The 72,089-nt window shown below is 39.7% G+C and overlaps 2 protein-coding genes across 7 annotated transcripts in view; both read right to left on the bottom strand.

Moving 5' to 3' along the window:
- TRIP12 (thyroid hormone receptor interactor 12) overlaps window positions 1-7,353 on the bottom strand; it is a 67,902-nt gene extending 60,549 nt beyond the window's left edge. For all 6 annotated transcript variants that reach the window (XM_042821140.1, XM_042821143.1, XM_042821144.1 and 3 more), the window contains exon 1: window positions 7,206-7,353. The gene's annotated coding sequence lies outside the window, so the exon portion shown is untranslated. The remainder of the gene's footprint in view (window positions 1-7,205) is intronic.
- Window positions 7,354-29,107: 21,754 nt separating this feature from the next.
- On the bottom strand, window positions 29,108-38,718 carry SLC16A14 (solute carrier family 16 member 14). The gene is made up of 5 exons (XM_042820861.1): window positions 38,563-38,718; window positions 38,031-38,307; window positions 37,029-37,172; window positions 32,412-33,404; window positions 29,108-30,685 (listed from the first exon to the last, which is right to left on the bottom strand). The coding sequence occupies exons 2-5, from the start codon at window positions 38,290-38,292 to the stop codon at window positions 30,537-30,539; spliced, it is 1,548 nt and encodes a 515-aa protein (XP_042676795.1). The 5' UTR covers window positions 38,293-38,307; window positions 38,563-38,718; the 3' UTR covers window positions 29,108-30,536.
- Window positions 38,719-72,089: the final 33,371 nt, after the last annotated feature.

Raw genomic sequence — 72,089 nt, 5'->3', positions numbered from 1 at the left:
CTGCATATAACACAGCTAAACCAGAATCTTCAGTGGCATTCTGTTCCAACTCCAGTTTGGTTTCAGCAACATTAAGAACCCCTATGCTATTTTGAGGGGGGAAAAAAAAAAAAAAAAAAAAAAAAAAACCACCAAGGATGAGAATTATTTACTTTGACCACAGTGCCCTACAGTGTAAACATGAATACATTCCTTCACATACAAAATTCTACAACATTCACCTTTCCCCCTCACAGTTAATCTGATGAGATCTAGTTTTTCATCCTGTCAAAGTAGTATTAGAACTCCCAGATTCAACCACGCAATGGTATTTCTCTAAACAGTGCCTCTTCTAGTTGCAGTCAAAGTGCAGATGAAAGTCTCCAGCAGGAGCCCAGTACAAAACGTGGCAGAGATCTACATATAGTCACAAGCCTGCAAATATTTGAGGTAAGCTAGAAATAGGGAGTATGCAGCAGCATGTTTCTACTTTAAAGCTGTCATACAAAAAAAAAAAAAACCTGAAGAAAGCATACTTGCCATTTTATTTTTGGCAAAAAATACATATATTTCATCTTCTGCCAAACTTTCTGTAACGTAATAAGGGAACAAAGCTAACATCTATAATCCTTAACCACAATCTTATGGTATAACACAGCTCTTCATTCTTACTACCACTGTTTTACTGTAGAAAGTTGACTATCTTCTGAACACCGCAGGCAGAATCCCAGCATAGTGAGATACAGCAACAAGCATTCTCATTTAAACTAACATGAACAACGCCATAGAATAGACTGCAGTGGACTTTTAAAGGGCTACTTTTAAGATTTGGAATCTTTGCAGAACGTCTGCTGAAGTTATATAGCTTCCATCACTTTCTTGTAGTTAAAATGGCATTTGCACCTCAAGCTTTTTAACTGAGCCTTCCAACCAACTTGTATCTTAACGTACACCAATGGAATTTGTGCCCATTTCATTACTTGAACTCACTTATTTTGACTACTGTTGCTGAAAGCTAGCCATGCAGCATCTTTTCAGGGGCTGGTCAACTCAGGCTTAGCCAGGCCACGACCCCTTCATGAAGGATCAGCTCTTCAAGCTGCTACGCTCAAAACAACCACAAAGATCAAAACAAGTAGAGTTTGCACCAGAAATCACAGTTCCCATTCAGCAACTTGGTTGCAACAGCATATCCTCAAAATAAAGAGGAGGAAAAAACTCACTCCTAAGGCTGTACACCAAATGTAAACTTGGAACTCTTTAGTCCTCTCTAAATGCATGGCCCCATTCCACCTGTGATCAGAAGGTTCAGTTACATGGCAGACACCTTCTTAAGGCCAGTGAGGAACACTGTACTGAGTAATCTAATTACATTAGAGATTTGACAACACTAGCATGAGAAAATATCTTCTAACCCACATCTTCCAGTAATATTTGTCCAAAAATAGACATCTACCACAGATTCATAATCTACACATGCATGGGCAGCTGTCCTCGCCAACTCAAAGAGTTTAAGTAAGCATTCACTATTCCAGTGCCAATAGCACTTAATGTAAGTCCCTTTCTATGTTGAGAGTGAGGGGGGAAAGAATAAAAGTTGTCTTTCTTTTTTGCGAGAGAGTGGAAGCTGACAATCACACATGCATTTGTGATTTAAGCTTTGCCATTTGTTTGGTCCACAACACTTACATTGCTCCTAAAAACAAATATATATATATACACACACACACACACACACACACACATATACATACATATATATGACATATATATATATATGATATATATATCAGTTCTCAAAAGATATTACATACACTTATTTTTTTAATTTCCACTTTTATTCACCAGTGCTTGGTTCTTCTACATTTCACTAATCTTGGACTAAGAGAGAAAAGAGCATGGCACAGAGATCTTTTCTTGTATCCAGAAAGGACAAAACAAGCCATAACAAGCTTACAGTGAAGCAGGCTAGACATGAAGAAAGAGCAAGAACAAAACAGCACATGATTTCTAAAAGCTAAGATGGTGAAAGACTAGTTACCTTGGAGCACGATTATGCACTAGACTACCCATGAAGGTTTAACCCAGGTCTATTTTTCTTAATGGGTTTACCTTTATAGACTATCCCTAAGGAACAATCAAAGTAAGAAATCTCCATTACAGTTACAGTTGTGCATTAACAATGAATGCTATTAACAACATTTCAAAAACACAGCAGCAGTCGGCCACAAATGTAGAGGAGCACAGGAATGCCTGCCTTCCAACTAGACAGCCTTCCTGAAGACTAACACCTCTGTCCCCAGATAATATCTGCATGCCAGAAAATAAACAACATTCTAGAACCCTCCATTCCACCTTCACCCAAGCCTAGCAAGTATTTGCCTTTCTTCACACTAAGTTCACTTCTTTTGATGTTACACACAAAGTAATGGTCATCAGTAACATGTCATTCTGAAGGAAGAATCAACAACAAAAAAAAAAAAAAAAAAAAAAAAAAAAAAAGCCTTCTTGTTCAACAGGTTCCAAGGACCTCAGCTTCCATTCTGAAATAGCAGACTGCTGCTCATAATTCTAGGTTCAGTGTCAGGAGATTACTCAGGCCATTCCTGAGGGTCACATCTTCCCTGTTCTATCACACATTATTTTAAAGCAGACACCATCACATAGCAGACCAATCCATTCAGAAAACACTGAGACATTTGATTGCCCTCCCATGACAAAGCACTGAATTACTACAACACAGAAACCTTCCAGTCCCCTCCTCACATCCATCTTTTTATGTGTTTGGTTTTTTCTTTCCTATCACTCAAGAAAATGTAGTGATTTTATCAGCTTGATGATCAATTAAAAGCTATCTAGACCAAAATAGTAGAAGTCAAGTGGGGAGCAGAACCAAACGACCTCCAGAGGTCATTTCTAAACTAATTTATTCTATTATTCATTACAAAAACAAAAAAAGGCTTTCTTTGATCAACTGAAGGCAGCTATGACAAAAAAAATCAGTTACTACATCTCACTTGCTCAGTACTGAAGTCCAGTATCAGGTCACCATGATGAACACTACTGAATCACACTCAACTTCCCCAGTTTTTCCTATATTGCAGTTTTCTCTTAAAAAGCAGACTGTCACTCTCAGACACAGCAGTTTTCTGCCATGTTAGTCCTGTATATGTTCATGAGTCAACTAAGATTGGCAACAGTCAGCACGTTACAAGACAAGCCTTGTTACAGGCAGAGTAGAATCGCTCGTGTGTGCTTGAACCCCAACTGCCAGACAGAATTAAAGGAGACTACAATTGTGTATTTCCACAGTTAGATTCAACCAACTTGCTGAGAACGATTTTATCACATGGCAGCATTAGGAGAACAATTGCAGCTCAGAACTAACCATCACAGTAAGTAACCATCCCCACTATTTCAAAGCATGCAGCAGAGAAGCTAGCTGACTTAAGTTGTTTTTCACAGTGACTGGCATCACATGCAGCTGGAAATTTTTGGTTCACAAAAGATTGTTGAATTCATATTTTACGTTAAATTATTTTGTCTGGTGCGACATTCTGAACCAAAAAGCTACATGCAAGTGTTTTGTGATAAATAGATGCTTGATAATCTTTAAGGAGCAAAACTTATTCAAGCAAATTGTAAAAACACAGGACAGCTAATGAAACTTTGTATTCCAGTTATCAGCTTCATATCATGAATCAAAACTTTACTATGAAAATGCTCTATAAGAAATTGGTCCATACACTGCCATAAGCTTGCTGCAATACTGCATATAAACTAAAATATCAAGAGCAAATTTACAGTAAACTGTACTGCTTCAGAAAAACATCCATTGGCCCAAAGGTAATTGCTTACCCTGCTACCAGAAAGTTCAGATGCATCACTGCCTTCACTGTCAGTACTGAACTGGGCAGTGACAGCTTGATTAAAAATTTCCAAAAAATTTGTCAGAGTCCACAAACTGCTTAATAGGGAGTGTTACTAATTTTGCAGGTGATGAACAGGACACACATCATCAGACCAGCCAATGGAAGATCCCAGAAACATTCCAGGTCCCAGTTTCTGACAAGACAGTACACGGCGTACAACTTTGGGACCTGATTATACACTGGTACAATAATTCCGCCTCGGTGTGACAGAAGACAGACCAGTGATGAGCAGTGTTCTATGTGCTACTTACTAATTCCCTAGTTAGAAAATGCAGCACAGCCTAAAGAAGTAACACAGATAGTTCTGACGTTCACTTACACTGCAAAGTACCAACATGCAGGTTAATCGAACAGTAACTTTCCTACTCAAACCTCAGCTTCACTGCTAAAAATGAAAGCGGTTTAGTCAGGTTGTCTCACCAAATGGTCTCAAAGTAAGTAATACTTATCAGTAATATAAAGACTTACAAAAACTCATCACGACTTTAACTATGAAATTAAAGTCAGCTCCATCAGGTTTCAAAAGAAAAAAAAAAAATGCTGTACTGGGAATGCAGGGTCCTTGTTACCCATAGCTGTACACCTCAAGCATCAGCACGATATTACAAAAGGTCTTCACTGCAATTCTTTTCTATAATGTATACATCCTGAGTTTGAAGACAATAGGTCAAAGCATAATATAGAAATAAAAGAAACTTCTGCATGGCTCCTTATCAAGGAGGAGTTTCAATCACTCATTTACTAAGATACAGGTTATTTCCCTGCTGGTTAACAGCCAGAACTTCTACAAGACATGAAAAGACTCCATTTTCATAAGCCTCTTACTCAACACATCAGCACTCCTACTAAAGTAGATCTGCTATATTAATAAGTAGTAATGCCACATCACAGATGACCTACAATTTTTCTACTAACAGCTAAAACCAGTTTCAAATCCTACCTATGGAGCCATCTGGAGCCTGGAGAACACAGACTACAAGTCAGTATCACAAGCTGAACACCAGATTTTACAGAAACACTAAGAGGGAAAAAAAATAACACCCACACTCAGACCACCTATATTTCTATCTCAAGAATAGGAGGCACTCAGCAACAAATGTTTCAGAAAAAAACTTCAATTTTTAAGACCAAACCTATAGAACTACACTATGTGCACAATTGAGCCACTCACAATAAGTTCCCTTACCACAAGCTGAAAACGTGAGCTTTTAAGAAGCACTAGAAGTGTTATTTACTCATCAGAATACTGCTTTTAAACATTTTAGTTGAGTGTGACACCTGTAAAAATTGAAATACTACAATTTTCATTAATATATTTAATCCCTATGAATATTTATCAGTTAGGGTATCAAAAAGCAGAGAGGTATTGTTATTTTTCAAGCACTGCTTTGATCTTCATCACACATTTGTATATGCATGTATTAAAATTTTCTAAAATACTTTGAAATCTCACAGATCTGTTTAAGCAGCAATTAAACACACACAGCCTGCATACAACCAGGAACAATCTTGGAGGTGGAGAGGGAAAGAGAGAACTGTAAAGAAGGCAGCAGATAAACAGAAGCAATCACAGCAAGGCCTGCTTGTTTTTGAAGCCTTCCAAAGGAACTATATCCAGTTACAGCAAAAAAAGCTTGTGAAATAAACTAAAACATAAGTCATTAAACACCTCCTCTTCCCTATTCTGAAGGATGTATGTCATACAGTGAGGTGGTAACTAATTAGCTCCTCTTCCTGACAGCTTTTAAAGCACCAGGAAGCTCAGTAAGCAGAACGCAGTGCAGAAACTGTGGAAGTTGCCCCATTCAAGGAAAGTTTTATACTGTGGGGTTAGAAAGCCCAGATCGGTGTTGTGACTGCAACAGGGTATGGAAATGGCCCGGTAGGAAAAAAAAGAAAAAAAAAAGAGAACGAGACAATGCAATCTTGTATAATCATCTGGAAATATATATATATGAAATATTTCTAACTAAAATTAATACTAGATTGCTACACATAACAAAACTACCCTCCAAACAAACTGCACAGGCTCTGAAAACGCTCCCGAGCCACACGCCAGAGTTACAGAATCAATGTAGGCCAGTACCAAGCACCCGTTTCTTCTCGTGTGTAAATGCGACACAATCAGGCCTCACAGGCAGGCCTTCCCAGCACAGGCAGGACCTTTGTTCCTTACGTCGATGTTTTTCCCCCGAAGCCCTCGACATAACTTTCCATTCTTCCCCCCGTTCTCTCCCGGCTCACGGCCCAGACTCTCGGGCCGCCCCCGCTCGGAGCCCCCCGGCGGACGAGGGCCGGCGCACCAGGAAGGGGGGCCGGGAACAATGCCGGGCCACGGCGCAGGAAAGCAGGCCCGCAGCGCGGCGGGCAGCGCCGGGACGGCACCGGGCAGCGCCGGGCGGGCGGGCCAGCAGCAGCCGCCGGAGCGACCTCCGAGCGCGATACGTTATGCAAGAGAACGGCGCGGCCGGGAACTCGTATCGCGACCGAAAGCGACAAAAAACAGCGGCTCCGGAGTGCTGGCTGCGAAAATAATCCGGCGGGCAGGGCCGCAGCTCGGCCCTACATCGCCTCCGTTGTCTCCCCACCTCCTTCCTCTTCCTTCCCCCAGAAAGGCTCTGAAATATGGACGACGGGCGATTATGGAGCATTTTTGCCAAGCCGGGCTGTGAGGTGGGGGGGGAGGGGGAGAGGAGTTGCTTTTTTTTATTTTTCCTCTAAGATATTTGATAGCGTCTACGGGAAAGGAAAAAAGAAAGAAAAAAATAAAGAAAGAAGGAAAGAAAAAGAAAAACAAAGAAAAACACGGGAAGAATCATCAGGGCAAAGGGGCCGACGGCAGCGGGGGAGGGAGAGGCGGAAGGGCACGGCGCGGTGTCAACACTGACGCTGCCCTTTTGTATCGGCAGCGGCACCGGGCCGGGCCCCCCCCCTCGGCCTCTCGCGGCCCTCAGCCCCCACCGCCACCCCGGGCTGCGCGCCCACCCCCCCACCCGGAGGCGAGGAACGGCGGCCCGGCCCCGCGGCCCGATGGCCGGCCCAATTGCCGCCCCACCGACCCCGCGGCCCCCGTACCCCGCACCCACCTCGGAGCCCAGCCGCCCCCGCGCACCCGAACAACGGCCCGGGCCGGAGCCCCGCAGAAGGGCGGCGCGGTTGGGCAGATACGGCGGGGCCCATAGAACGGGGGCCCGGGAACCGGGGACTCAGAACGCCAAGGAGCCCCAGAACACTGAGGCCCCGCGGCCCACCTCCCCCAGTGGCCCAGCGAGGAAGCGGAGGGGCCGCGGGTACCTAGTTTGTCCCGATGCGGCCTCCGCAAACGCTCCGTGCCTCCTCGCCGCCCGGCAGCAGCCGCCTCTCTTCCCTTCAATTATCAGCTGAAGCCGCAGCACCGAGCGGCATCCGCCTCCGCCGCCGAACCCCTTCCAGCGGCGCGGGGGGGAGCCCGGCGGACTACTTTCTCCCGGCGTCGAGGCCCCGCCGGGGCCCGCGCAGCCTCCGGCCCGACGGGCGGCCCCCGCCCGGGCTGCCGCCCCCCACGCGGCCCCCGCGGCGGCCGTGCGTGCGCCCGGTTCCCTGCGCTCGGTGGGTTCGGCGGCCGCAGCGCGGTATCCCTCCGCCGGGGTCGTCACCCCGGGGTCCGCGCCGGGACCTCCCCTCCGGCAGGGGGCGGGAGGGGCGAGAGAGGCCCGCGGGGCAGCGGCGCTCCGCGGGGGGCTCAAACGCTGGCCGGCCGCTGTGCCGGAGCCGCCTCTGCTCCTTTAAGAGGGGGCCGGGCCGGCGGTGACCCCGCGCGATGTCCGCCTCTTCCTGGTTGCTATAGTCACCGCCTTCCAGCGTCCCAAAATGGCGCCGTGCCGCCCGCGGAGGCGTCCGAGGGTGCGTCTCGGCCCTGAGAGAGGACCGCCGGCGGCCGCTGTCACCCGGCGCGAGGTGCGGGCCTGGCCGCTTGGATCGCGGCTTTGAATTCTCTCTCCTTTCCGTCTGAGGCGCCGGGGGGCCGTTCCCACCTGTTGCCGCTGCTGTGAGGGCCGCGTTGAGGGAAGGGGCGCGGGGCATCCCGAGGGAGGGAGCTGCCGCCTAAAGGAGGGCGGTGAGAGGCGGGGTGGGGGGCGCCGCTCATGCCCGAGGGTGTGTGTGTGGGGGGGGGCTGGGTGAGTGCTGGGGGGGAAAGTCCTGTGAGGGGTTGGCGCCTCGAGAACGTGTGCGAGCACGTGTGACTTGGTCATCTTGAAACTAAGTGGTGTTACAGAAAGGTATGGTAAACGATGGAAGTAAGCGGGCGAATCGCAAATCCTTAATTACGTCCCTGTATTTGTCCTAGGGAAAAGCAAGATGAGCTGCGCCTCAGGGTAGCTGGATTTGAGAAAGAAAATAGTCCAACAACTTGCACTAGGAGAATAAAGCTAAATTGTCTGTCGGGGGAATAAGAAGACTGAAAACAGCCAAATGGTTTTCTTCCGGAGATGAGGAAACTTGTCAGGTTTGCAATCGAGAAATTAAAGGGAGTGGGAGGTGGCAAACTGAATTAAGCTGCTAGTCCAAATAACCTGTGGTTTTGTTTTTTTTAATGTGCTCCTTCTCTTGGTTTCTCTCATGCCACGTTTTTTAAATTCACTAGAGCCTGTAGATGTTTCAGAAAGGTGGACAGCGGAGGAGCGTAATTTCAATCTCCCCCAAAATTTGTTTGAGGCAGAAGTTCCAGAGTAACTCCGGGGACTCTAAGTTCCAAAATGAAGAGTGGTTATGGTGCTGCACAACAGCTGAGAAATGTGTGATGTTTCATAGCTGAAGTCTTGTAATGGGCCTCCCCGATGGACCTTGTGGCAATCGTATCAGTGCTGTGATATTTACGGAGCATTCATTGAGTGCTCTGGGCTATTTAACATACACTTTTGCACTCAGCTAGTAATTTAAAGCTCCAGCCTTGCACACAGTTGCATGTACACTGAATTTTCTACTTTGATTAGTCCCATTCTTCAAAGTCAATGTTTTAGAAATGATGCGTTGTTTTTTTTAAGCAGAAAAAAAGTGTCCACAGCTCTATGGTGTATTTGTGTGAAGGCTTTTGTATTTTTGTGAGCACAGCCCTACTTTGAATTGGCTCTGTAAGCTTTACATGAGCAGTAAATTTGGCTCTTCGATAGCAAAGTTAGTAATTTGGGAATGGTTTATACAGCTTCAGAATGTGTAGACCAGTAGTCATGGGCAGGCATTCCAGGTACCAGCTGACTAACAACTCAAACTATCCTGGAACAAGAAATCCCTCTGCAAATACAGAAAGCCTTAGGGAAGTTTTAGAGCAAAAAAATACAGTTGAACAAAAGGCGGTCCTCTGTGGGGAAGAAACCAGTGCATTGCAACAAGCTTTGTGTTCAGCCCTGTCAACACTGTTTTGTCCAGCTTTTTCCCCTCGCTCCAGGGAATTGAATTTTTTTTTCCATTATGCACCCTGGTATACAAGGGATGTTCTACAGACAGTTTTTCTGAAGTCTGCTACTGCCTCATGGTCAGTACAGTAGGCTTAAGCTGTATAATTGAACATAAGTGAATTGAAATTGCTACAAATAAAAATAAAGGATATCTCTGAAACCAGAGGTAAGTGTACACTAACAGATTTGCTGAGCCTAAGCAGTGAAAACAGGAGGACAAAACAGGACAAAAAGCCCCTAGGCTGCGATGCAGAGGTGTGCGTCTTTGGCTGTAAGCATGTCAATTACTGCAGAAATAATTCAGAAAACATTATTTTTCAATACTGCTATTTGCAATAATGGCAAGGTGTACTACTGCATCTTTACTTGTCTTTAACTCGAACCTAGAGAAACTAGGACACGTGGAAAAAAGAAAACAAGGCCTGCTGCAGGCAAATTATATAGGAAGCAGATTGGAACAGAGGCTGTTCGAACTCTTTTTAACCAGTCAAATGCAGCAGTAGTTGAAAAACATTAGCAAGAAATATGCATTTGTGTGGATGTATTTGTGCCCCAGGAGGCCCTGCTGCTAACTTCACCTTCTGCAACAAAAGACAGCTTCCATCCCAGATAAAAATTCAATTTCAATTAACATTTCAAATTTAGAGTCAGTAAGCAAAATTTTCTAAACAAAAGTATTGACTACTTACTAGCAAGCGTGAATTTCTACTGAGAAGCCAGGAGGAGAAGATTGCCAGGTAGCTTCTGTTTAAGCTACTTGAAGGTGGATACTGAAGGAGGAGCCTTATAATTGACTGCAAAAAAACTTTTCTCAAAATAGACTGTACAGAAGCGCAGGTCAATAAGTATTCGTGGTATGCAGCTTAAATAGCTAGATTGTATAGAAAAAGATCTTTTGAACCAACAGTGAAAGTATTTTATTTTAGACAGCCATTTTAAGGCTGTAATCATAACTTCACAAATGCAGGGAAACTATTCCACACATTCATTCACCATGGGCATTTAACAGTTCCACTGCAGAAATAGAAAAATGAAGATTTCTGAAGTCCACATTGTTCTGTCCAGCCACATAATAGATCTTCACAGCATAAATGGGACTAGGTGCTCTTCAAAGGTAGTGAGGCTTTTTTTTTTGCTTTGCTACTTAACACAGAACAACTGTTCCAGTTAATCATTTCTCCAGCAGGTAAAACATGCAGTGATACAGATAAATTTGCAAGTTTATTCTGTGGGGTGATGTCCTTTGGCTTAAATAGTACCATTTTATGTAGGTAGCAGTGTGTGTACGCATACATACAAGATTGGTCTTTTCTTTTTTCATTTCAGTAAATATTCTCTCTTGACAGTATTGTTTTGTTTTTTCAGTTTCCACTTATGAAACAATCTACTTCCTGGTCACTGCAGTATCTTTCCTGTGCATTTCTTCCTATTAGAACTTTTATTGTAAGCAAGAGGTCTTTTGAAAGCCTGGTGCAAAGGCATTGTTATTTGCTTCATCTTCTGGAAAATTGTGTCATTTTAAGTTTTAAGATCATATTTGACTTCCTGTGCCAAAATCACATTGCTGACTTGATTGTCATTTGATCAATTATTATCCCAATGTCTGTCTTCCCATTGTCAGTTTCCAGCTCAACCTTTTGGCTAATTGCAGAAATTATTCCTAAATGAATGACCTTGCCATTAGAATTTTCAATTTCATTTTTCTCCCCCCAGCAGCCTTTTGAGTTTGTTATGGAAAGGTTGCTGTACATGTCAGGAAAAATGTACTACAGAGAGAACAGATTTGGCCATAAAATCTCTGTATATACAAGAGATTCTGGTAAAGTTTATGGAAACAGTGGATAATTCTAATTTTGTATGTGCACAACGTATAGAATGGGAATTTTTGTCTTGAGGCTACCATCAAGATGGCAACTTGTTTAACATGCCTTTCTAGCTACCTTTCATTGTGCATGTTCTTCAATCATTTTTGAAATGCCAAATTAATATTTGATATGCCTGTTATAATTTGGCAAGGTAGGTCACCAACAATAGACATTATCTGTTTGTACAAAGCAGGCACTAAGCCATATTGCTTCCAACGCTGAACATAAAATCACTCCAGATAACCACATAAGTAACCTTTCAAAATAAAATTTCTTATCAGTGATCTTACAGTTGACAAGTACAGACTGTAAAATTGCAAGAGAGGAATCCAGATGGTAGGGTAGTATGGAAAAGGTCTGTCACTCATGTAACAAGCTATAGAGACCAAAAAAATTCTTAATCTGCTTATAGGACAGGCTGATAACTAGAAAGATGAAGCTGGTAACAAAAGAAACATAATGGGAAAATGATCTACTTAATGTGTAATTAATACTAGCATCTGTCACCTTCTCACAAACGCTGCACTAATCAGAGGATTTTGTCATGTTAGTAAAATGTTTAGAAACTTAACCTGTAAAATAATGGAATCAGATGTATATGAAATTTGTGTTGTTTTGTGCAGTATTCTATACATGATCTGCTTGTGTAGTGGGATAGCTGAATTTTATTGAATGTGTGATTGCAGAATTGTATGTACGGTCAGACATCACCAGCTAGACTCTGTAACAAATACATACAGGGCATGTGGATGTGCAAATAGTGCAAGTAACACTAGGCAAACAATTCTGACGACTGTTCTTGTTCCTTACCCATCATTGCTTCTTTTGTCTGTTGTTCATTTCTGCATCTTAAGTTGATTTCTGATTAAATCAATGCATTCTGAGCACAACGTATTATTTTGAATGCTGTGAGTAGCACAATATTTTCTTAAAGTAACAATCTTGTAATTAATTGTTTTCTGGAACTTTTAGTGCTAAATAGAAATTCCGAGCCTGCAGCACTTAATCTCAAAAGCCATTTAAAACTGCTTTTCAATACACAATGTTAATAAAGATTTGAAAAATAAAAATTAAAAAATAGCATCGTCAATAACATTTCATATTGCTGTTCTACCTTGAGCTTGTTGAGCTTGTTGGTAAATCTTAATGCTGACACTTGGTGTATGATCTGTTTGATTAACAGAAGATGTCACTTTGAAGTGCTTAAGCAAAATGGATTGGTGGGGAAAAAAAAAAAAAAAGGATGTTTGGTATAATATGAAATTAATTATAGATTAATTACTGTAGTAACTTTTTTTTTCCCCAAGATTAATCTGATCTTTAAGTAAAGATCTCTAAAAGCTGAACCTTTTTCAAAGTCTTACAATTTTGTTTGCGTTTCAATCTTGTAGGATGCTGCAACAGTTATTGCCTATCCAGACCACTTCTGTTCTCTTCCTTGACATTTAAAACTGAAGATTTGAGTTCTTAAGTTATTTGTATAGAGGATGTAATTTGCATAAAATTATCAACTTCTTGTGTTACATTAGAGTAGTTTGGAACGCGGCTCCTTCATGTCAGGAGAAGGAAGCCATTTTGTGTCAGCTCAGGAAGTTCTCCATTCTGCTGATGAAACATATTTTAAAGGAATTGAACACTTTCAATGGGTTCATACAGTGCTAAGGAACGATTACCTGGGAATGTTTGTAAAACATAAAATACATCGAGAAATCTCCTTCCCATTTTCACTGTCTTTAATTCAGATATCTAAATAAACAGTAGAACTGCTTGAAAACTGGAAACTGTTCCTTTAGGGAAGTCATGGTTTGTTGGGAAAACACAGATATTGCTACTGGATGTTTTTGTCCAAAACTAAAATGATTTAGTTATGATTAGCAGTGTTGTTGGCTGTTGATTTAGCTATGTTGTGATGTGTTGTAGTTTGGATGCCTGTTATTAATATACTACTTCCATAATGTGCCATCTCTGGCTGTACACAGTTGTTTGATCTTACTCATACCATTTTGAGAAAGATTTGGGAATTCTTTAGTCATGCTGCAGTGTTAAAGACTTAATGCAGAATAAGAATTCAACTGATACAGGAAAACTGGGACTGAAATCCAGTTTGTGATATGTTGCAGTTTAGGGCTTCCCTTACTGATTAATCAAGGATTTCCTGCAGAGGCATTATATGCAGTGGTGCAAGTATTTTTCTTTCTAAACTACTCAAATTTCTGTTGTTTTCTTTTGTTTCTTTTTTCCCTTCCACAGATGTTACTGAATGCCAGCCTTGTGAGAAATTCATGTATGAATTTGAATTTAGTGATATGACCTTAATTTGCACCAGGGTGAGTTTAGGTTGGATATCAGGAAAAACTTCTTTACTGAAAAGGAAAGCACTGGAATAGACTCCTCAGGGAGGTGGTTGAGTCACCATCCCTGGATGTGTTTAAAATCCATTTGGATGTGGTGCTCAGGAACATGATTTAGCAGAGGGTTGTTAGGGTAGTGTGGTTAGGTTGTGGTTGGACTCGCTGATCTTTAAGATCTTTTCCAACCTGAGTGATTCTATGATTCTGTGATTGATATGAAGTCCCAAACTGAAATTCCCACCTTACAAACATTTGTCTGTTAGACTACAATAATTCAGTACTATCATAAAGCTTATAAAGATTTGTTTTTGAATAGTTCAAATATTGTATTTGAAGAAGTGCTGGGATATTTTCTATCAACTCCAATTAAGGTATTTTTAGTTTGTTTTTTCATCATTATTTGCTATTAATCTGATTTTCTGTGTTACAGGAAGGCCTATAAGTGAACTTTTTGTGTAGTCTAAGTTTTCATCAACTTATAACTAATCTTTATTATGCAAACAGCAATACCACACTGAATTGAGTGATGAAGCTACCATTTTAAAGTTGCATCTGTGGCTTTCTTCAAAGGTATCGTGCTCAATCTAGTTCTACCTGTAGGAATGTTTTTCAGGTAATGAAGGTGTTATTTTGTCCATCTCAGCATGTGACAGTACCTTCTGCTTAAGTAAATGCTAATGGGTTGTTCACATGTGGTTGTTTAGATCCCTCGTTAATGTCAGTGACTTTTCTGTCTAATTCTTCACTTGCCTTACTTTGGGTAGAGCATCCAGCATCTCTGTTGGCTCTCTGTTTTAGGAAACTTGAGGAATAATTGTACTTTTGTATTCCTGAAATAAACTTTGTGGTCTTATCTTTGGTCTTGTTTCCTCTCTTCCTTCTTCAATTTAGGAATGTAATTATTTGTTCATTTCTGTTGCTTTTATTAACAAAGAGCTTTTTTCTTTATTTCGTTTCCTGTATACACTGGGGCATTCATCATGAAGAGCTATCAGATATGTTTACTTGACTACGTGCATTGTGTGTTTTTACTTATTTATTCTTCATTATTTAAAAAAAAAAAAGCATCACTCAGTAACGTGTTTAAGGGAAAAAAGAAAGAAGAGCAGTAGGCAAAGCTAGGGCAGAATCAGGATTTTATCTCTGTGTGCTAAGCTGCACAAGATTGCTTCTAAATATGCACCAGTGTGACTTGGTTTTGAACAAATTTTCTGAGGTTGATCTAAACTGCACTACGGAGATTTGTAAAGAATGACCTGACTTTTGATTGGGCGTAACTAAATCAGTGTATGTTTGTCCTGGTTTTATCAGTATTCCATATCATAACATCATGCTACAGGCTGTTGGGAGCAGAGACGTGGCGCAGTGCAGAGCTGTGCTTCTTGTTTATCTCCAGCAGTCTCATGTGAGACCTGACTCTCCAAGAGGAAGATACTCTGGGATGGACTGCATTTCCCAGGAGCCTCCACATGGTTTCCGATTCCGGGGGATGGGGAAGAGCCGTCTTTTCTGAGGGGTGAGCGGTGGAGGGCCTGTTGATAAAGGCTCAGGCTGACTCTCTGATCCCGCTTTGTTTTTGGTTCGTTTTTATTTATTGCTCGTAATTATTCTGTATTATCTCACATTCCTTTTAATAAATTAGTTTCTCCAATCTGAAACGGGCTTTTCCCTCTTCCTTCCCACCCCTTTCTCCTGAGGGGAGAGAGGGATGTCGTGTGATTAACTCTTCAAACGACGACACTATTTTGGTGCCCACCGTGGGGTGTCACCCAGATGTCCTGTATGGGACCCCAGTGTCACTCAGATATCCATGGGGCAACAAAAAAGTGTCATGTGATTAATTCTTCAAACCATAACAGTGTTAAGCTGAAATAAGCCTAAGTTAAACCAAAGTAGAAGTGCCTGCAGCTTTTGTATGGGCTGCATTAAATTAGGTTAAAATGGTGCAGGGGGTGTAAATGTCAGTTGTTGGATAAAACCTAAATTAGAGAAATTAAGAGAAATTTGGTAACAAAAAGAAAGAGCATTAGAAGTCAATGTGCAGTGAAATGATGAAAGTCTTTTGTGGAAAAGGCAAAATAATATCATAGAAGCAGAAACCCAGGATAGTGTCTGAAGCTGGAGTTCTAAATAGCATAATAGGATGGTGGTGAACAATAGAGTGAAATCAATGACAGATGGAGACCGCAGACAAGAGAAGCTAAGTAGCTGGGAATTATCAAAAGAGCAAGCAGATATGTGATAGGAAATGCAGTGCACATTTTTAATATACATACACATCAAATTATCACAGCCCCTGATAACAAAAGGATAGTTGTCAGCATGAGTTATGTTAGTGCTAAAGCAGAGCTGTGCAGTAATTCCTATGTAACTTACAATGATTCCAAAACCTACAGGTAACAATAAATTTCATGTTTTAAAAAAAAATAGGATTGGACAAATCCAGTGTTTAAATAAGCATAGAAAAAAACCCAGAACTTTTCAGAAAGCATGCTACCTTTAGTACTGTGTTAGTAACTGAGAAAATGGACATATTTGTCACCACAGCTTTTTCTGGAAAACAGAAACATAGATGGTATTCAGGTACATTAGAATGCCTGTACAATGTGATGGATTCTTCAGCACTCTGTTCTTTCACCTGATGTCATTGAAGATGTAAACAGATAATAAGGGAACTTCAGAAAACACGAGTGTATATCTACTGTAAAAAGGTGTGATGGGATTGCTGGGGCCGACACAATAGTTGTTTCTCAGAATTTAGAGTGAGAGATGTCTGTGCTGAAAGTGAGCTGGCCATATAATAGTATAGGAAAGCAGTTTTCAAAAGATAGTATGTTAGACTGGTTGCAGACAGGTACGAATGAGGATGATAAGAAGTACTGACAAAAGGAATGATGAGATTGCTGAATTAAGATTCCATCTGTAATAAAAAAGGTTGCCAGTCACACATGCAGGTTCTCCTAAAGGACATGCAGATTCCCTAGAAAAGGACTTTCAATTGTAATGCTGCAGGACTTTTATACAGCAAAGCAGGGAGTCCAACTGTTCCATTATTTGGCTCTTTACTCTGATGGAAAAGGGAAAAAAAAAGGGAGGGGGATAAAGGGAGGAAGGGAAGAGAAATTAAGAGCATAGTCTAGACCAGAAATTGTAACAAAGAGACCTTGAAAATGCAGTAAGAAGGAGGAAACTGAAAGAAACTGCTTCGAAAGAAATCTGTCAATATCTTAGCCGTCTAGAAAGGAATGTTATGTCTCACACTTAGCTAGCATCCTTTGTTCTGTTAAATAGTGGAATAATCTCTTCGTGGTGATCTTATCTAGGTCTGCCTGTTTAATCATGTTAATAAATGGCAAGTATCATGCTCATAATTGCAGGCTCTGATCCTCAGGAGTCATTCTTTATTCTCTGTTAGTATTGCTTTCCCCAAAGCACGTACCCCCCTCCCTTCTGCATCGTCTCATTGTCCTGCTCTTGTATTGTTCCCTCTGATCTTTATACACAGGTCTGCATGAAGGAAGAAGTTAACCAGCCTTTGAAACACCAGTGCTGTGAACATCTCTATTTTGCTTTCTTTTTCCTCTTGCAAGTGCTGGGAAAATACTTGAGAAAAGATATTGATCAAGGTATAAACGAGATATGTAACTGAGAGGAAGGGAACAGACTGTGTCAAGGCAGCAGATTACTTGCTCAGACTCAACTACTTGTGCATTCCCTGAATGAAAATACCATTTTTTTCTCTAAACTTTTAAATTCCTGCTTTGTTCTGTATTTTACTGCATTGTGTTTCAGATGCTTGAAATGGAAGCCTTTGTCAAACATGTGCAAGCACACTCCTAATTCCTTTGCTGAGGTGCCTTGATATTTTCGAATGCCTTGATGAGCAAAGTTGAGGGAAACTTAACATCTTCATAGTTGATTTATGTGAAATTTTGGAATTGTGACATTTCTTCTCTCCATCCACTCAATATACTTGTAATAGCAATTCTCAATGCTGTTTGTTTTTACACCAGGAAAGTTTTTTTTGTTGTTTGTTTTTGCCACATGGCATTATATTTAAGATTGTACTCTACTGGAGTTGCTGCTTTATTTTGCTTGCCAACTGAATTGTTTTTATCTTTTCTTGCTTTTAACAATAATATATTTTTCCCCTCCAAAACCAAGCAGAAGAAAGGAAGGGAAGTGGGTGGACTTGCATCACCCTTAACTATTACATTACCTAACTGCTGTAATCTGAAAAAAGACCTACATTGGTAAAAGGATAGTGAGAAGACAGTACTGATGATGCATCACTGAAATGCTGTTAACAAATACTTGCACGAATGAAGTAGGAAATACAAGATTTCTCAGAAGGGCCAAGGAACTATGGGTATTTAATGGTGAATCTATACTGAAATACTCTAATATTTACTTGATTCAGAATTTTGATGGCATTATCATTGACTCAAAATAATACCAAGTATTTATAGAGTGATAATGAATTAATACATAACTATTGTGATACTGAGAAGAATCCATACTTTCAAGTACAAGCAGTTCACAATTGCATTCTGATGTTCTGAGGAAGCTTACTCTTTTTTTTTTTTAACTTCCTGTCAACAACCTTCCTTGCATTTTTCTGGGGGGCGGGGCCGTTGTTTTTGTTTTTTGCTAATGAGTGGTTGTGAGAAGGAAACTACTGTCTTGTGCAGTTGTGATCCTATCAGTGTAGATAACAAAAGAGAACAAAACAGTAATTTGTATGACTTCCTGCACTATAACAAATTCAGATTTTTTTTAATAGCAATTGTCAAACAAAACACAGGTGTCATAAGCCCTACCTGAAATTTTCAAAATGGATAACCATTTGCCTGAAGGGCAGCTAAAAGCATCTGATTTCATAGACGTAACAGGTGGCAGTGGATACCTATTTGATTTCATACTGTGTGTGCATGAAATGTAGAATGGCATCCATGGATTTAGTTTAATCTCAGTTTGCCAAATGCTTGCAGTGTTATACACAGGTGTTCACTTTTTGTACTTCTTCATAGGAATTACATTCAATGTTCCAGTGTAAGCTTGGATTTATTCTATATATTTTGATAAACTGAAGATTTTTATTGCATGTGAATTGCAATAAATGTGAATATCAAGAAGAAATAATGGCTAACTGTAAAGGTGGTCACTCAATCCACACAAACCAGTCTTCTCTTAAATTGCTGCTAGCTTGCAAGAACTGCTTATGCAAATATTACAGTATGTAACTATGTAGTAACTATGGAGCGTTTGGTCTATTATTAAGCTATTCATTTTTACAACCTTAAAAGCCCATCTATAAAATTAAGCTTTTTCTCCTTTGTGGCTCAGATAGTCCATCTTTTTATAGCGCTGAATGATTATGACTGCTTTTCAGTTCTGATGTTGTTATAAGCAGCTCAAGATCTCCTAAATAAGGCGGACTTAAACATCTGTTGAGAGTTTTGTTTGGGTTTTGTTGCATTGTTTTTAAATCACTCTCACAAGGAAGCTGGAAATACCTGTTCTTCCTGGTGAACAATGAACTCCCTATGGAATCTTCTTTTTACACTCCAGGTCAAGCTGAATGCAGTGAGGTAATAATGTGTGGTAGGCCAGGTCATCAGCCTCCTCTGGCTCTTACCCACATTCTTAAATTTACATAGGACTCAAATAAACAGCTGAGCATTTACGTTATATCCATGCATTTTGTAGAAGCGTGGTCAAGCAAAAGTTTGGGTTTTCAGATAAACGCCTTCGGGTGATCACAGTTCCCACAAAGCTCCATGCAACGTGATAGCAAAATTTCAATTCAGAACACTTTTCATCTGCTATAGAAACCAAAAAAGACCTCAAACTTCTTTTGCTGTTTGCTCAGCAGTTTTGTTCTGTCCTTATTCTCATGTGTTCCACAAATACGCATGGAAGTAGCCTTACATGCTAGTTCTCTTTACACTGCTAGAGATAAAAACAGCTTTTGGAAATATGGTACAGCAGCTCACTGTTGTATCATCTCCGCAGTGGTTTACAAAAGTACTGGTTCCAAAGCCTTCCCAGACAGCAGGATCATCAGTGAAACAATAACAAGCAGCTTATCATCTCTTTATGCATTCAGTTCTCGTATTACTGCTAGTGTATTGTTATGTTATTTTAGCAAAGTAGTGACTATACTCCGTGTACATTACAGAAACGTTTAAAATGTTTTCAGTGTTTCTAATGTCTTCTTCGGATATTAAATTTTAAATGCAGATTGGTTAAATGTTTTTTTTCCCCCCATTAGAGGTAAATGTATTCAAAAGAATAAAGGCTGCGTGTGTCATTTTAAAATAGGATGAACTTAGGCAACTGAGTAGGATGTTTGTTCTTTTATTCACATAATAAGGGTTATTTTACAGAATACTGTGGATGTCTGAGTGTTAATTGGTGTTATTTTGTATCTTTGCTATTAGAAAGATGATTTAGTAATTCTGATTACCACCTATAATGATATCTCCAAGAAACATCAAAATGATGAATTTTAGCTGTCTATATTTGACTTTCAGAAGTACATGTTGAGTTGTTACTGCACATGAGATGTCAACAGAATACACTCGTGACTTGAAAAATATAGAAGTGATTCACGGGCCTGCCTTGGCAGGCTCTGGAATCTGAGCTTGAATTTGAAAATTGGTAATGAAAGTGAATTTGACTCTTTGGGGCTTACAAATAATTATTCTCAACTTAAACATTTACATATCAACACTGGAGAAATCTGAAGTACAATTTCATGTTGATGCATGTAGACTATTGTCACCAAGGCGAAGATGTGCAATAATAAATTTTACACAGTCAGTGAACAAGAGTAGTCCTTTGTGCCTTATTGACAGTGAAGTCAAGGCTGCTTTTACTTTTCTACAAGCAAGTAGAAAAAATAGAATCTGTAGAGTATGTGTGCACATGTGTGTGTGTGTGTGTGTGTGTGTATATACTCATGTGCATGTTTTCAAATGTGCACATCACTGATATTCTCATTTATCAGTTTATTGCTCAAGAATCTATGTATAGCAATATAAAATCCTGACTTTACTCAAGCAAATGGAAGAAAATAGAACAGATTTACTATGAGTAGGATTACAAGATTTTTATCATTAGTTTTAACCTTGCCAGAACTGCAACTGATCTGACTTCAGGGTTGTGGTATGATCTTCTCTGACAGCTGGTGTGGAGGCAGAGAGATGACTTTCCCATAGACCCAACTGTGTCAGCACCAAAACAGAAGTGGGCATTAAAAGCTGACACGCTGTTCAAGCATGTCTGTAATGTTTAGAGAGAACTTGGGAAAGTTACCATTATCCAGCCTCTTGTTCTTTGCTGTTTTGTAGTCACATAATTTGTTAGTAGTACAGCTGAGACAAAAGGTTAATATGCTTTGTAAAGAAAAAAAAATCTTTGCTACCTTTTCTTTTTCTAAGTCTCAGAATGTCAGTTAAATGCGTATTTACAGCGAGGTTTTCAGACTGTGTAAGTGCTGAAGTTTGAATTCCTATTAATTTAAATTTTAACGAAATGTTCAAATGATTGTTTAAATTCTGATGCTTTCGCTTTTGAATGCTTGAGCAGCTGGATGGGTGTTTCTAAGTAGCCACCTAATATATGTCTGATCCATTGCATTTCTGCCCCTAAACTGAAAAATACAGGTTGTTCATTGCTTTGTTAGTTAAGAAGTCATTAAAATGTTCTAATTTCTACAATTTGCATATAGGGACTGGAAACATTTTCTTTGTAGATAAAAACATTTCACGCTTGTCTAAATAAATTATTTGATGTTTCTTTTCCTTTAAAGTGTGTTGTAAGGCCACTCATATTGTAGCTGTGTTCTGATCCCTTGTGATAGCTTTGTTTTGAGAATGCAATTATAGTTACATAATTGGAACTTGAATCCTAGCAATGCATTTATCTCAAGGTAGTTGGTACTCAATTATTCTTTTTTTTTCTCTTACTTCCCCAATCGTTGGTAATTTTCAGGTCATAGAAAACCTCCTGCGAATAAACTTTGTGAGTCAAAACCTGAAGAAATTAAAGAATCTCAGGAGACATTTTGGGGTCATTCATCTTTTCATAGTAAGACAAGAAAAATAATTAGAAATTTGCTGTGGCATATAATGGAATAATCTAGCAATAACAATCTGTAATAACTTTAATGAAAGATATGATTGTTTTGGCTAACTTGCTTTTGTATCTTAATTCATTAATGTAAATTAATGGATAAATACTAGAAAAACAGAAAGGCGTAATAACAGTAACTTTAAATGTAGAATAAATTCCAGTAACACGGATCGTTTCATTATAGAACAAATGACAGAGACATTAGCAACAAAAATAGGCCAGGAAGTAATGTTTTTATTGCTAATAACTAGGTAGCTTTTTATAATGCAAACACACTTATTTATATGGTCATATTGTGATATATCAGAATGGCCAATCTGTTTTACCATGAGTGTAACTGAGTGCAGCAGGTGTTGGATGAGTTGAGGAATATACAGACACATACAGTAAGGCAGTGGGGAGACCACTAAATAAGCCTCAAAAAGTAAACTTCTAGAGCTGTTTTCCAAAGCCTGGAGACCAGAGATAAAAGAAACAACTGAAAAGTCTAGTTGTAGATACATCTATAAAGCAAGATAAATACAGCTACATATATTTTTAAATAGCCAAAACAGGCCATATTCTAGAAATAAATAATTTTAGGAAAAAACTCAGGGAGCAGCAAATACTGCTGTGGTAGCCCTCTTAGTCTTCAACAGAAGAAGAGGAGTATTAGCAGCGCTGTTATCATTGTCATTCCTAGTATGCAAGATTTGGATCATTCTCACCTATCAGCTTGCATGAAATCAGCCAGGCAATTTCAAATGGACTGCATAGACCATTTTTGTATTTATATACAGAATTTGAGCAAAATAACAAACTATGTAGAAATCAGATGCTTGGGAAAAAAAACAATAAAGTAAATGAGAACCAACGGCAAATCATTTGTGCTTGCAGTGCAGTACAGCAACAGATGAGAAATCTTGAACAGTACTGGACAGTCTACCCAAAAGTTGTGAAACAGTAAGGTGACAAATTCTTTCTACACCATTTCCTTAGGAATATTTTGAAAAAAAATTCTGGGAAGCTCTTTCATATGTGTGTGTATATATGTGTATATATATAAATATGAGCTTGATTTTTGTAGCCAGTCTTAACAAATATCTTGGGAGGAATATTACTGCATCAAAATTTAATGCAATTTCTACAGATATTATGGTTTCAAATTCCACAATTCGGTTTCTCTCTTTTTATAACAGATGTTAAAAAAGAAAAGAAAAAAAATTAGATACGGGAGAACCATTTCATTGTAAATAAACCAGTAATTCTGCTTTAATTTATATTTCTAACTACAATTTTGATTACTATATCTCAATACGGAAAAAGTACTTTACAACTATGTATCAAATTGAATTTACAGTCCTGTTTTCTTATGAACAAGTGTTTCAAAATCAAGTTGATAAAATAGATAGATGATCTAAAGAAACAATGTTGAATTCATAAGGACAAGTTCCAAGCTGGACACTAAAGCAGAAGTAATCAGGTGTTTGCATACAGCATGGGGAATAGCACATTAAGTAGCAATTTGGTAGAAAAAAGTTTGGTGTTGTACTCGATCTCAATGTGAATGAGTCAAAAAATGTCATGTCACTGTGGAAGATAATGGTCTTCAATTTAATTTTATTGGTTTAACAGTCCCTGATAAGAAGCAGAAGTGGAGGGACTCTTAATTTCAGAGCCATCATTATTTTCCCCAAAGCATACAGCTGAAGTTTTACTGACCTCCTCCTCCATAAATAGCATGGAGTTTATGTAAATACATACATATGTATGAGGACAAAATGGATCTGGGCAAGTTTCAGTTCTGCATTGCTGCTGCTTTAATGTTCCTCAGCTGAGATGAGTTGGCTCTGTGTGCAGGTTTTTGGTTGCTTTTTTTTAAAAACAAAAACTAGAGCCTAATTTTACTGTGCAGGCTGTAGTCACTGCTAACTCTGAAAAATGAATTAAAATATATTGAACATTAATCATTGATAATTAGGTACGTGTTCTTTTCTCTAGAGAACATCTAGAGAAACTGAGTTGATTTTGTTAATGTTGATGTGAGAAATGTGAGATTTTCAGGGAAGAAATTGTGTGCTTTTACAAATCTGTTGTCTCTTGGGACTTTTCTTAATAACAATTCATATTGCTGTAGCATTTGGTGCCAAACTTCTGGAACATGTCCTCAATCTGTGCCGAGGTAAATACGGCTTCCTGGAACGGCTTCCTGTCCCCTTGCTATTGGACATCATTTCCTCTCTGGGACTTGAAGATATTGCCAGGCTCTCTCAAGTTTCATGTAGATTTGAAATAGTTAAAAAAAAAAAAAAAAAAAAAAAAAAAAAAGATTTAGAATGTACAGCATGTTGATTTAAGTCACATTCAGCATAACCATTAATCTATCTAAATGAGTGATAATACAGTAATCATTTCTGTAGGAACAATTGAATGTGTGTGATACAAACTAGGCCTTAGATAGGCTGTTGGAGAAACAAATGCTTATCCTGCAAACTTTTTGTTATGTGTAATAACCACAAGGATCCAAATAATATCATTGTGTCATTGTAACCCATGGTTGAGTGTTATGGGCTACTTCCAGGATTGAGTGCTTGACATGCAAAACCTATGCTTTGCATTACGATTTGTGTTGCTGTGATGTCTTTAAACTTGAACCACAGACCAGGATCCCCTTCTGCTATACTCATTAAACAACGGACATTGCCATTCCTAGAGAGCTTACATTTTAAGTGTTTGGCAAACAGACTTAAAAAGACTTAAAACAACGAATAAATACAGGAGCACAAGGAAAGAGGCTTTTGGAGGAAGTTGCTGTTTGGTTTGTTTGTTTTTTAAGATTTTTTTACACCTTGCAGCAAGAAGCTTGAAGTGCAGGAGGAGGAAGAGATGGTGCTGAGCTTGCTTGCAACCTCTTTTCAAATATCAGGAAAGTATGGGAAATAGTGTGAACATACTAAATTGAAAAATTCAAACAGTAAACAATAGAAGTTGCCTCATTGGCTGAATGGAGCTGAAGGAAGCGTCTCATTGCTGAGTAAGGGGGAGCAAATAGGGGAAGAGTAGCCTGGAAGTTCTGGAAGAGTGAGGACTGATCTGTTGGTGCAAAAAGAGGAGACTATAGGATAACTGAGGTTGGGTTGGAAGGGGTTTTTGGAGGTTGTCAATGCCAACTTCTTGCTCAGTGCAGCAACAGGTGATTGGAAAGAAGGAAAGATCATTCAGAGCTAGGAAGATTATTCTGGTACCTCTGAATATCTTGAAATTGCATTTGCTATCCAAGTCAAAGCTAGAGAAGGCTGTTGCAGTAAATAAGGTAGGAGGGGGAAAAAGGGGTTTAGCTTATGAAATATAGGAAGATAAGCACATTAAAGAGAAAAATAACTTGATTCTTATCCCCAGGGGTGCTGAATGAAGCCTGTCAAGTTACAGGGTTTACAGTTACTGAAAACATAAGTAATGGCAAGGCCTAAGGAGACAGATAAAAACAGGTTTAGTCATCTTGAAGCTGATACAACAGCTAGATACTCTTGGAGAGGCTTCAGAGTGACAGATTAACCTTTTAGCTTGTTGAACAGGTCGTGCCTCTGGTACAGAGTACATCACCAAAGTATATCAGAGTGAAATTACTTACATGTCTATTGTTTCAAGGTTGTGTGGCCCAATATTTCAAGAAAAGTTCTGTGGAAGATTGCTGACAGTTGAAAAGGAAATGGCTGTACCTGTGTGTTCCTATGGTGTCACTGCAAATGTATTACAGCTGCCTTTGTGACTGAGATCAAGTAAGCACAAGAAACAAAAGCTGGTTTAAAGACAGCACAGGAGAAAATGCCAAGAGAGTAAAATAGTGCATGTTGTAAATGTAGATGTGATGGGTAGCTGGAAGTCGATAAGCTTGCTGAGTTCAGGCCTTTAATTCAATTTGGAGATTAAAAAAAAGTTGATACTGTGACTGGAAAACAACCCGCAGAGGATGAGAAGTGATTAAAGGAGAGGAAGAGAATAGACAGAAGGGATGTCAGGAAATGGTGTATTAGTATATATCTGTCATTTCCAGAGCATGAGTGGAGTAGGATTAGGTGCTATGGAGGCAGTGAACTTTTTGTTAGCTTAACAGGGTGTATGGGATAGTCTGGAACTTAAGAAAGTCCTAGAAGGTGTTAACTTGGATATTAACAAAGATCCTGGCACAAAGAAATAACCTATTGCACAGCCTAGTAATGCTATGCTCTCATTCCCTCATTTCAGCGGTATTTTTAAGAAATTGAAAGTTTGCCACAATGCTATGGTTTTTAATTTCAGATTAGCTTATGTGTAGGCTGGAGTGCTGCTCTAAATGGAATTATAAAATCATGTACTCAGATTTTCCAGTGGGGAAAAATAGTATGTCGAAGTTACAATAATATTTTAGCATGCAGGCATTGATTTATTTATTTATTTATTTTTATTTTAAGAGAGGACGGAAGGTGGAAATCGAGAAGTTCTGGGGGGTTTCACATCAGGTGTGCTGTCTGTCCAGGAAGCACAGGGCTGAACTGCCCGTCAGTTCATAACCAGCAGCGTCCCCTGGGCAGGGAGCAGCTCCTGCTGCATCCTTGCTTGCTGCTGCCCCCGGAGGATGGGCAGTAAGTAGCCGTCCCTGTGCTAAGAGTGAAAAGCGGAGTGCCGTAGGCCCTGTGCTTCCATCCGGAAGTGTATCCTCATGGGCTGCATGAAGCAGGTGTCAGTTAGCCAACGTGCGGTGGTGTTTGTGTTTTTGTTTTTTTTTCTCTTGCTGTGTAGTTCTCCTGGGCATTTACGTGCCCACAATATGTGTTTCAAGGTGTTTTAGATTTTTACTCGGTATTACTTCTAAGTATTGCAAAAGAAGATCAATTTCGAGCAGAAATGCTGTGTAGCGTTCCAAAGTTAGGCACCGTCATTCAAGCACCTGATGAGGTTTCTAGATAACGCTCTCAGGCGCTTCTCTGCCGCGTTGTCCCCCGGCACGAGCTCAGGATGGCGCTGGGCGCTTCGTTTGCTGTGCGCGAGGTCCGCGCAACGGGGCCGCGGCAGCTCCCAGCCCGCAGCGCGGCAGTCCGCCAGGGGGAGCTCGGGAGCAGCGCTGTGCCCCGCGCGGCGTCATAGCGCGGCCGTTGCCCGTAGAGCGCCCTCAATGCTGACACCAGGCTTTGCTATTAACTTAATGGTGTCTGCTTCTCTGAGAAGCAGCAAGGTGGTTAGGGAAAGATAGATGGAAGAAGGTGATATGCATGTATTTTTTCCTACTTGTACAGTAGCTCTTCCCCAGCAACCTCTGCCTTTCCTTTGCTAAAATCTGGTAGCATGTTGTGTGGGCCCGCAGTATGATCCCTGTGATTCAACAACAGAAACTGGACCGTGTGAACCCTGGTACAGCTTTGCTGTAGTCAGTGAATGAAGTAGTTCCAGGCACGGAGCTCCATTAGCAGCATGAAACCGGAGCTACTGCAGTGCTTTTGCTTTTCGACTTCAGTTACTATCGTGAGTCACAGAGTGGCTTGGGTTGGAAGGGACATTAAGGCCCATCCAGCTCCTACTCCCCTCCACAGGCAGGGCTGCAGCCGCTAGATCCAAGCACCAGTTCAGGCTGCCCGGGGCCATGCAGCCTGGCCTCGAGCGCCTCCAGCAACGGGGCACCCACAGATCCTCTGCAACCTCGGGGCCTCACCGCCCTCACGCTGAAGAATTTCTTCCTAATGTTTAATCTAAACTGCTTTCTTCTAGTTGAAAGCTACTAGCCCTTGTCCCAGCAATACCTGCAACTTACAGTAGAGAAGTCTAGGATCACTCCATCTAAGTCACGGCAATTGCTCATGTGGAAAACAGGAATATCTGGGAGAAGAACTAGTTACAGTGTCCGCTATCACTGAAAATAGCCAAATGTAGGCAACGATGCAAACTCTCTTCCTGTTTTCCTGTTGCTCTACAGCTATGTACCAGTATTCTTGAAGAACTTGGCATCTCTAGTTTTTAGGTAGAAAAACTGCACTTTAAATACTTAGATACATTCTTTTCTCCTCATGCCATTCTCATTTCAGGACAGTGACAGAAAATTCGTGATGTGCATAAAATACTGTATTCGTGAAATTCCTGTTCTGTGCAATAAAACACAGTAAAAAGTAACTTTGCTTTAGAGAGATGATTTTAAGAACTGTGAATAGAGCTACTAAACAGACCTTTGTTGTTCTCACTCTCTGTGAATTTATTCTTTGTTAGTTTGTAACATAACTGATTTAGGCAGTTTCAGGTTAGTAAACTAGAACCCACACTAGTCAATATGGACTGAGTTAACAGTAATTCAGTATCCTCATTTCACTGTTTTCACTCAGCCCACTTTCTTATCTCTTTGATCAATCATGTATCCCCATCGTCTGTTACAACAAGTGTGAACAATCATTTTACAGGAGAATCTTCAGTTTTAAGTTTAGGAAGTGAACCTAACTAGTAAATGAACAGAAAGTAAAATTTGGGGTATTAAATGTTTATTCCCATTATATGGCTCGTTAAGGACTTTAGGAAGGTAATTTGCAGATATAAATGAGCAACATATTCATTACAGTAATATGCAAATAAAGTTGATTTTAACAAAAGGCAAAGTGAGGTTTTAAGTATAATTACTATATATCTTTCAAAAATAGAAGGAAATTGAGGCAAATCATCACTATAATACATACATTTCACCAATGTAAGAAAGCTCAGCTAAAGTAAGTTAGCAATGCCATTTACACCAAGACATTAAACCTGTAACTAAAGAACTGATGTCGGAGTAGTTTACATGAGTATTTCCTTCAGCAAAAGAAGCTGATTTTAAGAAATAAACTGGCTGCTTATTCATGCCACATGTTGCAGTTCACTGCCACCTCAGTTGTTTTAACGTGGATTTTAAAGGCCATACATATTACATCAATGAACTGATCTAAATCTCTAGGTAGTTTTGGGTTTTCTTCAGGTTTTCACCTCAAGAACTATTTTAAATATTTCTTCAATACAACTGAAAAATGTTGATTGCTTTTAGAGAATTCAAGTGGCACGTATCAGTAGTAAACCAAGAACTTGATTTGTCGTGAAAAAGCATTCATGAAGCAAGCAGGAAAAAGAAACAGTAACATTTACTTCATATAGGAAAACTAACATCAGGCTCACCTGTCAAAGCTGAGATACATGATGTAACATTATTCAAAACATTCTGCATTCATGTTGTTTAAGAAAATTTATTTCAATATTTTAAATTGACTGGAGTTCTTCCATGCTTTGTGTTATCTAATTTGCTAGTGAGTAAACATCTAAAACATGACCAGTCTTAGGCAGTTCATGGTGTACTTGTATGCAGCAACACAACTGTTCATAATTCTACAGTTTTTATTCTGAAGTTAATTGTAATAAAACTTAGCATGCTGTAGTTGAGTTCTTTCTTACGCTGTATTTGGGCACTTTTGCCCAGCTCTATTTCTTTAGTACAGCTTACTTGTCCCAGACAGACAGCGGCCAGAAAGGTCAAACTGTTTCTGGAAATATTTTCCAGTCTGTGGTGCAATGCTTTCGCTGTGAGGTCCCAAACAACAAGGCAGGCTTAAGAACCTGTAAGAACCTGGATATACCATAACAATAGCATTTGCTCCCTTAAATATACCGGTTTGTTTTGTTTTGTTTTACAATGATGGGGCTATTGTTCATTTAAATAAATTATTTCTCCATCATAAAAGACTGCAGACAAGAGTCAGATCAAGTTTAACTTTTCAAAGCATAAATAAAAATTTCTGTATTTGTAAATGCAGAAAGCTTTTCTTCTCATCTTGGGTATCTCTACCTGATACAGGTATGATCAGCAGCTCTAGGACAGTTAACACAGCTACAGTGAAATCCAACTTGGATGTTGGATTGGGTGTTGGATGTTGTCCACAATAATAGAGCTGAATTTCAGTGAGCAGAACTAGAAAACTGTATACACGGTTCCATATTCTGTTCTCAATTCCATCAACACAAATCATGAGTAACTGCTGGAGAAGTTGAACCTGCAATCAGAAATCAGTCTATCTGAATGTGGTAACTCATGCATGTGGAACTGTGTAAGAGATCATCAGCTTTTGCTGCTTATCATTTCTGTTGAAGAATCAAATTAGTATTTTCCATCAGTTTTCTGGTTTTGCTTTTCTGTTTGCTTTCCTTCAGGTGCATTAAGTGTCAGAGCATGTATAACACAGCCCACATATTGAGGATGGCTAATTTATCACGCACTTGATAATTAAAAATAAAAATAAAAAATGATTCAAGTAGAGAGCCCTTTCAGAAAAACATAAATATTTTTCTTCAGCTTTGCATCACAGAATCTTGAATTTTCATACACTGAACTCATTGAAGTGCTGTGCTAGCATTTCAGCAGTACTTGACTAGCTGGGTAAGAAATACAATCATTTTCTTATATGTTCTAACTCAGATAGGATACTCTGTAGACGGATTTTTATAAATCATTTGCATCCCGATAAAACTATCTTACAGGACTAGTGTAAATCAGAAGTGACTGCACTGCAGTCAGTGGAGTTTCACCAAAGGTTAGTGATGAAAAGTTAAGAGAATCAAAAGTAAATATTTCTAACATCGCTCCGATTCTAAGACTGCCAGTGTGCTTTTGTTTGTACCGAAGTGAAAGATCTTAAGTCATTTTAAAAGCGTATTTCTAATGAATTATCATAATTTTGGTGCACATTTTCCTTTCACATAAGTACTTAAGCACAGCTCAATGTGGTTGGTTCCTTAAGAAAAACAGCTTTAAACTGCATGCAGTAGAAACATGGAAAGAAATAAATTGTGTAAAAAAAAACCAAATATCTGGAATTCATTCTATACTTGTGCCTCTTCAGTAGATTTTTCTTGTGATTTTTTCTTTCCAATATAAGGTTGCATAAATAAAAATAATATTCCCACCATATATAGCGAGCCGCATATATAAAAAGAAAAATCATATTTATGTGTGATGTCATAGATCCAACCTGCAAAATAAGGACAAAACATGCATATTACAATGCTTGACAAATTGCTGGGAAATATATGAAAGATACTGTACATTTTTCTCATGACATTTTACTGAAAACCTTAGTTGCTTTGAAGAAAACATAATGTGGTGATTGTAGCATCTAGAGGAGGCAAATAGAAATGCACTAACACAATCTCTTTGTCACTCACCATAACCCAAAACTAATTCAAAACCTACCACCCCCTGTAAGTATTATGCAATCTTAAAATGGGATGTTAGCTGTATGCCATTCTAGAACATGAGCAATCTTCTATCTGAAACTGTACATTTTTCAGATGAATTACTGTATAGATCTGACTTTAAACTATTTGAAATCCCAAACCAACTACTTCTTCCACTCTGCTGTTTGCTTTGCTATTACTGCTATGCCCAGTACTGCTACTGTGCCATGTAGGCTAGCTTAGATACTGTGCCTAATGCGAGCAAAGACATTCCCAAAAGTTTTCTAAAGATTCACATACCGATAAAAGACTTTTCAAAAATCTTGGTAGTGCAATTAATCCCATTCCAGCCCTAATCCCTTTGCAAAAATACATGAAAACTAATTCAGAAGGATTTGAGAATCTTTAGTGAATAGTGAGTAGTGAAATTACCCCATTTCATTCTGGCTGCATTGCCATGTAATCTCAAGATCAGAAGCTTTTTTCACACCAACTAGTCACATCCAGTTTGCTTCATTACTAATGACCAAACACGAAGCTATGTTGAGCATAGACTGAGAGGGGCTGAGTATATGGTAAAGTCTGATGCTTTTCCAAGGATGCTAAATGAGCTTTCTTCAAAATAATTTCATTTCCCTTGATGCTGGGGATAGAGGAGAGCGTTCTGTCTTTCCTGGGCTGCTGGTGGTCAAACTGGCTTTAGTTCAGCCCAGTGCCACTCCTGGCTGACGACCACCATAAGTCACAAGGCTTCCTACAGCTTCCTTTTGATTTGCTTTTCTCTTACAGATAGCCATAGCCTGAGTGCAGTACTGATCATCACCACCTCCATCTCTCCCCATCAGTTTCCCACTACAGTTCCCAACTTCTTTGTATGAGAAAATTTATAATGAATGTTTTTTAAACCAAAGTGACTTTAGGCATAATGCTTTGTGCACTTTGGCTTCTGCTGTGTAAAGCAGTAACAAGATTGTGAGCAGTACACTCTCAAAAGTAGGTACAATGGGCAGAAGAAAGGCAAAGACAAGTCCATTAAATTGATACATCCATGGGCTGCTTAGAGTGGTGAAGCCCAAACACACTCTATAGTTCTTGGTGCAAATACTATGGTACAAATATCCTGAAAATTATCCAAATAATCCTGAAAACTCATCATTTTTCATCTAGATATAGGCATGAGTGTATGTGAATATAGTTTTTATGCTACATGAACATATAAAAATAAGATATCCTTTCTGATTTTTAAAAAGGATATGATAATATTTTAAAGAAACATACCCTCAAAAGCACAACTTGTAATATATTTGGGGTTATTTATAAGGATGGTAATTTTTAATGCGTGAATGTTGAGCAACAGATACGTTCAGTAAATATATGCAATGTAAAGCAGGATGTTACAGGCCTTTCTGGTGCAGCTGCCTTTTTGATAACTACAGGTGTTCATAAAAAAAAGCTTGATAAAATAACAAGTCACACATCTACAAAACAAACAACTGTTGGTCAAAAATTTGAATTTTTTACCTGCAAAGGGTGGTCCAAGCAATGCAGATATTCCATTGGCACAAATGATGATGCCATAGGCATTTGCAAGGTGTTTAGTTCCAACCAAATCTTCAGTCACAACAGGCATTAGAGAAAAGTAGCCACTAGAAAATCCTATTAGAGCACAGACCACAGCCAAACTAATGTATGTTTGCATTAGTGGCAAAGTAAGAATGCAGGTGACCAGGGTAAAGTTAGCCATGAGGAAGACATTCCAAGTGCTGATGCAAGGGAGATCAGAGATGATTCCAAGGATCACTTTACCAAAAATATGAACAATTGCTATAATGGACGTCAAAGGAAATATATTGTTCTGACTAGATAAATTGTACTGCTTGACTATCTCTGGAAGATGAATAAAGGGAATGACAAAGCTGCTATAGGCAAACAAAGCCCAGATTATAAAGGCCACAAATACTCTGTTGGTGAACAGTGATGCAGCTCCGAAGTAACTGGAGTACCAGATTCCAAAGCCCTTCCTGACTGTAATTGTCAGCTGGCTCACTGTCTTAAGAATGCGCAGTCCATACATGCTTTTTCCAATCCGAGATTTACCTCCAATTTCTATGTGCTTAATATTATCAAGCACTTCTTCATTTTTTATCACTTCCTTTTTTTCTGGTTCTTCACTGAGGACTCCATTGGATTTTATAGTCTCTGCAGAGTGGGACAGAGCTTTTGCCTGATTATCTTCACTATTACGTCTTACAACATACTTTTCATTCACGTCTTTGAGAGAAAGTGGTCTCATAAGGGCCCCGCAGACACAAAGGTTCAGGCAGATTGCACCCTGGATGAACATGGCATTTCTCCACCCAAGCTCCCTGCAGAGGTACTTCAGCAAGGCTGTCATTAAGAAAGCTCCAAACCCTGTTCCTGTGGTACTGAGTCCTTGTGCAAGTGCTCTTCTCTTCTGAAAATATTGTCCTACCATGACCACTGCAGGCAGATAAACCATGCCACTCCCGATGCCTATGAAAAGAAAAGTCAAAATAAACCTGAACCTCATGCCAACAAGATAAAAATGAACTGGATTTATTCCTAACTTTTGCAGAACTGTAACAGTAATACCAAGAATAAATATTCAGTTCTCATGTTAGTTTACTTTCTGTCTTGTAGTGTTTTTCAAATCTGTGATACTCAAGCAGAAAGTGTTGAGCTTTAAGCAAACGCATCCATAACAGTAATAGTTGCCAGTTTTGCAATCCCTGCCATTTAAAGAGGACTAGAATAATGGTGAATGCAGAAAATGTTTTCAAATTTACTGTGGTCATAATTTACAACAGCATTTTGGGCTTAAAATCTTTCCTAAAATAGCTGATAAGTTAGCTGCATGACACCCTACAGCTAAACCAGGAGAAGAGCTGCTACTCCAGCAAAGACTGAAAAAAAACAGCCCAACATCACTGCAGTGTATCATGCTCAGAGCTGACCTGTCGCACCTGCTAAAAGCGTTTATTGCTATGCAGTGCAATAATAATGTGCAGCACATTATTTGGCTTCTGTTTCGCATGAGGCTTCCCCCCACATCCAGGCAAAAACTTGCAGGCAATCTCTCTGCCCTCCAGAGGACCCCCAGCGTCATACTGGCCTGAAGTTGGCTCTGCAACAGATGGAAGAACCCCTGTTCCCATCTGCTTGTGCTCGTACTCACATCAGTGTTTACTGAGCTCCTCTGAACACCCTGAGAAGTAAGAAATTTATACATTGTTCTATCTTTCCATTCTGTGGACTACATGGCAAAATGAGGCCTAGTTCAGGCAAGGGCATGCCATCTCTACGCATAGGCACAGGACACAGGCCTCTCTATCTTCTCCTCACAGATCTGGCACTTCAGCTTTGCAACACAACCTGGCTCTGCTCTCCCTTTAGGGCCCTGAGCGCTATTTTGCCACAGACTGATGCTGTGGGGAGGAGAGAACAGGCTGGGATGGAGCTGGCAGCCAGGAGGTGAGGGGACAGCAGATGGAGCAGATGCCATACGGAGCTGGTGGAGGGGAACCGCTCTGAGGTGAGGGGTGCTGTGGGACATGGAGCAGGGCTGGGACCATGGGGTCATGCAGGGTGAGGTTGTCTGGCACAGCTGGTCACTGTGGCCTGAGGGAAACACAGCAGCCGTTAGGACACCCATGAGCACTGTGTGGAGACAGTGACCCCAGCAGGAGGCGGCCACTGTAAGAAAACCTCAGTCTGAAGGAGGAAGGAAATTTCCCTGAGGTGGCAGTGAGGCAACCGTGAGGAAGGGGCAGGGTGTGAGGGGACAGGCAGCACGGCAATGAGGAGTGATGGGCTGAGGGCGATGGAATGGGAAGTGAGGGAACTGAGTGAGGTGACCATAAGGAAACTGACAGGAAGTAGAAGTGGCAGTGATGGAGGAGATGGTCAGTGAGAGGATGGCAAGGGCACAGTGAGCGGGGGACAGTGTGTGAAGGGACAGTGAGAGAAAGGAGGGACGGCATGTGAGGGGATAGCGTGTGAGGGGACAGCCAGTGAAGGGATGGCGAGAGAACGGAGAGACAGTGAGCAAGGGGCCTGAGAAGGGACAGGGCATGAAGGAACAGTAAGGGGACAGTGTGTGAGGGGACAGCCAGTGAGGGGATGGTGCTTATGGGGACTGGGACTGAGGGAATGGTGTGTGAGGGGACAATGAGTGAAGGGAGTGAGGACATGTTGTGTGAGGGCACAGTGAGCAGCGGTGGTGGCAAATACAGCAAACAGGTGGCTGAGGCCCTGGCAAGCAGAGGTCTCATGGAGTTGGAATGAACTCAGGCATTCCTATGCTGTTTTCCTGCCCCACATTCCTATTGTAACAGCATCTCATTTCTCCACCTCACGTAAAAACTTGCCTCAGACTTTTTTCTGATAATAACGTTTTCAGCTCACATTTTAAAATCTTTTAAAATCTCTGCATAAACCTCTGCATTTTTGTTCAGTATTTTTGGTATGCGCTTTCTGAAAAGCAGCAAGGGTTGAGATAACTCAGGCTCATGTCTGTCTGAATATAACAAATATGGATGGAATCAAAAACTGCCAAAAGGGCAATATCTTGTCTATAATTATTGCTCTTTGTTCAAGAGCATACAGAATTACTGAAATCTATAGTACACTAGTATAAAGAGTTGTCACAGTGATCCTTCTGAGTTTTACTTTTTTTTCCATCCAGATAGACAAAAAATTATGTACAGAAATTCTGCAGATTTCTCTGAAATCCCGTGAAGGGGTAGTTTGAGAGAAGGCATTTCAGCTATTGTTAAGATTACAAACCATTTTTTACATTGAATTTCTGTCATATTAGCCATGGAATTAATTATATTTCAAAGCTCCTTGACTTGCTTAGCATTGCTCAGATCATAGAATCATAGAATAACTTAGGTTGGAAGGGATCTTAAAGCCCATCTAGTACCAAAACCTGCCATGGGCTGGCTGCCCCCCACCAGCTCAGGCTGCCCAGGGCCCCATCCAACCTAGCCTTGAGCACCTGTAAGGATGAAGTATCCACAGCTCTCAGGGCAGCAGTGCCAGGGCCTGGTCCTCCTTTCCTCCTTTCTTAAAAATGGGAGTGATGTTTCCCTTTTTACAGTCACCAGAGACTTTGCCTGACAGCCGTAATTTTTCAAATATCAAAGAGAGTGTCTTGGCAACCAATCATCCAGTTCCTTCAGAACCCTGGGATGCATGTTATCTGACCCCATAGACTTGTACATCTTCAGCTTCATGAGGTGGTCTCAAACTTGCTCTGCTCTTACAGTGTGAGGGATATTGCTCCCCCAGACCCCAGCTAGAGGTGCAGGGACACAAGAGCCACGGGAAGCCTAACTGGCCACGAAGACTAAGGCAAAGAGCTCATTACTTATGACTACATGCATTGTTCTCATTCAGGCAGATCAAATCTACTCAAAGGGATTCAGAAGATTAAACAAACACAATATATTTGGAAGAAAGTCATGCTTATCTTCTTTTTTTTTTTCATTAAAAACATATATGCTACACCCTAATTATGGCTATAGAAACACTACGTAGTTATCATATTCTGATATTTTGCTAACGTGTAACAATTCCTGTAAAAATATGTATGCTATTTATTTCTGTGACAAAGAGAGGAGCTACCTAGATATACAGTGCAACAATATTTTAATCTCTTGAAAATCCATTTGTTAGAGTTTAGGTTACATTAATTCTTCTAATTAAGAATGCCTTCTAATACATTCACATGGGACAAACTGATAAAAACGCCATCTTCACATGGTAGATTTAAATGACAATGAAAGCCATTGGGACTAATCCACTGTGTAAACAAATGAGCTTTCTGAAAAGACAAATCTGTAAAGATAGCGAAGGAGAAACAGCAGTAACTCTACTGGAATGAAGGATGTTGCTCGCCGCCTCTGATTCTCGTGATTATAGCACTATGCCAGATCACATGAGGGCTGAATAAACTGAAATCAAAAGTCAAGTTACATTTCATAGCTAAAACTTTATTTTAATGTGCAAAAACACTCTGGGAACCAGTCTGACTTCCCTTTTCCCTCACCCAGGTAACATCCAAAGGAATCAAAAATCATCAGAAAGAAACTCTCAAGTGCTTGTCTAGCTTACCGGCTGTCACTCCAAATGTAAGGAAGAGGTAGTGCACACTTGAGGCATAGGCACTCAATATCCAGCCTAGGGCATTCAATATCCCTCCAATTATTGCTGTTTTGCGGCACCCACACATGGTAACGAATAAACCAATGAAAGGACCTGTTAATGAACATGAAGAAATACTGTGTTATTTATCTAAATCCCTAAACTCTTTAGTAATTTTTCACACCAAAATTCTTAATGATGCTTTAAACACTGTGTTAAAACATCATGCCACTCACTCAATTCAGGGTTTTATTTCCTTATTTTCATGGAAAAAAATATATTGTCTAACCAACCTTACTTAGCATACTTAGCAAGTACCCTTAAGACATAAAATCAAGATTGCTCCACGAAGGAATGGCTTAAATAGAGGAAGAAACGGAAACCATTTTTCCCAGTGCAAACGCTGTGAGTGCAGACCTTTTTTTAGAAGTCATTAGAAAGCAAATTTTTAATTTCGTTTTCAGTGGAATATTTTAGGCAGACCAAAACACATTTTCAATCTTAATTTAGGGAAATAGAGATGTGTATTTACACACATACACAAACACACGCCTACAGATATTCTTTTGGATTGCTCCAACCACTACTTAGAAATTAATTTTTTTTCAGTTACCAACTTACATATAAATTAGTTCACTATCCAAATTCAACATTTTCTCATAGATAGAGTATGGAGAGGACCACAGGCTTAGCAGAACCCGTTTTCTGGATTCTAATGAGTCCTTGAAGTCACAAGCATCCTTTTCCTGACATTGCTGCCTGGTCTAATTGTCTTCTCTATCATCTTCCCTGCTGTCCCCTATCTTCCTCTAATTTGTAATTTGTCACCTGGACAAGTTAGAAGAGATAACTGAGGAGAAACTGAGCAGCTCTGCTGGTAAACTGAAAACTGTAAGAAAATATTTGAAGGGTGAGCAGCAAACATATTCCAAAAATCTCTGTAGTTCTGAAATAAATGATGCTAGAACATACCTACAATAAGTGTAATGCCCATGCTAAGAGAGCTAACCCATGCTGTTAAGCCACGACTTTGATTAAACTCTTCAAGCCACTCCATGTTGAGTATTCCAAGGGCCATTTGGGACCCCATGATAAGTATGTGCACAAGGAAAGAGGAAAATACAATCATCCAAGCCCATCCTCCATCAATGTTTGGATTAGGCTTAATTGGCTTACTTCCAGCTTTTGAGTCATCTCCAAAATCATACCCAATATCCTCTCGACTGGCATACATTTTTTCCACAGTATTCTGAAACAAACAAAGTAAATAATTTCAAAACACATTCAAAATGATACAATTTGGTAGCTTGGTTATAGTGAATAGCATAAATCACAATTGCGTTTCACCTTTTTTCCCTCATACTTGATTTTCACTGTTCAAATGCAAAATACTTTGAAAATTCTCCAATTAACGTGTATGTACTTTATGATCATGGCTGTCTATGTAAGAGTACTCATAGGTGCCAGTAGGTCACATCGTTTCCATTAGCACATATTTACTCACTTGTATGCGGCTGAGAGCACTCACTCCTCATGGGTTGGCTCTGGTCAGAGAAGATCAGGCTCTCTCTGTATTCCTTCTGCTGTCTCAGTAAGATTACGTGCCTTCAATTAATAAAGCTTGGAGTAAAGAAATAGAAATCTTAAAGAGGCAGGCAGATACTTTTTCAGAGGAAACAAATTTGGATATGTATTTCTTCCTTAGTAGTGAAGACAGAAAGATAAAGTCATAAGGTTCTTGATTTTCAAAAAGCCTTGCTGATATAAATTACAAAGAGGGGACTGTTACTTCAAGTCTGTCAAGTTTAAGACTTTGTCAGAGCCAGTTTGACTAACTGTTCACTGTTATACTCTCAGATTCCATAGTATTAATACATATAACTCTACTAAAAGCAATGAACTCTTCCAAATTAATGCTTATCAGAATCAAACTGTGTGGCAGAGTTATATGCACAAACATGGGGGATCAGGTCATAATATCTTGTTTATCTTCATTTCTTTCTTTCTTACTCTAAATGTTAAATTTGCAAGCCATTTTTAATTGAGAAATGGGCAAGATGCAGAACCTAATCTCTCCATCTGATTTATGCAACATATCAAAATGTTACATGGTTGTGGAGCAGCACATCGGTTTCCATGGAGACTAGAAATGTGTAATGATACAAATAACCAGAGATGGTAATTTTTTCCCCTTCTTTTCTTTTCTGGAGAAACAGAAAAGAGCCATCAACTTCACAATAGTCAAACAAAATAAGAAAGTTATCAAAATTGTTTTTGAGAGCTTCATGTATTCTGCAATCCCTCAAAAGATATGTCTCCAGTTCAGGGCCAGATCCTCTGTACAATACATTGACAGTGAATAGAATAATTCAGACTTTGTACTAATGTAAATTTGTGCTGTTAATCTTTAAATATAGGAGTATATTTATAGGAGTATAGGATTATCTGCTTCTTCAGTTATTAGTTTTCCAAAGTATTTTACTTTTTTCTTATTGCTAGATAAACATACAAAGAATGTCTTCAAGTATTTCATGTTAATGCACAGCGGAGGTCGAAGCCACTGCTTCACAGGCATCACTGACAAACTGCCCACATATGTAACCTCTCCATGCTGCCTGCTGGTAAGTTACCTTCCGAGTGCCACACAGCCCTTATTTGCAATAGGTAATTACAGATAGCTGTGGGCAACTTGAACTTCAGGGTTTCTTCAAAAGCACTCTGATTTGTATATAATCAGTTCATATAATGAACTGTAACTAAAATAAGTTGTACCTCTGTTATGAAATTCCATACATGCAAACTCTTTCTGGACTATGTTATCTCTAGTCCTGACTTGGCCAGGGGGGAGAGAACAAAAGTATGGATGACACAGGGAGGCATAACAAGAACCGTGCACATTTAACATTTGCCACATGAGCAGATAATCTGGGATGAAATGATGAGTGCCACTGACAGAGTGCCATTTCATACACACCCTGACTTATTGGCTTTTTCTTTCCAAATCGGGCAGCAAAAAGAGAAGGAGATATTCTTATTCATCTTCCTGGAGTCCTCCAGGGTGTTTCAGGCAGGACTGCGTAGGTGGCGGGAGGAATGGTGAGGAGTGAGGGTTGCAGACTTTACTTTGAATGGAAGAGTTAAAATTATACTTCATCCTTCTTCTACAGTGCGTAGGTCTCAAAGATGGCATTTTCACCCTGTCTAACAAGGTTACTAGGAGCTAGATCCCCCGGTGATGCAATTTATGTGACTACCTATTGAGGACACAGCCCACTCACAAGAGAGAGAAAGACAAACTACATAAAGGTAAGAAAGTTACTGCATAATAATGCTAATGGAAAAAAAAAAAAGAGAAATAGCAGAATGAATGAAAATTTCAAGCTGCTAAGTACAGCCTGTGTGGGATTAGTGAAAAATGTATGATAGATATCACAGTACATCTTAAATAATGGAATACAAAATTATGTAACTCGAGAGTCAGAGTGAGGATTCAGTATGGAACCTCATGCATCTGACTATTTTTTGTGTGCACCTGCATACTGATACTGGATACAAAAAAAATCTTCTTTGGACCAGAAGGAAATAGATACATCTTTCATACTTTTAAAAAGTTTTTAAAAGATTTAAAGCAAAAATAATTGGCATAGAGATTCAAAGATAGGACATTCATCTTTCCAGCAGCAGAGAAAGTGCAAGCTACCTGACAGAATGGGCTTCACCCGATTCAATGCAAGTTAATGCAGGCTTACGACAACCCCCACAAAGCTTGTGAAACTGCATACACTTTTCCTTTGAATAGGAATCTCACTTATTATTACTTTTATGCTAATGTCACAAATTCAAAGTGAATACACTCAAAAGCACAGAAGGCCATTTCCAATAGCTGCGCAAACCTGAAGCTCTGGATGAAGCAAAGATTGGATGTCTGGATTCTCTCGCTGCCACTGACTCACCGCCCATAGCCTACAACCCAGGAGAAGTGCTCTTACCTGCCCTCAGTCTTCTTCCCACACCACAGCACTGACAAGAACACAGTAGCACAGAAGGCAGAGAAGCCCAATGAGCTCTCAGTAATTGTGAAATCCTAGAGAAACTGCAATGTAAATGATAGCAGCTCATTTATGAAGTCAGACATGCTTTCCCAGTGAGCAAGGCAGTGAAGACTCTTGCAGTAACAGTGTTTATATACAGCCTCCCACAAGGAGCTGCATTTAAAGACAGGAGAATCTGGATTATTGTTTGGGCAGCTGGAGAACAACTGGATTTTTTTCAGAAAAGCTTTTTATACAGTAAGTACACACGATATGCAGAGCTCTTAGAAAATTGGCTCAAACATTGGAGTCTACAGAAACACTGAGCTTTTCTGAAAATCTGACTTACGAGCTCTTTTAGAGACAAATGCAGGTGCTGTAATAAGATCAAAGTCAGCAGAGAAACATCCACGTTCCCTGTGCCATTACTGGCACTCTATGGCTCCCTGGTTAGAAGTTGAATGGGATCATCAGAAAAACATCTGATCTGGATACAAAAAAGTCCCTGCAGTGAAATTTTTACACATTCTTTTGTAGCCTCTTCCAGTAACTGATTGCTTCTGCTTTTAAAAGTATGGCATCAAATGGGAATTTAAAGGTACATCCAATGGATATAACTCATAAATACTTCATAAATAGTACTAAGGTTTGCTTCACAGTATTCTCACTAGATATATGTAATGATTTGTTTTTTGAAGATATATAGGAAACATATTGCTAAAAGCAAAACGCAGGGTCTGTTCAGGTGTTACTTCGTTGTAACCGGAACATATGCCATGACTTCTGTTGTCAGTCTCCAGTTGACTTCACTGGAGGCACAACTACGGGTCAGATCAGCTCCACTTCTGCAGATCAGAGGCACGCCGCGTGCCCGCAGAGTGAGAGAAAAACGGAAATAGGAGAACGCCACAAGCCATCACGCAGCGGCGACCCGGCTCGGTTCGGTGCCCCTGCGTGCCGCCCTGGATCCGCTCGGACGGCTCCGAGCGCCACGCGGCGATCGATGCCGCGCTTTCAGCGCGAGCACCAGCGGCAGCGACCGGCGGGAACGGGCTCGAGGGCGAGCGGGGCGCGGGGATCGGGAAGGCTGCTGCCGGGCCGCATCGCCGCTCCGTAAGCTTTCGGAAGCGCTACGCGTCACGCCCTCCTTAACACGCGAGTCGGGCTCGTGCGGGCGCCGCACCGCCCCGGCACAGCGCTCCCCGCGGCGGCACCTGCCGGGCCCGCAGCGCTGCGGGGCTCCGCGCGGGGCGGCGCCGGGGGAGGGCGCGGGGCCGGAACCGCCCGCCCGCCGAGCACAAAGGATGACCGCTAGTTACCTCGCTGCGGCGGGGCTGCCGCCGCCTCCCGCCGCCCTGGGGCCGCCCCCGGCCCCGCAGCCCGACCCCGGTCCGCAGCTCGACCCCGGCCCGCGCCCCTGCTCGCGGCGCCGCTGGTGCCGCGCGGCTCCTCCCGGCCCCTCCCGAGCTCCTCACCCCGCAGGATGCTGCCGCGCCGCCCCGCGCCCCAAGCTGCGGCGTCCCGCTGCCGACCTGCGCCCTCTCCGCTCCTCCTCGCCCCGCTCGCCAGCCCGGGGCTTATTGTCCGCGGCGCCGCGCGGCGTCTGCCGGGCGCTTCGCTCCCCGGGCGGCTCGGCTCGTGCGCTGTCTCGCTTCCATTCCCTGCAATTTCAAATCTCCACGCTCTTTCATTCCTGCGATACCGGCTAATTCTGGTTTGGCGGAGGAGATTTGCAGTCCTCTCACATGCACACTCTTGTGGCTGAATGAAGTTTTTTGCTGCACAGGTTATCGTCGGAAATACATATTGGAGAGAGTTGAAGAATATCATCCAATGAAAGCTTTCAGTCTCGGGTTTTAAGGGCCTCTGGGTTTCAGTAAATTGTTAACTTTACAGAGGCTTGGATGGCTTGGGAGAACTTGGGTAGCTAAACAACGCTAAGAATGAAATGTGGAAGTGTCACGATATAGCACCTCATTTGCACAATGCGCAAGCTTCAAAATTCTTCCCTTAGAATGAAAACAGAGTTTGAAGAACCATAGAATATTGCAGATATTTAAGGACTGGGGAGTCCAACAGGTGGCTCCACACAGGACCATCCAAAAATCAGACCATATGACTGAGAGCATTGTCCAGATGCTTATTGAATTCCAGCAGCTCAGTGCCTTGACCCTGGGAGCCTGTTCCAAGCTCACCACCCTCTGATGAAGACACCTTTCCTTCTCTCCTGCCTGAGTTGCAGAAATGAATCAGAGCAGTACCTGGATCTCATTTCTACCTTTCTGAGTAGTCAGAGGCATTAATGAGGTATGCACTCTGTAATGCACTGCTCTATTTGCAGTAAATTTGCTCAGACTAAAGAGATCATATGCCAGTGTGCAAAACTTCTATCACTGGGGAGTTGCGTACTACAGAGGTGCTGAATAGAATAGTTGAAGGCAGTAACAGTAGATTTGAGAGAAGATTAAATGAGGACAGACCGACAGTAATAGTGATAGTGTTTCATCTTTATGGTGCTTCAGACTCTGCTGAAGAGCCTTATTTTGAATGGGTTAAAAATACTGATTTGGTGTTTTCTTTTGTGTTTTTATTTAACCCCAGTATTTGATGTGTGCCATTACACATGCAGATCACAAGCATTTCTTTTCGTACAAATTCAAAGATCTGATCCAGTGTGTATATGTAACCTATCACATATACCTTTAAAAAACATTTTTATCTGGTTTTAGTTAAATCACGTGGAAGATTATGTGCTATGGCTTCAGTCTTCACATAAGTCTTAGAATATTCTACTTTGTGCTGCAGTCTTAAAAAAGTAATCCTTGTCTAGAATCAGCAACTAGATTGGTGTCAGACTTGCGGTTGGGTTCATTTCTCTCTCCTTTGTAAACAAAATGAGATATCTCCTTTTAAAAGATCATAGTATTGCACTGCAAATGCAGGTGTCGTTCTGAACTGTACATGTTCCCAGTGACTGTTTTGCAGTACCCTCAACCGCGTGTGGGCATTCCTATCCCAGGTTTTAACTTTGGCATCAGCTTTTTAGCTGGAGCCTTGTTTCATAAAAGGTTTCATGCTAAGGGCTTGACATGTGAATTTGCTGCTTATTGGCAGGAGTTGCTACCTGATGTGACACATACTTTGATTCGTGAATCAGCTGACATGCTAACATACATTATTAAGTCTACCACAGAAACAGATTTACTGGAGTAGCAGGATGATTCATCACAAAATATTAAAAATCTATTTCTTTGGCTGTTAACCCATGTTCCTTCTAGTACTTGAGATGCCATCTGCTTGCTTAAATCCTTGTGCTAACAGATTCTGTCTGTAAGGTTTGAGCTGATAGAGAATTCACTTAGCTGTGTCATACTGCCTCAGCAGTTCTGGTTCAGAAGTCATTGTGGTTTACGGCTAAAATCTTGGATTGATGCCGTCTCTTGAAAAGATGAGTACTTATTGATCTGTTTGAATTTTTACCATTAAATTGTGCAGGTTTATCAGGGAAAATACAAATTATGTTTCATAAGAAAAAAGAAAAAGTATTCTGTAAGAATGAGAGGGACAGTGCTATGGTTTCAGAAAAAAAAAAAAAAGGCATGCAGTTTTGAGCCAAGATGCAAAAAGTGCCAAATTGAGTAAAGTAAGATGTGAATAGTCTGACAGTGCCTGGTACATTACAGATCTTAATCTTAACTGTATATATTGGTTGGATGGCAAGCATAATAATAGAAGCTGGAAAGGAATCTTTTTACTAGACTTTTTAACTTGATGGTAATTGTATGTGACAACATAACTTAAAGGCAGAGAGAAAGAGACGGAGGGAGAGAGGGAGAAAGGCAGAAGAAGGAACCAGTAACTCAGCCCTGCTTGCTGTCTGAGGAGCCGTGTGGTGTATTAGACTTTCACAATTGCAGAAGTGGTTGGAATGGACTCTAGGGTCCACTCAGTCCAACCTTATACTTGAAGGAAGATTGTGACTTGTATTTCAGGTCAGCCATGGCTTATTTACCCTTGAAGCTCTTCAAGGATAGAGGCTTTGCAGCTTTTGTGTCTAACACCTGTGTGACTCCGTGCATGCAAAATCATGTGCATCCACTCAAAGCTCCAGTGACTTACCTTGTGGCCTTTACTCCTTGTTTTACCATTTGCCATACTGAGAAGAGTTCATCTCTACAATCTTTGTCTCTATTAATGCAATTGCAGATTGCTATCAGATCTGCTTTTCCTCCTCTTCTCCTCACAAGTCATATACTATATGTCTCTGCCATCTTGCTTGACTTCTTCATGACCTCCTGTTTTTCAACATTCTTCTTGGACCAGGCAGCCCAAAACAGAACAAAATATCCCAGATTTTGACTCATTAGCACTGAAGAAAGAGAGAGAAAAATTTCTGTGCATCTGCTGTCTTTTCTCCCTTCCTAATGTAGGCCAGTGTATTGCCACTTTATTCATGACAGAAACACTGTTGGCTCATGTTCAGCTTAGTGTCCACTGTGACTGCCATATCCTTCTCATGGGGCTGCTGCTCAGGCAGCCTGTGTGAGTGCCTGACGGTACTCAACCCTATATGCCCACATTTTCACTCCTTGTTAATCTTCACTAGATTGTTGTTCAGTCAATTTTTAAGTTTCCCAAAGTTCCTTCAACTGAAGCTCCGCTACTGGGTTTGAGAACTATCCCATCCAGTTTAGTACTGTCTGAAAATCTGAAGGAGGCACATCCCATGTCAAGATACAAATCACAGCTAAGCTAATGAACAATACTGGCCTCACTACTGACCCAGGGCAGTCTGCTTGCTGCTGGCCAGCAACTAAATATCACCTCATTGATTACTATCCTTTAAACCCAGCAGTTTATCAAATTTTCAACCCACCTAGCAGCTCATTCATCCAGGCAATATGCCTCAGGTTTTTCCTCACTCTGTGCTTTAACCACTTTGCTTAATTCCCATTGCTCAAAATAGCAGCTTAGAGACTGTTCAGCCCTCTGAAAACACATATTGATGAAAATATAAAGTGCTGATTTAGATTCCCAGCATTTATCCTGTACTATTGCCGCAGTGCTCATTACTTGCTTCCCTAAAGCTCTCATTAAGTACCCACCCTGTTCCCCAAGAAGTGTAGTACTGCAGTGATTAATAAGAAAATAAATATTTGAGATAACGATTTGGTTGCTACAGTATCAAGACACAGAAAAGAAAAGGCACCCTGCTTTCATTTCGTTCTATTCATTTCTATTTATCTGGTCAATTCTTGCTACACAGCTGTTGGTTTTTTTAGGATATTTTATCTTCCTTTCCATAACCTTCATCTGCATTTTGAAGGGTATGTCATCTTCATCCTGTTAAGGAACAGGAAAGAAAGAGGAAAACAAAAATGAAAAAGAAAGAAAGAAAAGGAAAAAATGAAAAGGAAAAGGAAGAGGAAAAAGAAAATGAAAAAGAAAAAGAAGAAAAAAATTGAAAAGCAAAAAAGAGGGAAAGAAGGAAAAGAAAAAGAGAAAAAGGAAAAGAAAAAGAAAAAAAGAAAGAAAAGGGAAGCGAAAGGGAAAAGCAAAGGAAATAAGAAAGAGAAAGAGAACAGGAAAGAAGAGCAGAAGGGAAGAAGAGAAAAACAAGCCAAAGTTAATATTTTAATATGGCATAGTACTGCAGCTTTCTTATGATGCCTCAAAAACTGTGGCTGCTCTTCATTTTGGTGACTCCAAACCGCCAAAGAAAATGCCAAATTATGCAGCAAATTATCTTGCTTTTTTCCACTTCCTTTCTGAAGAGAATCCCAGCTACCTTTGGGGGATTTACCACAAGGCAACATCCTAAAAGAAAATCTCCAGGAAGTGCAAACTCTTTCAGCCATTTACCCACCTCCTCACACGATAGCTGCAAAGTCTTACCCCCATGGGCAAGACTGAACTATGTTGCTAGCTTGCTTGCTGGAGTTCACTCAATTCTGAAGATAAGCCATGGGAATGACATTCAGAAGCAAAAGAATTTGCAACATTTTGATCACTGCCGGTATGGAGATATCCATTTGGACAATATCTGTTTGTCTTTCTTCTTTCTTCTGTCTGCAGGAGCTGATGTATTACAGGGGTACGTGTAATGGGGTTGGGATGTATATAAAAATGTACAGGGGCAATTTTCTTAGATCCTTCAGGGAAGCCATGCTCTTATGTGTATCCTGAGAGATATTTGGGGAAAAACTTCCTGAACTGCGTTAAAAAGACAGCAGGATGATGGCTATTTCAAATGGCATGGCTATTTCATCAGTGCTTTGCTGAGATACACATTAAAAATACCCTCAGCAGAACTGTAAATTTCTGTTCCAAAATCAGTGAGTTGGTGCCCAGTTCTTCCTGCTACAGCTGGGGTAGAGCAGCAAAAATGAAGGGACAAAAGGAATGGGAAAAGAACACAGAGATGGAGAAGAAGCCCGGAGAGCTGGCAGGGAACACTGTAAATGCAAGTGTAGGCCTGGTGGCTTCTGCTTCTAAAATGAACTCTAACCCAGTTCAGAGAGTTCCATAGATGTACTTTGACACAGCCCCACCATAAGACTATTTAAAACACAACTTATGTATGTCCAAGAAGATATGAAAGTACTTTGTTTACTGAAAAATAATGTAGTACATGCTCTGCTGACAGAAAAAAATCTTACAGGTTAATTAGTGTGCATTATGAGCATCTAATACACATGTGCAATGACATCCAGAGTATGTTCAGAATTCTTCCTTGCTCTGTTGGAATTCTTTGTAGGGTTGGATTTCCATTTCTTTTTGCACAGTGTTAATTAATTTCAACTTTGAAAATTAACAATCCAAGTTGCAATTTGAGCAGAAAAAATAAACTATCATATACAAAAAAATTCTGTTAGTTCTAACTGCTGTTGTGACACTGACATGCTTTGCACATGCAGATATCTGGCTTTTCTGGTTTAAAATGTGAGCACAAGGGAGTGGCTGGTGTTCATTAAACATCACAAGTATCATAATAGCAAAAAGAACACAAAGGCCCTGTGATATGACTCACAGTTGTGCTGTGGTTTCTTCTTCCTCTGGGTCAAACCTGTGCATGGTAAGAAATCTCAGAGCATTCCGTGAGAACTGTATGCTGTGCTTGTTGAAAATGCACCAAATTAACTGCAAACTCCAGTAGCATCAAGTTAGCTTCAACTAATTTATATAGAGTATTGATTTCAGTGATACCAGGGATTCAGGCTGATTCAAATCACTGTATTCATCTCTGTGCAGTAACTTTATAAATTTTCAGTACAGAAATGTAGTAGCTAAGTCAATGTTATGCTTGTGTCTTCTCCAAAACAAAAAAGTTGCTCTCACAACTGCAAGTTAAGCATAGTGTTCTAAATAAACTGCTAGGTTCATTCTGCAATCAAATTCTTTTATGAAATCCTAACATCAGATTTTTAATAACTTGATATATATAAAACTATCTATCAATATCTATCAATATCTTACCAAAAGTTTTTGGGTTTGTTTTTTATTTTTAACACAAGAACTGCAAAAATATTATGACACATGAGAAAAGAGGAAGTAAGCAATGATCACAGACACAGCAAGGGAGAGATGCTTACACTGTCCTACAATGAAACAAGTGCTATCAATATTTTAGCCAAATTACAATATGTCACTTACTCAGTTTGCACATGTGAGATGAATCTCCTAAGGTCACCCTCAGCAGCATTTCAGCCAGATATTTTGGGGATGACAGAAGCTGCCAGGGGTGTTCTTGCTGCTTCCAAACTTTGCTGCTATTACTGTCCCTGAAGCTGCACATGCTGGTTTGGAGGGCTGAAGTATGAGGGCAAAAGAAAAAAAATTAGATCCTGCAGCACAAATTGCTGTGAAAGTTCAGCCAGAGCTATGTGTACAAAGGCTGATGCTATGTGTCCAGGATAGAGGCTGATGCTACTTGTTTCCTCTCCTCTCCTCTCCTCTCCTCTCCTCTCCTCTCCTCTCCTCCTCTCTGTCTATGTAGCATTCATGTTTTCAATGTCTATAGTTTCCACTTAACAGACAGGGGAAAGGAATGTGATCCTTGCACCACCATTTTTCAATCTTTATTAAACTGTCTCAGGAGTTTAAGGAGTATAGAACAGAAATATAGATGTATTTTACGTTGGGTTTTAGTTCTTGAGCAGTAAACAGAAAGTCATAACAAAACCAACCAGTTTTAGTTTGTCCATTTTTCAGCAGTAAAGAAAAATTTGCAAACTTTGAAGTCAATTAAACTTGCTGTGCTAAATTATCTCTGTGCCAATCTACACATGAACACCTCCCAGAACATTTCTTCTTACCCTTCTCCCAGTACCTTTCTCCAAAGAGTTTCAGCCTTTGATTATAGGCTTCTATGGCAGTCCCGCAGCTACTAGGTGTGCTGTGTTCACTTCCCAAAAGAAATTACGTGCATCATTGTCACGTTAGTAGCTGATTTCAATATTACCATTTCTGTTATATTTATGTATTTTTTTAGATTTTTTAATTTATCTGTTAATATTCTTGTCTGAAGAAATCAGGATTGTGTAGTGAAAAGAAGGAAAAAAAATAATTGAAACATGGTTGTCCAGGCACATAAAATTATTTGTGTTCATTCTTCAGTTCTAATGATTGTAGGAAGTAACAGCAATTAAATTTCAGCCGTCAGAGCCTTAATATTCTAGAAATTACATCGGTTTGGTAATACGATGAATTAAATTGTTCTCCTGTTTTTCAAATTTGACCTTATTGCTTTAATGATGTAGAAATTATTTTTTTTTGTCAGAATCTGCCTAGCAACAAAAGATGCTCTCTCGCCCTCTAGTGGAAGATAATAACATCGTTGTTTTTCTTTTGCATCTCTAAACCATCAGGTAATGCAGTCAGAGGCTGAAATCTTTTCTTAGTAAGAAAATATGATAATTTGTTTACTGTATGGCATAAGTGCTATATGAATACTATTGTAATGGGATATTAATGGCTTTTTTTTCTGCAAGTGCAATTGTTTTTAAAGTGATCCTAAATGACATGAATTAGACATCTAGACGCATTTTTAAATAACAAAAAAGGCCCAGCAGCTGATATTAAAAAGAAGTCCTAATCCCAGAAGTAATAGACAGCATGCTTTTGAACATAGGAGCAGCTTGCATGTTTGTATTTGCCAGTTTGATCCTAAATACAAAAAGCAGTGCCCAAATGATAAACTTCATTTTAATCCAAATGCTTGCAGTATTTCTGATGTTCATCTTAAGGAGACTGCCAGAGTACTTGGATGCAATTTATACATGTGTCTTTTTCAGAATCAGAATGTTCCAATCTACTGATTTGTTTCAGTCTCCAAATAAACAATTTTTTAAGAATTCCATAAACATCTTCCCAGCAAACTATATGTAAGTGCAAACTGCTTATGTAAGTAATGATTCACAGGACTAAGTCTATAACTAGGGGAGTAGAAAACACCTCCTGTATATTACTGACTAAACTTCCCAAAGTGTGCCTAAAATTCCTCTACTTCTAGTTTCCAAAATAATCAGACCACTGTTTCTTGACTCGATTACAGTTTTCAGTGCAAAATTTTTCTTATTCTGCTTCTGAGCTGTTTTGCAGCATGTTTTTTTTCTTTTCTGGTTTTAATATCCTACTTTCTCAATGAATATCTTTCTTTCCCTTTTCTTGTTGCCATGCAAAACTTCACCCAGGTGGGTGCAGCAGATGCCAGTCCAAAGGATGCAACAGGAAACATGTATGTAAAGTTCACAGCCTGCAAGCATCTCGCAGGGAGAGGGGCTTTCTACACCTGCATTGCTGCTTTTCACCAAGTGTGTCACTGTCAGCACTTTTAATTCATATTAATTTTGGTTTGTGTGTTTCTTGTTCTTGCCACATGAAAGAGTAACAAAGCTACTTAAAGCAGCTGGATGACAGTTCTGGGTTGCCACTGTCTCACTCAAGTACCCATAGAAAGTGGATATCTCACCAAGGAGGAAAAGCTTTTATTTTCTTCCACGAGGTGTGGCCCCAAGGAGACACAACTCTGTGGAGCAATGAGTCACTTAAGTTGTAACTGCTGTAAGCAGCACAGGAACTTTGCCTTCTCTGCTTTGAAGAGGGTGAAAACAATGTGTTAAGATACATAGGTTGTTCGGAAAGTAATGCCTCTTATTTATTTCCAAGCAAACTACATCAGATACAAAGAGCACAATATTTGATAGAGAAAATTCTTAACTACAAAACACTGTTTTTCAACACTGTTACCACCATGTGCCATGCATTTTTGCCAGTGATGGACAAGAGCTTGCACGTGCAAAGAATAATAAAGGTTTCTGTTAGAAACATCAACCAGGAAAGGAAAGTCCAAGGATTACCCTCCCCAGTGAGCAACACAGGCAGGCTAGTAAAAATGATCAAGAAGGCTGAGGGATTCAACAACTTTTTTGCCTCGGTCTTCACTAGAGACTGCTCTACACACAGCCCTCAAGCAGATGGTTCTGAAGATGGGCACTAGGAGAGCGTTGTCCCTCCCTCTGTGAGCAAAAGTCAGGTCCACGACTGCCTGGGGAACCTGAACATCTGTATGTCTAAGGGTCTTGATGAGATGCATCCCACAGTCCTGAGGGAATTGGCTGACGTAGTTGCCAAGCTACTCTCAAGGATATCTGAAAACTCGTGGCTGTCACATGAAGTCTGGTGACTGGAAGAAACGGCAATATGGCACCCATTTTTAAGAAGGTTAGAAAGGATGACCCAGGAAACTACTGACGTGTTAGCCTCACCTCAGTGCTGGGGAAGATCATAGGGCACATCCTCCTGGAAGCTATGCTAAGGCATATGGAAAAGAAGGAGGTGATACGGGATAATCAGCACAGCTTCACCATGGGCAAGTCTTGCCCAACCGACCTTGTTGCTTTCTATGATGCCATCCATGGATAACGGAAGAGTCACTGATGTCATCTATCTGAACTTCTGTAAGGCCTCTGACACTGTCCCACACAACATCCTTCTCTCCAAGTTGGAAACATATGGTTTTGATGGGTGGACTGTTCAATGGTTGAGGAACTGGTTGTGAGACTGTACCCAGAGAGTGGTGATCAATGGCTCGATGTCCAGGTGGAGACAGGTGACAAGTGATGTCCTCAGTACTGGGACCAGGGCTCTTTAACATCATCAATGACATCAGCAGTGGGATTGAGTGCACCCTCCACAAGTTTGCAGATGACACCAAGCTGTGTGGTGCAGCTGACACACTGAAGGGACAGGATGGCATCCAGAGAGACCTAGACAGGCTTGAGCAGTGGGCGCAGGTGAACCCATGAGGTTCAGTAAATCCAAATTTTGCACCTGGATCGTGGCAACCGCTGCTACCGTAGAATCATAGAATCACCAAGGTTGGTAAAGACCTCTAAGATCATCCAGTTCAACTGTCCGTCTATCGCCAATATTTTCCACTAAACCATGTCTCTGGTACAGCATCTAAATGTTTCTAGACCAGCCCCATGGACGGTGACTCCACCACCTCCCTGGGCAGCCTGTTCCAGCCCCTGACCATTCTCTCGGATAAATATTTCCTACTTAAACCACTGATCAGTTTTGAGGCTGTGTTCAATATGGAGCACAAATATGATTTTAATACAGCTTTCTTAGCTGCCAAGAAAGGAAATTATTGTTAACCTTTCTCAACTTCATTTTAGAAGCACTGACACTCTTCTTTTCCAGCCACTTTTTGTTCATGAGCTGTAAAGGTTTTTCACCAAATTACCGTGTTGCTAACATGGAGTTAATTTATTTTTTCAGCTGCACTGACCTTTCAGGCTTAGGCAGCACATTCCTGCTTCTGGAGATCTGCTTTAAGGCGGCATAGGGCCATAGACATGTAGCTCCTGGCATTTGTGACCTGACAGCTTCCTGAGTTTGTATTTACGATTTACTTATTAACAGGAACGTAACAGAAATGTAACAAGAATCCAGTTTTAGCCTTATTGAGGCCGTCTGGAAGGAACGGCCACCACACGTTCACGCCCACAACAAGCACAGTGCAGCTCCTGCACTCCACTGCGTCTCCTGCGGCGGCTGCCGGGGGAGCTGCTTCTTCCCGCAGCGGCTCTGCTCTCCTTGTAGCCGTGCTGAGAGCGAGGGCTTGTCTCGCTCCCAGCCAACACAGAACCGCCCCAAACCAGACATTCAGCGCAGAGAAACGGGCGTGAGTTCTGACAGCGGCCTCCCCTCGCCGCAACGGGAGCTGCAGCGCCTCACCCTCGCGGCCGCGACATGGCGGCGGCAGAGGCCGGCGGGTCGGGATGCGTGCAGGCAGCGCCCCGGGACGGCGGCACGCGGCGGTGGCTCTGCGCGCACTCAGCGGAGCTCCAATCGCGCTCGAATCGTGGTCCCTGGATCCGTTCGTTGAATTATTTAGAAACGACTCCCAGTTTTTTAATGCTTCTTTTAAACAAAACCCCTCTGAAAATGGTGCTTCTATTAAATACGATTTTAAAAATTTTCTATATTAATTTTACTACTGATGTTTTCATATGTGATTGAAGTAAGGCCAGTGTAGAAAATGTCTCTATCCCTGGAACCACATACAGGGTTGTTGCGCTGCAGAACAGCTGTGAACGCTTACTGAGTATCTTCTGTGGACACAATTCGTGATGCTTTGGAGATCGTTACAGACATATTGTTGCACAAACAATACCATTTAGGTCATAGAGAAGGCAGTAGTCACTCTCAGAGCAGACTGCTGAGAAGACTGGAAATAATGAGCTAGTTCTCTGTTCCCATCTTGGTGACTTTTTGACCTGAAGAGCAGGCAGTGCTTGGTAGGCAGGTAACATGATAATCTGGGCCTCTGAAGGGGTTGCAAGCTGCATGCTGTAAGCCTCAGAACCTCTGGTGCTTCCCATCAGTCTTAGGAGACTATCTGTGGTTTCAGTACTCGCTGAAATACACCTGGCAGCTGTTAGAGCAGTGGGTCTCCCGCTGTCACCTGCACTATTCTGAGAGTGTAGAATACAGCATAGGCAGCGTATGTCTGAGCTTTACATCAGATTAAATGGCCCTGATCCTGCTCCCTGCAGTTCTTCTGAGGACCTGGGAAAGCTTCTGGTTCTCACGGCTGATCTTATCCTCACTTTTTAAGAAAAAAAAAATAATAATGTTGTGGGTTAACTAGTACAAATACTAAATGATGGGGTCTTCATTTTCAGCAATAGGACGGAACCAAATGTAATCTTACTTTTCCATAGCCAACTACATAGCTTCCCTACCATTTGTAGCATTAGAATTGAGCCTATTGGCCTGATTCTGCCAGAAGCTCTCAGCAGTTACTGTTCTCAACAGAGATAACTGTTCTCACCATATCATTTGTCAGACCAGGGTTTTGCCTTACACAAGATCAGTAAGGAAATTCATCAGCTGTTTGCCAAGTCGTGCTTTCTGTGTGAGAGCATGATGAATGCAAACAGCTAATAAATCTTTCAAACATTAAATTATTTTAACTTATTTCACCCTTGGTTTCATTTGCCACTTATTGAAATTCACTTAGAAACAAAAACAAATCTCCTACCCATCTACAGAAAATACTTTATGAAATGCTTTATTTACGGTAAATAATGGGATAAATTGGAAAGAAGCCTGGATTCTTGTATACACTAATGACGAAAACACCCAATAAGTCCCCAGAGGCTTTCATGAAAGACAGGTTTCGTTATTGGTTATCATACAGTCCACAACCAGTGAACGCATGACACTTGTCCTGCAGTGTACACACTTGGGCCCTAATGATGCAGAACATTTTTTCTGGATATTTTTGTTTGTTTATTATATTTGGAGAGCTAGGTCTGCATGTTAAGTTGCTGGCTGTTTCAGGTCGCTTGTTTTGGGGATTTACTAGCTTTTTAATATCTGTGTAGCTCTTTCTGAACTTCTGACTTCATTAAGATGTATCAATTTGAATGCCTAAAAATTAAGGTGCTAATGACTTCTGATGGTTTGATAGCAGTAGTGTGTTCACATTTTTCACTGTGTGTGTGCTTTTAGTACATTTAATAACTTACTGCTTACAGTTAGCTGGAGTGGCCTGCAGCTGCTCCACCGCGATCTGTGGGTGTTCAAGCTCTGCACCAGCGTGGCTGTGCTGTAGCCTTGAGGCTATGCGGTGTGTGCGGCTGCTTTCTACCATAGTTAGCTGGCTCTGTTAGCATCACATTAGTCAGAACAATGAGGAGACCGAAGGAAAGCTAAAATTGAAGCTTTAAGGATCTGACTCATTCAGTTTCTGGCACAAGGGGGTGCAAATTGCACTTCCCGAGTTTGCAGCACACCTGGCAAGCCCCAATTACATACCAAATACACTGCTTTGAAAAGGTCTGCTTGCTGCCTCAGAGTGTGCCCATCTAAACTCGTGTGTTGTTGCTTCCTATTACTAATTTTAATGTCTGCTTGGAGGATCTCGCTGAAAAGCTGCTTCGTGGTATTGCACTTCTCACCAGCACTGCAGTCTTTGCTCACTGCCACTCATAGCAGGCATCTTGAAATAACAGCATTCTGATAATCAGTTGAACAAGAGCATGACAGACATAAGACCCCTCTGCCCTTATCCTGTGATAGGCAGGGTACTGACAATTGTGAACCCAACTCGTGGTGATAAGCAGCACGTTGCATTGGCTTTTTTTTCTTTAAAGTTGTAATAAACTTGTTTCTCAGATATGTTTAGAACTGCAAATCTGTTCCATCAATCAAAATAATTTACCCGAATTTCTTATAATATCAAAGTGTACCCAAACCTGACCAGAGCTCTGGTGACTGGCTGAAAGCATGATGCAGCCCCTTCCAGGGCACAGGCATAGTGTGAGAAATGTCAGCAACATGCATTGTGTTGTAGCACTGTAAGTCAGATTCAGCTTATGTTGTGCATACAGATAGCCACAAGATATGCTTAGTTAGAGGAACCAGCAAAAGGGAATTTTGTTTGCAAATTTCTGGTAGCTAGTGCAAAGGAGGAGCTTTCTAGGGCAAGTCGGAGAAGATGGCATGCATGTGTTGCACAGTGCCCTTGTGCTGTACACAAAATGTTTTGGGCCAGATATCCCTGTCTTCTGTACTGAGTGCACAGTTGCCACTGGTAGTGAACATGAGCAAAGCAAGGCAGCTAACTTTTCAGGACTTTCATAGACATCTACTTCATTGTCAATCTATGACTTGACACAAAGTTTGTCAAGAATATATAGAGATTTTAAAGTTGATTCACGTACATTTTCCAGGCCATTTTTATTTTTCTTCCACATTCAAAATTCACTGTGTGCATTTGAAATTCTGGAAATGAGAATGGTGAGAATCCCAGGGAGGAATTTTTCATTGAAGGTGAGTTAATTCTTCAATTTTCTTGTTATTTTTATGTCTTTATTTCTACATCATTTAGAAGGTGTTCTTCCCTGGAAAAAAAACTGAAAGCTGTATTACTCTGTAAAAATAGCAAAGATACAATCTTAGATATGATGCAAAGAGCTGACTAATAAGAATGGATAGTGCTGATTCCAGAGGAGTGCTTGCTCAATCACATCTTTCATCTTGCTTATCTATGCATACCTTATGAATGCTGTGACTTTGTACGAATCACTCAACTTCTTTCCCACTAGGCATTCCTTTCCCTATTCTTTCTCATATTACTTAATATTGTGTTATGAAAGATGATTTATTTCTAAACATTTTTGTGCTTTTCTAAGAAAATTTTGAAAAAGTTTTGAAGATTTGTCTTTGAGCTGGTTAACCTAGGGACAGATAAATATTCATGCCATTAAAAATACTGACAGAAAAAGGTACCTTTTTTGTATTCTACCTGGTAAAATAAGAGTTTTTATAAAATCTCCAGGCAGGAATCCAAGAAAACATATTGGGAACCCAAAGAGTATTGAGATAGCAATAGATTCCTTCCCAAATATTGATACAAAAGTGGGCAATGAATGTATGTGATCTTTTTTCAGTGAAAGTGTGTCAGAGCAGCACAAGTGTGTGTAATATGCCCTAGCTACTAGCAGGGATTCTCATTAACACGATAAATAAGAGCATTACATTTAAAGTAAGAGCATCTGAGTTTTGTTACTTCTTCTATGAAATGTCAAACAAGTACAGCAACCCTATGATAGCTATGAGGTTATCAGATTAATAAAAATGCTTGGATCTATTTATTGCTAGTATTGTTCTGATTTAATCTAGGTTTTGTAAAGACCCTGTAAAGGCCTAGGGAAGGGCCTGCATTTTAAATATGTGAAGATATGCTAGGCATTTGTTTTTTTTGAGTAAATTCTTTATTTTAGCTTCTCTTTAATTTCCTTTGCTCTTTCTCTTACAGTGAGCAGTATATTAACAAAAAGACAGGCACATAAGTATGAACTACCCCAGTTTCAACAGTGGCAAAATACAAGGTAGGATAATTTTTCTCAGTGTGCAATTGAATTATATAACATTTCTGTAATTATGAGATCAGAGTGATTGTGCTGTGGAAATAGATATTACCTCTTAAACAACAAAACAGCAACACAAAATTAAATCATGCATTCCAAATAAAAGCCTCTACGTGAAACTCTTAAAACTACAGAGATGAATTTAAGACTATAGTTTCTGTGTCACTGCCAGAACAAAAATAGCCATTAGCCTACAACTTCAAAAGAATAGGAACATATTGGTTTATTCTCCTTAGTAGTAAGAAAAACTTTATGACAAGTGTTATGACAAGTACTTCAACATTTTAATGGTGTGGGATGTATTTGAAAATGACTTTTTAAATTCTTGAATGAGTTTGCTCCCCAAGGCTTGATTACATACTTGTCTTCAAATATTGCCCTAGTAGGTTAATAATTATCAAATCTTCCTGTTACCAATTTCAGTAGTTTTTCTTTCTCACAATTTAAATTCATTTGGTTCCTATACTCTTTTTTTTAATTGTGAAACTTCTCCAAATGATATTCATAAATTTTGGAATAGATTATTTGTTCAAAACCAAGATACTTTTGAATGTGACCTATTTTATTAAATTTTACCTTTAGTTAGGAGCATTCTGTCTCGTAAGTCCAAGTTAAACTGGGACATAAAACTCAGTGTGAATTCCTAAAATTCCATCTCAACCCAGTCTTGTCCCACTGCAACCATCAATAACCCCTTTTGCATCAGTGGAGGACAGGCCATTGCTTTAGCAGGAAGTATGGATGTTCATGTATTTATAAGTGTATTTGTACTTGAAAAAAAAAAATATATATATATACATCAGCATGTATGTATACATATACGTGTTCCAAAATTGAAGAGGTTTACTTCTTTTGATAGTCAGATTAAAAACTCCAAATGAAATCTGAGATGCTTGTGAAGTTTAGCTTCATGTATAGTGAACAATGCTCATGCAGGAACAGGTTTCACTTTCTATTTTATTCTGTCTTGACAATTTTAAGGCATTGAAAGATTGGAAAATCTGCAAGATGAAGGCTTGTATTCTATGCTAGGTTCCATAGAAATTACATTAACGAGGAACATGCTTCATTTATGGCAAAGGGCTACAGAAAATTTCCCAGCAAACCAGAGATTTTCCTAGAATAATTTCCTAGAATTTCTTAGAAAAACATAATTGTGGCATTGGGTGATATGCAGTCTAGATATTACAAGGTGTAATGGAATTGTTATGGTGAAACCCTGAACTGTTAGTTAGAGAAACTGCTACATTAGAGTAATGTATCTCTTGGTGTCTGCTGGGATGATCCTAATATTGCTCTTGGTTATTCTGTGAGTTGAATAGTCTACTGAATGAGGACAACTTAAAGGTGGCCTAAAACTTTTGACCGGCTGCATGTGTTGTGCTCAGTGAACCCCAAAATGTGATTTGTCCTCCTGGCTGCCAGGACACGCTGACTTGTGTTAAGCCTTCTGTCAACCAGCACCCCTCAATCCTTGGGAATGACCGATAATTTCTTCTTAACGATCCTTCTGTTCTTGTATTCTACCTCCTAGTAGCCACCTTACACCTAAGCGCTGAACTGAAGCTCTCATTAAGAGCCAGATAGTAGCATTGAAGACTGTGTACAGCTGCTGCTTGCAGTGGACTTGAAGCTGTGCTTGAGTGTGTTGGAGGAAGAGGCTGACATGAACAGGCACTATTAGTGGTTCCATTACAAGAGCTGTGAAAATTCACGAACTGAAATTTTACAACATGCCTGCATTCGCATCTAAATGAGCGTACAGATCTAAACTGCAGATAAGAAACTTAAACTACCGTTTCATTTTGCCTATACATAGGAAAGAACCAACTGATGAACAAATGACTAAGCAAAGCATATATATAGTTATTTATGCATATAAAGCTGACTTTCTAGTGCCCCTGACAACCACAGGAAACAGTGGTTTAATTTAACAGTCTATTCTGCCTATTCTAGCAAGAGCAATAGAAGTTTTCTGCATATTTAGTCTGTACTTAAAAAAAAGATCATTCCTTTATGCAATAAATGGAAGATGGAATTCCTGCTGTATATACATATATATATATTTTTTTGTTGTTGTTTGTTTCCCTCAATGCAAAAAAGCAAGTGCACCTGCAATGTCTGTCCCAGCTATATTTATAAAAATAAATTTCCTGTACCCTGTGTTTTTACCCAAACTTCTTGCAGCATATGTAGAACATTTCAAAGCATGTTTATATTATCTCCATGTTCTCAAAGAGCACATGTATTACAGAGATTACATGTCACCTTCTTGCACCATGCTGATTCAGTAAGGAGATGCTGACTATGCCCCATCCCCATATTTACCATACATATACAGAAGTATTCTGCTACTGACTAATTATGTAAAATATAGCTACACAGTTCTATCAATTCAGAAATTATACCTAGTACCTTTGTTTACAGTTTACTGTTAACTTACAAAGGACAACAGTCTGTCTTTAGGTGTAGTAAAAATTGGCCACTGTGTTCTCAGAAGCAGCTGTGTTAGCCAGGAAATATGTTTGTGGTATCCTATGGCTAACACTTCAGCAGCAAAAAGCTATGGGCAAAATGAAAGCATGTGTCACAGTTATTTCAGACCTCTGAAAACAGGCATTCAGGTTATCTTACTGCTTTGGAAATGCTTAAACTGTATTTGTGTACCTAAGTAAGTTCTGCCTTAACTGATGCTCTCATAAGAAAAGCTGACACTGTAAATGAAGATCATTTAAAGTAATGCTTCTGAAATACTTCTTTTGGTTATATTCTCAAGTATTAAATTCAGTCTTCTTCAGACATGAGTAAATACAAGCAGCATCCACTGAAGATGTCTGAAAATCAAGCACAAAATTAACTGCAAATTATCTCAAAGAAATCCATCTTGTAGATTAAAACACTTCAACACCTGCATTTAAATAAAAATAAGAAAACACTGGGGGTGGCACTGAAAATACCAGGAATACAAGACCCCAAGACAGCTAATCATCAACAGAGAACAGATGCTTGCAGCAGAATAGTTTTGAAGACTTACTGCACATAACATTTGTATTTTTTGCATGTGCTGTTTGTTTACATTGATAAGAAAAAACAGTGTCCAGTTTGCAAAATTGGCAAAGGTAATTTGTCTTCAAATGAAAGATCATATCCTGCTGACAAAAATAAAATAAAATGAAAAATCATAAACATTATTCAGAACTGTCAACTACTTGGATGTTTTAAAGCAAGCAAACATTCAGAGTAGCTTATGTCATACTTAGTGCTAGATAAATAATCATAAATATACCTTAGTTATCTAGTAAATGTCATACTTGTGAAAGATTCTAGAGTTGTGGTTTTGGAGGCCAAAATATTTTAGCTATTTGGGTTGTTGTTTTGCAGGCTTATTTCACTGCAGAGATGTAATTTTTGTCATAGGAGTTTGTAAGGTGCTATGCTTTGGATTTGTGACCAAAGCAATGTTGGCAATTTGATCCCAACTGACCAAAAAAGATGTTCCATACTGTATGATATTGTGTTCAGCAATAAAAGGTGGGGGATAAAATGGGGGAATGGAAGGAGAATATACTTTACAGATTCTGCTATGATACTCTTCTAACCATACAGAACCAATACAGCAAATTTAAAGATTACAGTAAAATCAGATAGCAAACGTGTGCAGCCAAAGATCTCTCACTGTGAATAGCTGTTAACTGCTTGTGGTTAGGGGGAGAAATAGCATCAAGCTCACTGTGCAAAGTGTGATATCATTGTTTTATTTTCTTTTATAGGACCTGGGAGCTGGCTTTACAAATCATGAGTGCACTCAGTAATTCATCAGAAGGGAAATACTCTATGTTGCTGCATATAGAAAATGTAGTAAAACCATCCCTTCATACAGCTGATTTCATTTTTATTATTTCAGGTACGTTGCTAATGCAAAAAAATAGTCCGAAAACACTCTAAAATGAAGAAAGACATTCAATATTTTCTCATATGCCATGAACAACTCTGCTGTTCCATGTCTGTGACTGGTGCCATCTGTTGTACAGTATAAGCACTTGAATGAGAACTCCACAGTTTGTAGTTTAGATGATCTTTGGGGTACAGGGTGCAAAGGGGAAGAGAACTCTGCCTTTGATGGTACTTAACCAGTGTCTTGATGTTGCTGTCCTTTGCTTACTCAGTGAAACACTACTGCATCATCACTCGTGCCTGTTTTACAAAGCCTAAAGCTATTTGTCTGTTACTAAGAGAAGGCATACAAGAAAGACCAGAAGACATAATCAAAAAAGAACATTCTTGCCTAACTGTGCTGGAAACTTTTGCCAGAATTGTTGGAATTTGTTTTGATTTGTTTGCTGAAATTGTTTTAATTTTAGCTCATACAATTCTCATTGTAATTATGATTTTTCTGCAGAAAAGGAAAACATTCAAACAGCTCAGATAGAAAGGTCATAAAAACTGTCATTATTCTTGGACTAAAATTAGTTTCAATCATCTACTACTTATTAGAAAAATAGCTGTCAGAAGACATCCTGATAACACTATTTTAAATTTATCAGCCTTTTTTTGTTCTGTAGTTTGCACAGTGCTTCAGCTTTGTGGTTTATGGTCTGCAAAACAAAGATCTGCAAAGACTTAACAACTATTGAGTTTACTGAGTGAGGTGACTGATCCCAGATGTCAAACTTTAGCTCTTCCACCCCAAAAAACAAAGTCATGCCAGCATTGAAAAACAAACAAGAAAGCCTCAGATACTGCTGCACAGTGTTACTTATGACATTGGCTGGAACTGAAAGGAAGCTGAACTGGTTAACAGCATTCAGATTCTTGCTATTATGACTGTGCATTTATTTAACTCACTATGAACCAAGATCAAGCAGAAGCTGAGTATGAGAAGGCATGTGAAAATGCTGCAGATCTGTCAAAAGAGAAGTAAATTAGAGTTTTATTTTAAAATAAATGAAAGCTTTCATTCACTGGGTTTTAGGAAAAGTGATGATTATAGAGAATAGAGGAGAATCTAGTTGCAGGCAACTGTACTTAGATAAATAAAAGGAGTTGGGATCACAGCTTTTCCAAATATGAAATCAACTTCCAGTGCTATCAGAATTGCTTTCAGTGTTTGTAAAGATATACATTATTTGGTCTTCACTCATTACATTTAGAACAAGGAAGTTTTATTAACGTTTTGGTGAACTGCAATCATTTTGTGGATGTGTCAGCTTTACATTGAATTCTAAAATCCTTCAGAATTAACAATACAACTCACTGTTTATTTACTTATTTATAAAAATTCTTCAGGTGCAGTTATACTGGTTTTTCGTATCAAATGATTCCAGCTGCCAAGAAATTTCTGTGGTGCTCTGTTTAATCAGTTTACAGATTTGCGTCTTCGCCATCGCGAAAGGTAAGGGTACACTGCTAACAAACTCTAGGCTATGATGTATGCTAGCCTGCACAAGTAAGCATGGGTAATGATGATAGCTTTGTTTTGGCATATGCTGAGAAATTACAAACAATTCAATAGTCTAGTTGTTTGTTTTGCCAGTGGAAAGAGTCAGTAGGAAGGACACAGACACCAAGTAAAAGAAGTGAGTTTATCTTTACTTGCATTTAAAATAATTAAATAGTAAGTGAAATGATACAGCAAGAATAAAACAAAAGAAGGCAGTGCACCTAACCATTACTACATAAGATTAACTGTAGTGATGAATAAAGATACATCACCAATTGCTCTAGTACTTTACCATCATCCAGATCTGCAGTCACTGCGGAGCCCCAGTTGTAGTGAAGATCTGTAGAACATTTCCTGTCAGCTGGGAGGTCCTCCACTGTCTTAGAAATAATAACTAATCAAATGTCTGTGGCTCTTGACCTTCCAGCAGACCAATTCATTCAAATGAGAAATGCAGTTTTTCAACATCAAGTGATTTTGTTGGCAGAAGAATGGGGAGTTTGCAGAACATTAAATGAATCCAATTGTTACCTACAAATTGATGACGATGGAAAAGTGGTAAAGCAAATAATACAATAAATGAGAAAGCTAGTACATGTACCTATCCAGATGTGGAAGGGTTGGGAATTGGGTATGTTTTCATGGCTGACAGGGGGACCATGGACTAAGCGTGCACTTTTCTTTCTTCTTTGTGCAGGCACTGTTTTAATTTTTGTTCCATGTTTAATTCCCTGTTTTACGTAACTAGACATGTTTTAAAAGGAATGCAAATCATAGCCATGACTAATGATCAGAAGTTAATTGAAGCACAAAAAGAGAGGCCTTTTTGTCTGATTTGCCTATGTCTGGGATTATATTTAACAGGAGATATATTATGAAGGTTGTGGTTTACCTTTAGGTCAAAGGACTGATAGAAGTAGTAAAGCCTGAACAGCAGGCCTTGAAATGAAGTTGACCTGTAGATGAACCTGGTAACCAAACACTACTGCACATGCAATGGCAGTATTTATCTGTTTTGCTGTTTTAACATGAGCATATATATATTAATGCCAATCTATAAAGATCTGTTTAATGCTTGTTGTGTAACAGTAACCAGTAGTGTATCTTTCTTTATTTAGGGGCATGTTGCAAGGCCGTGACACCAGACATCTGACCCTGTTGAGAAATATGTGGTTAAAGCCCAATAGATAGAAAAACTCCCCTGGTTCCTCCTAGAGCCCTCCAGCCAGGCTTTGGATGTTTCTGCACTTGAAATTATGTAACATTATTTATTCAACTATATAAAAGCTAGAATCCCCTGCAGTGACTTTGGAGCCCTCACCTGCGAATGAACGTACTGCTATAGGACCTCCCAGTTGCCAGGAAAGGTTCTACAAATCCTTGCTGCAACTGGGACTCCGTAGTGACTGCAGACCTGGATGATGGTAAAGCATTAGGGCAATTGGTATGCGTCGTTCTTAATCACTGTAATTAATCTTGTGTAGTAATGGGTTGGTGCATTGCCTTCTTTTGTTTTATTCTTGGTGTATCATTTTAGTTATTATTTTATTGCTTTAAATGTAAGTAAAGATAAACTCACTTCTTTAACTAACTAGGTGTCTGTGTCCTTTGTACTGATCCCATCCAGAGGCAGAAGAATATCCTCTGGTTGAAAGCACACACACATTCGTAAGTGCTTCTTTGTTCATGATTATGCAAGCATAAACTACATCCATAACTCTCAACGTTCGTAAATGCACCTTAAATGAACTCCTCTGTAGTATTTGGCAGTATTTTTCACTGCACTTTTTCGTATTTTTTTTATAGTCTTATTAAACACTGCAAAGTAGTCTCTCCACCACAAGATCCTCAGCTGTGTTATCTATATTTGTTGGCTGATTATATACATCAGAAATTGGATTGCCAGTTTTTAAATAATTAAAAAACTGAAGGAAATCAAATCTGGGGCCCACTTGCCTTTTAACATGTAATCTTTCAGGGTACGCTTGCTTTTAACTTTTATGTACACTTGTGAAAAATAAAAACTATGTTAAAAATAAGTGTTTTTAGAAATAAAAGGTACTGTTTTTCTTAGGAAAGGATTCTATAATCCTATGGAATTCTATGAAGAGAAAAAAAGTTACGCTGCACTTCAGGATAACATTTCAGTAACTACTGAATCACTACGTGATTTGCTGCATAGCTATATGCTTAATTTGTGACATTTGAATCTGAAAGCATTGGCCTTGTGTATGTGATCTTGCATTTGCACATCTAACAAACAGCTGGAAGATGAAAATTGCTTATTTAGCAGTGAGTTTATGTAAACTCCCTCGCTGAAATCTAAATTACAAAAAAAAAAGGAGGAAGTAAAGCACAACCACTTGGCAGTTTCTTCTGTGATCAGGCAGATGTCTTCTGTCTGGGACTGCACTGGTTTAGTATTGTAAGTATAGCACAATTTGCATAGAGTGGAAACCTAAAGCCAGCTGATAATTTCCACTTTGCCATTTGGGATGAGCCCTGAGTTTTAGTTATGATGAGGAAAAATATTTAACTGCCTGACCATGTAACATAAACAGAGAGAATGGTAACTCAGGCCGCAGCCTGAGGTTTGTTTGCATGCAGACAGAGCTCTGCTCAGAGGCTGGTGCTGCCTGGTGCCTGGCACTCCTGTACCTCTGTACAGGTCCTATGGAGGCCATGTGCTGAGCTGCCATGGGAAGCCTTTAAGATTACTGGGGGTCTGCATTTCCATTAGTGCTTGTTTAAACCTAGGGTTGGTGAGGAAAACATCATAGCAATGCCAGAAACAACATGAACTCGGAAGTGTAACACCTCCTAAACATGTCTTCCAGAGCCACACACACTTCAGCATCAATGAAGTGCTACATGAAAACATGAAAATGATCCGTATAGTGACACTGCAGGCCCCTATTAGCAAGAGAGGTTACAAACCGTGTCAGAAAAATACTAGGAAATAAAAATAATACAGATTGTTTCTTAATTATTAAGGTGCTTTTTTCACCATAAGTAAGTTGAAATCCTGCTGTTATTGATTTCAAAATCTCCCAAAACACATGGAAAAGACAAGTGTTCATAGAAGAGTCACCGCTTTATTTCTGCACAGGGTGTAAGACAGGTAATCTCCACAAATCAAGTACACTCAAGTCATCACACTATCCACTATTTATAATCCAAAAGTTCTCCATACACACCTATGTAATACATAAGGCACACCTGTCTATCACATATTCATGAGATCACTGCAGTTACAGGCTTATACAGGCATATTTGAATCTTCTGTGCTTGCACAGGGTCGTTGGTGGTCATTTGGGAAGTGCTCCCCTCCTCACTTTGTCTGTGCATGCACACAGGTTTTCTAAGGACACCTGGTCACCACCTAGTTTCTCCTGATTGTTTACTGTTTTGGACTTCAGCCCCCATTGAGAGAATGTTGCTGTTATTATAGAAGCGTTGTGGTTAGGAAGGATATTTATCAAAGAGAAGCAATACAACTGGAAGCTCTAGCAAGTACCTTAATTAGACAAAATGGAGGATCTTCAAGGACATTGCTCTAATTATCTTTTGTAGAACTACATTTGGAAATCATAAGCAGCAACCATGGCAAATAATTGATTTTCAGACATCACTGCTGCTTTTCTGATTTCTGATCCTATTATGCAGTGTTGCAAGGAGAGAAAGGGAGTGCTGCTGTAGAGAGGTGGGGAAAGTCCAAGCTGATCCATAGGAAAAAGTGCTGTCTGAAGGCCAGGGGAGCGCAGTGTGTAGCCGTCCATTCTGAGTGTCACGTAACTGCTGCATATTTGCAGTTTGCCATCACTGCAAATAAAGCACCAGATTTAGAAAAAACGCAATTTGAAACTTGAATAGTGGCGGAAACTGTCATCTCCACAGAATTTTGTCAACAAGAGTAGAGTGATTGAGAGCTTATTTCTTCTGAGTGTCTTGTTCACAAGTGTTTGCTTCCTTTGGCAAGGATCCTCATACATCCTAGATTCCAGGAAGCAGTTCTCAACTTTCCCTTTCTATGGCTCCTGCTTTGGGCTTTATAACCATAGGAGCAGGTGATCCTATGTTCAGTCACTGGTGAAAATTAATGGTGGCTGTCATTTGGGTAGGAATTTTAGAATTTTTTAAAGAAAGAGTTTACAACTAAATTTCAGATGACAAAACTCTAGGCTGTAGCTGATTTTTGCATAGTCCAATCCTTAAATAATAATAAGCTAATGTAACCATGGACTTTTTCAACCGAATCTGCTCAGCATGTTATATTTAACAAGATGTTAAGCATTGCAGAAGAATCTAATTCTTTTTTTCCAATAGAGTTCCTCCTAATGAAACGAAGTGGTAATGCCAATGGGAATTTTTGCCAGTAGGCAAAACTTAATGAGGGATGTAACTAATTTCTGACTTCTTCCCCATATTCCATATGTGAGTTCTAAAATTGCTAATTTTGCTTTGTTGTGTTTTTATGCTTTAGTTTTTTTCTTGCTGCTCTTCCTCTGCATTTGTCCAGACAGTGCTCCATTTAATAGCAGTAGAGAAGCTCAAAGAATGTAGGCAGCCATCTTGCTTTTGTACAGTGAGTAGCCACAGGGTTGAAATGTCTGAAAACTGCATGCTGTGTAGGAAAAGAGACGCACTGACTGACTGTTCTTGTTCTGATCCTTTCCCTTTGGTGAAGTATGATAATTATTGGTGGTTACAGCGTAGCTGTATTTTGTTAATGGGGAGGATGCCTTCTGACAGTTTCCTCAGAAAGTTTCAGAATGATGACTGTTGGGGTATATCTTCAAGCTTGCCTTTACTACAGATATTCTATTATTCTGCAGACTTTTTAGCATAATTTCTAAGGAGCTTTCTCAGACAAGGTTGTTTTGCACACATATGCTGTCAAATTTTACATATAGTAATTGAAAACAGTCCATGGCTCTAAATAGGATGCAGAATAGATAGCAGTTTAATAGACCAGTAAATCTGATCTGTTCCATGGAGCTGATGCCTTCCAGCAATAACTGTAACTGTGGGATTAGTTTTCCAAACTTTAGAACTTTCGGGAAGAAAACGTTCTTATATGCATGTCTTAATCTTTAGTGTTCCTACTCTGAAGTAAAGCAGGCATAATCGATACCGTGAGTGTTCTCTCTGAATGTCTTTTATCAAGTGGCAATAGGTTTTGGTGATACATGTTGTTTTCTGTATTCATAAGCACATTGAGTACTATGGTCTCTGTCAGTGAATCAGTGTTCTTCTCGTGCCTTTCTCATTAGCAACAGAATCCTGGAAGTTAATTAGTGGTAGTTGTTTCACCCAGCTTCTCAGGCCTAGAGCTTCAGCTGAACTCATAGGGCCGTACTGACGTAGCTGAATTTGCTGTGAGTTTGCAGACTGAGATTTATTTTATAAAAAAAAAAATGTATATTAAACTGATTGAAGAAGAGTTGAGGCTTGTGTGATTACTTTCCAAAGCAGATTTACACTCAGTGTTAGATGCTTCTAACACAACTGTTTAGCACAATGCTGGCAAAAGATTTTGTGAATATGTTTTACTTGGATTGTTCTACTTTATTGGTGTGGTTTGGAACTCCAAGACTATTGTTTAAAAAAACGTGACGGCTAATATGCATTCCATTGCTAAGTTATTACACCAAGTATAGAAAGAAAAAGTTCTAATAATAATTTTTTTAAAAAACATGTCATTTTCTTTTCCCTTTGTTCTTCTTTTACCAACTTTATTCTAAATATTTTAATGTTTCTTCTTCAGAATACGCTCTTTGAGAAGTGAATGTTCTCTCGTATGACTGGGCAAATGTAAGTACATCCGCAGTTGTGCCTGTAGATCACCTAGCAGAGCTACATAAATAAGAAAATTAATTCAGTAATGTCATGACTGGGCACGTATCTGAATGAGAAACATTCAGAAGGTAACTGCCGAAATCTTTGACCCATTAAAAGGAATTTGAAAGGAAAAATCACTACAGACCATACTTGCAGCAGGAAGGATAGTGACTGTCAAAAAGGTAAACCATACTTTTGATCATTCAAGTGTTCTTTCCTGATCTCAATTTAGGTGCACAGAGGAAGTTTGCATTGGAGCTGAGTACCCTGAATCTGCTTCATGACTCTGCTATTCAGCTCTTATGTTATGCAAATTTAAGTTTTACTAAATGAGGAAGGCAGTAACATTTTTATAGAACTGAAAAGCCAGAACTGCCCAGCAAATAAGAGGTATATTTAGTATAAGCAGGAAGCCTTTAAGAAGATCTATGAAGACTGACAATGGTATTTTATTCAGTGTGCTGTAGGAAAAAATGTATTTTAAAAATTACTCATTATGCATTTTTGGATATTCATAAGAGAACATTTGCCTTCTTCTGCCATTAAATTTGAAGGATCCGTGAGGAACTTAATTTAAATAACTTACTTTAGCACTTGCAAAATATATTGCATAAAGATTGCAGTATTTTAGAAACTTCTGAAATTCCAGAATTTATCAACTACTGTAAACATTTGGAACAGTGAAAGGAGAGTCTAAGAGATAACAGAGCCAAGAAGGCACGTGAAACAAGCTGCCAGTGTAAGGAGGAAGTGATGAATGGCATCAAGGGCAGAAGAAAGATTAAGGATTATTTTTATCTGGAATAGTCTCTGATGCTTTGCAAATAAGAAGCTGTTGTACATCTTGTGGGCTATACTAAATCAGATTAAGATAGATTAAGATTAATGAGTGACAAATTAAGCATTTTACAGGATATTCACTGTGGAAAGGCAGGCCAAACTCTTATTATTTAGAACAACCAAACAAAAAAAAACAACAAAAAAACCCATATATGATAGAGATTGGAATGGTACTTGAAGAGACACTTTTATTATTTTAACTGTTATGCCTTTTTTTCCATATCCCTCTCAATGTTTGAAATAAAAGTAGATGCAGTTATTCCATCCTTTTCTTTTAAGTCATAAACAGGGTTAATAATGAAGATGATTGATCCAGTTCTAATGGCCATTATGTAAAATATTCTCCACTTTTAGATTTGCACATAAGTAAATCAGTGTAGCCAGTAAGAAATTTCTGGTAATTATGAATGATACTGCAAAGGTCCAGTGAGAATTAAAAAATATGGAGTAGAAAAATTTAACTGTTGTTAGTCCACAGCAACTTTATTTTCTTGTCTGATAAGCACTTCCTTATCAGAATTACAACATAATTTTAAAAACCTTTTGTAATTTTTCTGTCTGACATCCCATTTTCATTTGTCTGATAGCAGTTCTTGGTTGGGGCTATAAACGAGCACACAGCTCTGGGTTCTGTTCCTGAGTGATTCAGGACCTCTGTCTTTTTCTTTTCCATCCATAATATTAGCATAATAATGCTAATTTATTTCAGTTTATAGTTAGGCCCAATTAATGTTTGTGATGATCTCTAAGATTGTTAGATAAATCACGCTGTGAAGGAGTATTATTATTGTTAATAGAGCCTTTTACACAACTGTACTCTAAAAAATGCACTACTGTTGCTCACTGGCTTTATTCCTAAAATTTAATTGAAATTCCTTGGGATACAGCTCTCTTAGAGAGTGTCCATTGCTTTTCCTGATTGACTGTTAGCTTCAAAGGCACAATTTCAGTTCTGAAGCATGAAGAAGTTGACAGTTTATATGAAGATAAATGATATCATTTTGTAAGTGATCTAGGACAGAAAGCTTTTTAAAACAGAGCCTTATCTATAGTGATTTCAGTTCAGGTTGAACTAGTTTAGACTTAAACAATCTGCAATTTGTAGAACAGCTTTCTTAAAATGAAGTACCTCTCTTGCTGGGAGTATAAATAGTTCTTAGTCGTAGCAATGATGGCAATGTAAGACAGTATTTGTAGATAAATCTCAGGCTACACCGTGGCAGGAAAAGATCAGCCTGGAATTCATTGTTAGCACTTGGGTTTTGGTTTCACATCCCAGGTTATTAATGGGAAGGCCTGTTGCCGATCTTAAAATCTCTAAAACACATTGAAAAGACAAGTGTTTAGAGGGGAGACATCGCTTTACTTCCGTGCAGGGCACAAGGTGGGATGCCTTCACAAATCAGGAGCCCCAAGTCTTCTCCTATTAGTATTTGAAAATTTTGAATACACACCTGTCTAATACATCAGTCACTTACTACTTGTTCATAGGATTCATAGGATTATACCAGTACTAGGCTCGTGCCCCTGTTTCAAGGACGCAGTTATTATAGAAGTCTCGTGGTCAGGAATGATATTTGTCATAGATAAGCAGCGCACCTGAAAGTTATAAGCAGAACTATAACTTTGAGTAAGCTCCTTAATTAGGCAAAAATGGCTAATAATTAGTTCTGAGACATCAGACTGATATAAGAAGTCCCTTCTAATTTGTCAGGAGTAGATGAAGGAGGAAGGAGCACGCTGCAGAAATAGGGAGAAATGGTTTGAGCAGATCTACTAGCGACAGTGAACAGCCCATATTTAGCTGTGCAACAGGTAGCTGAGCTTGAGAAAGGAAACTTTAAATTGATTTTCTTTGTTGCTTTGGTTCTACGTATATTTTTACTTCCTGGATCTGTGAGGCAGTCATCTATAAACATCTATAAACAAATATACACAGGGGATGTGAGATTTCTCTGTCCTATTATTTAACATTTGATTGTATGAAATGCTAAACAGAGTTTTTGGAATTTCCAAGTCATTCTTTCTTCAGCTGACCAAAAACAGCTGAACAGCCCCTATTCAAAATTTATGGGGAAAAAAACAAACAGCCAAATTGTTTTTGCCCTAGCCTGCAGTCCAGTAGACATAAGAATGACTTAGATAAAATACTTGTATCTGTATCCAGAATTTTTATGTGAGAGGTGGAAAATAAGCATCTTTCAATATCAAATTTTTTTGAGTTGATTAACTCCCAAAAGAAAGGGCTGCCCTTTAAAATTAGAGGAGTAGAAAGGGGTGATGTGAACACTCATTGTGCTCATCAATGCAAGGGAAGCACAGGAAAGCTGTACGTAGGGGTGTCAAGCGATTCACACCATTCAGTACTGAGAAAAACAAACTTAATATGAACAGAGTAAAAATACAATATCCAAATTTGTTAATAAGTGGT

The sequence above is a fragment of the Centrocercus urophasianus genome, unplaced genomic scaffold (genome assembly GCF_019232065.1).
Source record: "Centrocercus urophasianus isolate 14NV4802_14NV808 unplaced genomic scaffold, USGS_Curo_1.0 seq_19, whole genome shotgun sequence".
Lineage (NCBI taxonomy): Eukaryota > Metazoa > Chordata > Aves > Galliformes > Phasianidae > Centrocercus > Centrocercus urophasianus.
Note: the sequence above shows the minus strand (reverse complement) of the source record. Positions and strands in the feature narration are given on the sequence as shown.

Bases quoted from the DNA above. Each gene is read 5' to 3' on its own strand.
- SLC16A14 (XM_042820861.1), bottom strand. From the start codon at position 38,292: ATGTATGCCAGTCGAGAGGATATTGGGTATGATTTTGGAGATGACTCA. The intron at 33,405-37,028 runs GTAAGCTAGACA...TTCTTTTCATAG, and splicing joins TACATTTGGAGTGACAGCCG to GCATCGGGAGTGGCATGGTT. The intron at 30,686-32,411 runs GTAAAAAATTCA...CTTATTTTGCAG, and splicing joins GCTTGGACCACCCTTTGCAG to GTTGGATCTATGACATCACA.